General features: G+C 35.3%; 2 protein-coding genes across 2 annotated transcripts; one reads left to right on the top strand and one right to left on the bottom strand.

Annotated features, from left to right (window-relative positions):
* The first annotated feature begins 14,642 nt into the window (after positions 1-14,642).
* LOC113060341 (somatostatin receptor type 1) lies at positions 14,643-16,239 on the top strand. Its single transcript, XM_026229206.1, has one exon. The coding sequence runs from the start codon at positions 14,678-14,680 to the stop codon at positions 15,962-15,964; it is 1,287 nt and encodes a 428-aa protein (XP_026084991.1). The 5' UTR covers positions 14,643-14,677; the 3' UTR covers positions 15,965-16,239.
* A 901-nt stretch (positions 16,240-17,140) lies between these two features.
* On the bottom strand, positions 17,141-18,996 carry LOC113060670 (uncharacterized). The gene has a single exon (XM_026229784.1). It carries the CDS (start codon positions 18,950-18,952, stop codon positions 17,813-17,815), a length of 1,140 nt encoding a protein of 379 aa, XP_026085569.1. The 5' UTR covers positions 18,953-18,996; the 3' UTR covers positions 17,141-17,812.
* Between the last annotated feature and the right edge of the window lie 34,937 nt (positions 18,997-53,933).

Here is a 53,933-nt window from a genome sequence, read left to right as displayed (position 1 = left end):
TCGAATTGTCCGAAAGAACCGGTTCACTTGAGCACCTGCTCCTTTGCCCCTTAAGTGCCCTTTTGTCAAAGCAAAATTTCCTCAATTTTTTTTTGTAATAACATAAACTTTTGTGAATGCCTGCCCACGCCCAATCATAATATTAGTACAATTTATTAATAATAATTTAGCCGTAATTAAAATGACCAACATGATGACCGTTCACCTGACTATGACCTCATCCAACCGGGAAGATTCCTCATGCTGCACGCGCATTTTTTAATTGCTAGAGGATATTTTCAACATCGTGTCAGCTGGTAAGTGCTGTTTCCTTTTTCAGCGAAGTGATTTTGGTGTTTATTTACTTATTATTATTTTACAAGAACGATGTGATGTGAGAACATGCAGATACGTTGTTTATATTGCAGTGTGTAGTCAAAGAGTATAGAAGTAACTTCTATACTCTTTGCTGTAGTGTAGAAGTAACACTAGCGTGCTGTTTGAGGTAAACTGGTAAGGTACACATCACAACACTGGTAAGGTACACATCACAACACTGGTAAGGCTTATTCAGATTTTCTCATTCTCTGAATTATCATTATAAAAATAAAAACAATTCAGAAATGAATTAAAATATAATTATATTTTAAATGTGATGCAAATATTTTTTCTACAAAAGCAACAGTGTTTACAACAGCAAGACCACTTTAGCCTGTAAACTGAATAATATCTATCTGGAAATAAATGTAAAAATATCAATGTCAATAAAAATGCATAATATACCTGACATGAAAGTGCAGTGTGAAGGATATGAATAGCAAATATAGCCTGTCATTTGTTTACATTGCAAATGTGTTTTTGTTGTTTAGTAGCAGAAATATGCAGTTATTAGCCATGTCCACTGTATTTTTTGTTGGTTTTCATGAGACCCCCCTTGAAAAGACCAGGACCCCCCCATTGCCCCCCCAATCAAAATTGTCTGGAGCCGCCACTGGTTGAGGATACATTTATTGAAGCTTGAAACTCTTTGAAAGTTACTTTAAAAAAAATCTATTTTTGGTAAAAAGTGACACAGAGTCTCTGAGCAGATTATTTAAAATCATTGAAATCTGAGTCATCATCTCTCCTGTGTGCACCTCTCTTAAGTCACAGCAGTTTTGCAGCTGTTGCCCACGTCAGTTTGGGACTTCTCTGTCTGCTGAACATGGACTGACATTATGAGGCCATCAAAAGTTCAGTAATGCATTGAAGGAGGATCTCACCTATGTAAAAGCCCATATGCCAGCCCAGAGCCTACTACTACGTAAGCAAATGTTATATGAATGATTTGGAGTGCTTCAGAAAAAGATGAAGGAATGTGTTGTCAATGTATTTAAAATAAAACTGATACCATTGTGTATATATCTCAATCGAGGTATCACCATATTTCATCAAGTGTTTGAGGAATAGAAATGCAGTGCATTCAACAGACTATACTGTTGTTAACAAAAAAAAGATTGTTTAGCTGAAAAAATGTCTTTAAACACTACATAAAACAGTTTTGAGAGTTGTGAATTGTGAAAATTACTTGTTTTACGACCTTTACGTAGCACAAGCCATTGTAAAGACTTAAGTCTATCCCTCAAAGCCTCGTTTTCATTTGTGTTAAATTCGATATGGCATCTAAGCCGACTAAGGTCTATAACACACCCCAAAACCTGTTTGTGCTACAGAAATAAATAATACTTAAAATCAAGCTGCTTGTTAAAGAGATGTGTTATTTCTTTTCTAAACAACCACACTTACAATTTCACTTGCATAAATTAATGTAATATAAGTTAATATATTATATATCTTTAAGTAAATATATATATAGTTTTAAATATATATACATTTTGCAAAATGTTATGTTAGACATATTTAATATTAATTGTTATAAATATGTTTTGATACATTTATTTATATATTTATGTATACATATGTGTAATCTTGATTAATTAAGTAATAATACAACTTTCAATATATAGGCAAAACACTATAAAATAACATATGATTACATACTGTAGGATACATGATTGTAAATGTATCAATTGAATAATAGACACAACGTCCTGAAATATGTATGTCAATATGTATGTCATTTCAAAGAAAGGTTTGTCTATGAATTTATGTGGTGGAAAGGTCCAATCTATAGAACTGTGTCTGTCTTTCACAGGGTCTGCTCCATTACACTTAGCATCTTTCCATATACTTTTGAGTCCTATCAGATGGTAACACGGGTAAATGAACCCTCTCGGAGTGATATTGCACTTTTGGCAGATGGTCCATGGAACTCACAGAGTGGGTTTTTTAAAGATTATTTGTTAAATATGACAAATAATTGTGTGTCTAGTCTGGTCATTACAGCTCCCCCCTTTTTCGAGATAAAAACCTAAACTGCTTCCTCTATGTACCAGATTCAGAGAACCACCATATTTATTTTGACACAAGACAGTGAAAGCTAGAAGTTCAGTTAGTCCAATAGGTCTTACTGTCAATTAAGAATGTCTTCCTGAAATTCCAGTGAAAAAAAAAAAAATATATATATGTATATGAATATATATATATATATATATATATATATATATATATATATATATATATATATAAACAACAAAGGAAAATAGATAGTTGAAATGATCTAAAAAAAAAAAAATCAGTGCAACCTGCTGAAAGGAATTTACTTCTGTCCCTCATTTGTCTTAATTTAAAAATCGAACCTTGACTTAGGTCCACGACAACAGGTTATATTGTTTTTAATTGGTGATGTCTGCTATAGAGAAAAGTTTTTCGAGGGAAGTGACCTGGCTACCCTCTGTATATGGTACGCAGCAGTAATGAAAACAGGTTATCATCGCATACAATTAATTTTACTCTCCAGCAAATTGCAAGCATACTTTCAGTTACTGAAATGTCTCAGCTCTTATCTCTCCCCATCTTTTAATGAGCATCATTAAATTTTGTTTGCCTAAATGAAGGTGAAGTAAACCTAGAAGGAAAATGTGGTTTATGTTGCCATAACGACAACTAGACCCAGCTGTAACCCTCTCCTCCTTTCCGTCACAGCTCTGGGTTTATCACCAGTCCAGCAAGCTGTCGTCCAAACGCTCCTGGGGAACTATGCCAATGCCATCGCCTGTCTCTAGGAAGCGGTCGATATGTGTCCTTCTCCTCCACACCTCATTCTTCTCGGGAGGACGCTGATGAGGGAGAACAGGTTCACAGTGAGTCCGAGACTCATGCAGGGTGTATCTTAGTCAAGCTCTGTCTGGCAGAAATAAACCAGCAAAACACCAAACAGACTTCTCCAAAGACAGCATTAAAAATAAGTCATTATTAGAATTACTAGGAGGATCTGACAATGGCGATCCAATTGGACAGAGCCTGTTCATTTGCTTACTACAACTGTTACGTATGTTTTCATGAGCTGCGGGATTATGAGCAGGTGACGTTTTTTTTAATTTCCCCGCTTTGCATCCGCTTTTTCAAATCAGCAATGCATGCATGATCATACATACAGAAACATATAGGAATGCAGGATGATTTTTCATAACAACTGCACTTCTGCATTTGCATTTTAATGCATAGTTGTTCTCATCCTCTGCATTATTTCTCTTCTCTCAGAGACTACAGCATTACGCTGCTCTTGGGCTGTAAGACAAGGCTTGAGCTGAAAGTGTTGATAAACCGTGGCCTTCTCTATGTGGAGCTGAATGACTATAACAGTGCCCTTCAGGTAGGCCACAGTTATAAAGAAAGAAAATAAGAAGCATTGCTTGCATCAGGCCTTTAATCCGTTTGTCTCAAGGATTTCGAAAGCACATTCATCACGAAGTTTGATTTCTAGTGAGGTTTTTCATATTTCTCTATTCTTGTTTTCAATGCCAACATGAAATGTCATTTACAACACAGTTTTAAGACCATAAATAGACATACAGTATTTTGGAAATAAAAAATGAGACAAAACACAAGTTTATTCTTTTTGAATTGATTTGAATGTCAGAGTAGCCGTTAAATATAACAATAACGTTTTGGAATATAACATTTTTTGTTAAGTTGACTTCAGTAGCATTATTATAAAAGAAGTAGTAATGAAAATGTTGTTGGAAAAAAAACTTTTATTAAGAGGGTAAAAATTTTAACTATATTATGCCTGAATTATGAAATTATAAATAAATTGTGAGTAATCATGTCTGCTGGCACAATAAGCTTAAAATATACACACTACCATTCAATTTTTATTTTTTTTACTGTGGACATGGGCATGATACATATTCTCAGGATGTTTTGTTGAATATAAAGTTCAAAATAATTTATTTGAAATCTTTTGTAACTTATAAATATCTTTTCTGTCACTTTTGATTAATGCATAATTTCTCAATAAGAGTATTCAAAGTTAAAAATAAAATAAAATAAAAAACATACTGACCCCAAACCTTTGGATTATAATTTATGGAAAGCATGAGTTTGAAGAACACTCTAAAGACTATTATTAATGGTGTCCTAAACCTTGTATGACATTTATGTATAGTTACTAGCTCTCTGTGAACTGTGCTGCTTATCAGGCAAGTCTGCATTTAAATGGTCATTTAAATTCGGTATCAGATTAACAGCCAATGACAGACAGGAATTATCATCTTTTTACATGGGCTATATAATATGAAATATCTTAGTAGCTCTCTTAAGAGACGCATTGCTCTCTGAACTATCATTTAAAAAAAGAACATGCTTTCAGATCCATAGAAGTTGACATGTACATTGCTTTAAAGGAGCACTTTCAAATAATTGGCTCTTCACTATAATTGCAGGGTGTTTTTTTTTACCTTTTTTAAACTGTGACGTCTGGGTGAATGCAATGTTCATGCTGGGAATGTTGCAGAGCTTGTAATTCAGTGTTCAAAAGCAAGAGAGAGGGGACGTTTTTACAGAGTATTCAAGGCAAAGTTCATAATTAAGCAGACAACTAATATTCATGTGCAAACAGAATTAGGACACAACACTGAGTGTAACTGTCTACTTTCTTTGTCTGTTTTCTGTGCTTCTGTGAAGCTGTGGATGCTTATAGCCAAGCTTTAAGACTTGATCCCTTCTTGCAAGATTCCCATGTGGGTAGAGGCAATGTTCTCATGGATTATGGGAACAAGCCCAGAGGGACTTCCTCTCATCCATGAATCTCAATCCACTCTGTTCAAGTGCCCGCATTAGCCTGGCATACAACTTACAGGTAGCATAAAAATAATTGTCTTGCTTTTTATTTTCCTCAGGTTGATCTTTCATAGCTTAACTTATAATGTTTAACTTTTCATAGCTTAGAGAAGTTCCCAAATGCTTCATTTAAGTATCTAGCCACATCCTTCTTAATCTTCATTCAGAGAAATAAAAAAGTAAAAAAATGAAATAAAATAAAAAAAACACTCTCAAATGATTGTGGATAGCATGCTAGCTCTGATAATTTGGTCTTGGAAGAATTTAATGTAAAATGTCACTGAATTTTGACTTTTATATCCTGGCAAAAATGAGCACTGTTGTGATCTCTTCTGAATCTATAGAGGGTTTTTTCCCCTTAGTAGAAAGATCTAAAAAAACTGGAGATTTAAACAGTCTCTATTTAATCTCACTGAAGGCTAGGGACCCAGCTGAGATAGTAGAGAGATTTTATTTGTGATTTTTTTGTATCGATAACATTAATTATTATAAATTGCATTTGCTGCAGTTGTATTTGTATGGAAGCTTATTTCTACCACGAATTGAAAAAGGAAATTGTAACTTTTTCTCACAATTCAGATTTTTTTTCCTTTTTTCTTGCAATTCTGAGGAGAGAAGTCTTATTATCAATTGTTAGCCTTCAATTTGAAGTGAAAAGTAACAATTAGCTTTTTTTTTTTTTTTTTTTTTTGTATTCATTGGCAAAAACAAGCTTGTTTCCTTAACACAGTAAGTGCATTTGCTACTTTTGTCAGAATAACAAGTTTATATCCTGCTATTGCGAGTTAATATCTCACAAATACTTTTTTTTTTACAAAATATTGTGAGGAAAAGAAAGTCAGAATTGTGAGAAATTCAAAATAACCTATTTTTATTCTGTGTTGGAAATAAGCTTCAATATTTAAGGCATCAATATTTGTAACTTCTCAGATGCAACAATATCCTCTTCTCGACAGCTAATATGCTGGATGGAAATTAAAATCTTTCCTGTTCTATCTGTTGCGTATTGTGATTTTATGTCATACATAAATTGCTTTATTATAAAATGTTGTCTTGTAATGTACATAATTTCATCAGGCAACCAGTGCATCCAAAATATGTCTGTTATAGGAAGGAAACTAAATAACAAGAAAGTAATCATAACTGACAATAAATTATTGACAACACCATTAGATATTTTATAATTCCTCAATTACAGAACTACAAAAACTTTGCATTACAAACATTTGAGTGATCTCTTCAAATGCTTGAGAAATGATCTATTATAAATAATCTATGCTTGGTAAATCTTAACCTCATTAACCTTGGTGGTATTCATTTCTGCATTCTCTATTCAAGACTTTCGTTTGTCTGGTATGTCTCTATGCATACTCTATCTGACTTTGTTGCTCCATTGTCATTTTAAAAAGAAACCTTTCTTGTGTATTAAATGTAGAAGTACCAATGGCCAGTGCCACAAGCCACAAACCACAGAAATCAAGTCAACAGTAGAAAACAAACAAGGATGTATCGGATTGCTTTTTGTATTCATCCTGACCCTCATTTTCTCTGATAATCTTGCAGACAGCCTGTTGCCTCTCAAGTCTATTGATTTCCACTAATCCACGTCAATGTCTTGTCCTCTGTGGCAGCTTTTGGGATTCTTCCAGAGAGTCTGGAATCAGTTTACTGTAGAGGTGAACCCTAAATGCTGGCCAGTGTATGAAGGCTGAGCTGTCACCAGCCTACAGATGGGAGGCATGTTTGCAGCACTGCAAGATATAAACACTGCTATAAAGGTTGTCAGTAAATATTTTTTCTAAGGAATTTATACATTTATTTAGCAAGGATGAATTTAATTGGTTACGAAATGTTTGATTCAAATAAATGCTGTTCTTCTGAAATCTCTATTCATCACATAATTACGAAAAACAAAAATGTATGACAGTTTCTACAAAATACAATCCAGCACAGTATTGTTTTCAGTATTGATAATAATAATAAAAAAAATATGTCTTGAGCAGGAAATCAGCATATAAGAATAATTTCTGAAGGATCATGTGACACTGAAGATTGAAGTATTGATGCTGAAAATTCAGCTTTTCATCACAGGACTAAATTACATTTAAAATATATTCAAATAGAAAACAATTATTTTAAATTGTAGCAAAATTTTACAATATTACTGCCTACATTTGTATTTTTTATTCAAAAACATCAACAAATCTTACCAACCCAATTTTAATTTTTCACTGAATATATTTATTTATTCGGTTATTTAGTCTTGGTCACTCTTTTCCATACAATGAAAGTACATTTTTGTAAATTATTCCTATAATATCTCAGTGTAACTTAGTTTCATGCAGAGCAGCTCTTTACAAACCGAGGTCTGATCCAACAGTTCATGGGGGTTAAATCTAGAGCCATGAAGAACTAACAGACGGCTATCAGCCTCAACCCGGGATATTCCCTCGCTTACTTCAACGCTGCCAACCTCTTCTTTTACAATGGACAGTTTGAGCAATTCACTACTGACTCTCTTGAGTCTCTCTAGACGAGAGCTGCTGAGAAATATAGTGAGTCTCATTTTTTTCTGCGACACATTCATGTGAGTACTAAAGCTGAGCTTTTGCCCTTAGATGAGTCTGTCATCCTGAACCGAGCCATCACTTAGCTCTTCTGCGGAAGCTCCCTGAATGCCTGCAGGATTTCAGTGAGGCTCTCAGCCTCAACCTGCTGTCTGCACATGCTACTATAACAGAGCCAACCTGTACTGCTCTCTCAGACACTTCCAATCAGCCGAGAGGGACCTTACACAGGATGAGCTGTAGCAGGCTAGGTTCACTGCCACATTTTATTAAAGGAAAAATATTCTACATTAGTGTGCCTTTAGGTCCCCTGAAGTCCACTTGTACACTACCGGTCAAAGGTTGGGAATAATCTTTATGATCTCTTGAAAGACGTCTTTATGCTCAATGCTGCCTTTAATTGATCAGCAATACTGTGAAACATTATTAAATAAATAAAAATATATATTTAAAAACCCCCTGATCCTTCAGAAATCATTCTAAAATGATTTGCTGCTCAAGAAATGAATACTTATATTCAGCAAAGATGCATTAAATTAATCAAACGTGACAGTAAGGACCTTTATAATATTGCAAAATATTTCTGTTTCAATGTCTGTTTCAATTAATGCTGAAAAATCAGCTTAACATCAAAGAAATAAATTACATTTTTAAGTATATTAAAATAAAACAGTTATTTTAAATTGTAATAATATTTCACAATATTATTGCTCTTACTGTATTTTTTGATCAAATTAATGAGAATTATTGTTTCTTGATTCCTTTGGCGTATATATAGAAAGGTTATTATGTTCCAACTTTGAAACATCCTGATATTAATATGCCAATAATGAATAATTACAGGGAGATTTGTACTTCAGGTCGACTTTCCATGTCTTCATGTCTGCACTTAATTAAGTCTGATGACACTGGCTGATATCTCTGTGGAGGGCTATTGTTAAGATGATGAATGGAGAATTGGTGAAAAGATAGCAAATTTGTCTTTATCCTCCTCAAATGCAGACAGTCATACACGTGCTAGTCTCAGTCTCATAAAGCATGCAGCCAGACCTCCCACAAATGCACTCATCGACCGTCTGATGCAAACTGCACACTGAAATGCAATGCATCCCTGCTTAATAAAAATACAAATGTATTTAAAAAAAATACTGACAAACTTTTTTCATGTGAATTAATCATTTTCCTCATTGTTCCATTGTTCCTGTCTAAATAGGCAGTTCTTGAACTTAACAAGATTTAGTGTAAAACAGACTTTATAAGGAGTCCAAAGACTGTGTGTGTGTGTGTGTGTGTGTGTGTGTGCGCCCAAATTGTTCTTCTGGTATGTCCCTGTGGCTCAGTGGAATTGCGTTAGTAGCGCAAAAGGTTGTGGGTTCAATTCCCAGGGAGTACACATACTGGTAAAAAAAAACAAAAAAACATATACAGTAGTCTGATTGCACTGTAAGTCGCTTTGGATAAAAGCATCTGCTAAATGCATAAATGTAAACATAAGGCAGATGAATGATTTCAGCACACTTCACACACAAGAGGACCAGAGCACGATAGGCTTGGCTATCAGAAGGAAAACAAATGCAACAACCATGTCCCTTTACTGCTCTACAACTGGAGACAGGTGGTTGCTATGGTTACAGTGTAAACCAATTATAGATTTCCTCTTGACAGGCTGCATATTTATGAAGTCGAACGCAAGGATGTTCTAGCATTCCTGATTCCTGAAAAACTGAGTTTCTTCGAGCCCATTCCTAATTCCCTCCACCTGCGGCTGAAACAGGTGTGATATTAGGAAACAGATGGCCCTCTGTATCTAATGAGTGTGTTCACTGTGAATGAAGTAATCACTTGCTACTCCAGTGTGCGCTTTCAAACAATATAATTTTGTTAGCCATAAATAGACACATTGAATGCTTATCCTATAAGCTCTTAAAATGAGTTTCTTTCTACATTATCTCACTCAAATCAAGGCATTTACATGTGTAAGCGCTTTCAATCAAAACAACTTCTGTAAAGGTACCAGGTGAGCAATGGTAATTTATGCAAATGCAGACAGAAAATTGCTCACAAATTGTCCTTCTTGTGTGAACTAAAAACTAGATGTCATCATATTCACTGTCTCTTGCAGCTTGATGTTTCAGTCACAAATAAGCACTGGGTGATGTGTGCTAGCCTAATATTAACGTCAGTCTCTGTGTGAGAAGAAAAGGGCTGAGAGACTAACTGTGAACAAAGCTGTAGTGGTGAAGGCAACACCAATAATGCTACACCTCTCTGTAAATAGGAGACAGAATGATAAATGCTGGGGAAGGTAAGAGTGACATTTTGCTCTAACATATCTCTCTCTCTCTGTGTGTGTGTGTGTGTGTGTGTGTTTCTTGAAGCTGTGAAGCTACAGCATGGAGATGCTCTTCACTATTAACTGAGGGCTGATGTTCGGAGTATTCTGGGATGGATGGAGCAGACCCTGGATGACTACAGGACCACGGTGGAGCTTCGGGTCTGGAGATTCTGCTCAGGGTCAGAGAATGAACAAAATGAGATTTTTGCTTCTTAGTTTATAAAAATTAGCTAATACAACAAAGTTGTTGAATATTTTTATTGTAATTTTGTTGCATGAAATCAGTTTAAATTTGTTAAATGAAAGTTTGAAACTACATTTCATTTCATTGTTTTTCCCCATCATCCAGCCTCTGTATTAGACTAAAACATAATTCATTTTTAGTATTTTTATTATTGTACACCAGAAAAATATCATTAGTAAACGTTAAATAATGTAGTAATATTTTAATATTTTTGTATTCAATTAATGTTAAATTAATTTGTAGCTAAATTGTAATACAGTAAGACAACATCATATTTTTCCTTTGTTGCGTTTCAAATATTCCTGAAGTTAATTAATATTATATGACATTTCATTTTGATTGAATAAGCCAGGCTTAACTTATTAAAATGTGGTTTGTTGTTGGTAAGCTTTTTGTTTCTGAAAAAAAGTTTATTTTGCTCATCAAGGCTGCATTAATTTGATACAAAGTACAGTAAAAACAGTAATATTGTGAATAAATTTCTATTTGAATATTTGTAAGTGTAATTTTTTCCTGTGATGCTAAGCGGAATTTTTTCAGTATCACATGATCCTTCAGAAATAATTCAGATATGCTGATTTGCAGCTTAAGAAATATCTATTATTATTATCAATGTTGTTTGTAGAAAATGTGATACATTTTAAGGAATAAAAGTTTTAGTTATTTTAAAATTAAATCTTTTGTAACATTATACATTTTTTGGGTCACTTTTTGGTCAAAGTGTCCTTTAAGATATCCTACTTTCAAATGGACAGCGTAGACTGCATTTTCTTTTCTGTGAGCCAAGGAGGTCTAAAGTACCTGCAGTTTCTCATTAATCTAAATAGCAGATGGTCGGCTGATTCATGCAGCTCAGAAGCACACAACCTGGATGCTGCCATCTTCATTTCATGGACAGGCAGTTTTTGTACTGTACATCTACAATAATATTATTATTTGTTTATTTTTGTTTATTTATTTTTTTTAATTGCAATTTACATTCTTGAATGATCATCAGTGGAGATAGTTGTTGTTGTTTTTTTATCCCACAAGAGTTTGAGTGGAATCTGCACATTTAACAATTATACAGTGGGTATGGAAAAGAATCACCCCTTTTGAAATAATGACATTTTGTTGCTTTACAGCATAAAATAAAAATGGGAAAAAGTTTTAGTTTTATCCAGCTGTATTTACTCAGTGCAACTTCATAACATCCAAGTGAAAAATATAACAGCAACATGTCAGAAAAAAAAAACGAATCACTGAGATGCAAAAAGGATCACCCCTCCTAAAAATAAATGTGTAAACTAAATCAGGTAAAGCTAAACACCTTCTCAATGCTACACAAAGCCATTTGACTTTAACTGTGATCAGCTGTGCTCATTTTGGTCAGCTCAGCATGAAAAGATATTTCCTGGAGCATTTCAGTCTTTGGTAGTGCAACTGAAGCAAACAATCAACTGTGAAACTGTCAAGGCACAGACAAAACATCTCCGGGATAAAGTTGTGGACAGGCACAAGTTAGGAGATGGATAAAAAAAAATTCAAAGGCTTTATCAGTGCTCTAGAAGTACAGTGAAGTCTATTATCAAGAAATGGTGCAACACAGACCCTCCCTGGATCAGGATGTTGCTCCTAACTGGATGAAAGAGCTGGAGGAAACTGGTCAGAGAGGTGACCAAGAGGCCCACAGCTGCTCTGAAGCAGCTGAAGGAACTTATGACAAAGAGTGGTCATTGTGTGTATCTGAAAACAATATCACAATTTCTCCACAAATGTGGCTTGTATGGGAGGGTTGCGAGAAAAAAGATACACCTTGAAGATTCTGAGGCAGATGAGACTAAGAATTATTTGGCCTCAAAACTAAATGATATGTCATGTGGAAATCCAATACAGCTCACCGTCCAAATAACAGCATCCCTACAGTAAAGCATGGAGGTGTTTATATCCTGTTATGGGGTGTTTCTCTGCAGCAGGGACTGGAGCACTAAATGGATGGTGCACAAAAATAAAAATACTGTCAAATTCTTGCCCTCTGCCAGAAAGTTGTCAATGTGAATAAGGTTTACCTTCCAACATGACAATGACCCAAAACACACAGCAAAACTGAGCACATTGTGATTGAAGGAAAAAAAGATGAATGTCTTTGCATGGTCTAGTCAGAGCCCAAGACTTAAACCCCATTAAAATCTGTAGAATGAGTTGAGGACTGCATACAAATGCTCACCATCAAATTTAACTGAACTTGAGCAGTTCTGAAATGAAGAGTAGGCTAATATTGTCTAGATGTGCAAAGTTAGTAGAGACAGAGACACATCCCAACAGACTAAAGACTGGAATGAAAGCAAAAGGTGGTTCAACAAAATACTGACGGAAGAACGTGATCCTTTTTCCAACTCAGTGATTCTGTTTTTTGTTTTATTTTCCTGACATGTTGGTGTTATGTCTTTCACTTGGATCTTATATGTTGCACTGAGTAATAATAATTAAATAAAGATACTTGTTTTTATGAATTTATAAAAATTTATTTTTTATATACATTTTGGTTGTAAAACAACAAATTTACTGAATAAAATGAAATCAAATGTCTTAATTATTAATGGCTTTAAATAAGTAGCCTAACAGCCAGAGCCAGACAGCTGTATCTACAGTACCTGATGTCTGAAATCATATTTGCCCTAAAGAAGTCAGGTCACTTTATATGACACCAGGCAAAGACACTGGTCTTAACTAGATGAAAAGAGAGAAACACCTGACAGAGAGAAAGAGTGAGAGAGAGAGAGAGAGAGAGAGAGAGAGAGAGAGACAGAGAGAGCGTGTCTCAGAGAGAAGAGTGTGAAGACAGCCATCTGCTCCTCACATGTTGTGCTCTGACTGGGCTCATTACATTTCAAGGACAACACAAGTCTCCATCTGTGAGAAAAAAAAAGAGGTAGGCTATCACTCAAATTCTGACAAAAGTGTTTCAGGTTTTTGCTAGGTTTTTGTGGGGACAATATTAGATGGAGTGTCTTGGCTTGGGACTGAAGAAGAAGCTGTCTTGTTAAATGAATACAAATATTGTGGGCATGTTACAACATACTGTTTTTATTTTTAAACTTTAGTTAGAAAAATGCCACCAAAAAGTCCCTAGTCTGAGACTTAATTTATATTTCAAACACTTTCAAGCTACATCCACCAAAAACTCAGCACCTGTAGTCTCCTTTTACATAATGTGCAATGGATTTACAGATTTTATAGATCCATCTATCTATCTACTTATTTATTTGTTACTGTGTTTGCAAAACCTTAAAAGTGAAGTGATTAAAAGTTTAACCTAAATATATTGGATTTTAATTTCATAAACTTTTATAAACAGTAAGTAGTGTTTATAGTGAAAATTAAGCTCACCAAAGTCATACAATGTTTGATTTTGTTGTTGTTGTTGTTTTGCATAAAAAGATTCATCTACACACATTCAGAAATGCATTTAAATGTAGTATGGACCAGGAACCTGGCATTTTTAACTAAACTATATAGTCCCTCAAACAACTGAAGTTGGATTGTTTTCTTTAGCTTTGCATTCATCACTAGGTGGTGCCAGAAATAAGAACAGATAAGGTTCCTCTTCACACTTCACACTGTTGCTTTGTTGTTATTATAAGGCATTGTGCAGTATATGAGAACTATATAAAGACTATGGCAATAGTCAAAAAAGATGCCAACTGGTTGACTCCAGACATTTGTTCAGTGGACCTTCTGTAAAACCCCATTCCTTGTTGTAGGATGAACAACATATTTTATTCAATTTTAGAGGGAAAGTGCATGAAGAAAAGCTATGGATTTTTAACTCAACTGTGTTTGGAAACTAAGCCTGTTTAGCATTTATTCTAGTCTGTGTGACTGCATGCAACTCATTGCAAGAGCATAGGCTGGGTTTCTAAGGAATATTATCATAAACAAGGTTAATTAAACACAATTATTTCTAGGGTGCTCTGAACGGCCCTGTGACAATGTTGAGGACTTGACCGTAATGAAATCTCCTTCAGAGACACAAATGCCAGTTTCATTTTCTCTTTTTTTTTCACATTAGACGATTGTGGTGTTAAAAAACCCAAAGCAAATATTAATAATAAGACTAATAAGACTAATAAAATAAATTACTTATATGCTACAAATATAGCTTTCTAATAAAATAATCAGTCTGAGTGTTGTTTTAAGTTAGGCAAAAAAAAAGACCAAACATTGTATGTATTGCTATATTTTATACAGATTTTTTTTTAATGTGTTTTGACATTGAAATAAAGGTCTAGATGCCGTCAAGAAACTATTTTTGTTTCTCAGACACTCTCACAAACCCATTAGGCGCCGATGGCGTCATGTTGCACGTGTGACGTCTGTGAGTGTGATGCATGTGGATGTGGAGTAACTGTCCATGGTGCTGAAACGTCGCAGCGTTGGGATGCGCGTTCCAGAGTCTCGCAGCATCGGTGCGCGCATTTTCTAATTTATAAACTCTTAAAAATCCATAGAAAGGCTCAAAACAGTGTCGGAATGCTGCCCAACGACACCTTCAAGAACCTGGAGGATGGTTTATATTTGATAAACTTCTCCAGCAACGAGACGCATAACGGGGATTCTCACGGCAGCAGCGCGATCTTCATCTCCTTCATCTATTCCGTGGTCTGTCTGGTGGGACTCTGTGGAAACTCGATGGTGATTTATGTGATCTTCAGGTATGCGAAGATGAAAACTGCGACGAACATCTACATTTTAAACTTGGCGATCGCGGATGAGTTACTCATGTTGAGTGTGCCTTTCTTAGTCACCTCTTCGTTACTTCACCACTGGCCCTTTGGTTCTCTCCTGTGTCGATTGGTTTTAAGTGTTGATGCTATTAACATGTTCACCAGCATCTATTGTCTGACTGTGTTGAGTATCGATCGCTACATCTCCGTGGTGCATCCCATCAAAGCAGCCCGGTACCGGAGACCCACTATCGCCAAAATGGTCAACTTAGGAGTCTGGATGTTCTCCATCCTGGTCATCCTACCCATCATCATCTTCTCCACCACTGCACCCAACTCGGACGGATCGGTGGCTTGCAACATGCAGATGCCTGAGCCCGAGCGTCAGTGGATGGCTGTATTTGTGATCTACGCCTTTCTGATGGGCTTTCTCTTCCCTGTCATTGCCATATGCATGTGCTACATCCTTATCATAGTGAAGATGCGGGTGGTCGCGTTGAAAGCGGGCTGGCAGCAGCGAAAAAAGTCCGAGAGGAAGATCACGCTGATGGTGATGATGGTGGTGACGGTGTTTGTGATCTGCTGGATGCCTTTCCACATCATGCAGCTGGTCAGCGTGTTCGTCCAACAGCACAACGCCACCCTCAGTCAGCTGGCTGTGATTTTGGGATATGCCAACAGCTGTGCCAACCCCATCCTGTACGGGTTCCTGTCGGACAACTTCAGACGCTCCTTCCAGAGGATTTTATGCCTCCGGTGGTGGGATAACGCCACGGAGGAGCCCATAGATTACTATGCCACGGCTCTGAAGAGTCGAGGATACAGTGTGGATGACTTTCAGCCCGAAAATCTGGAGTCGGGCAGCACGTACAGGAATGGCACCTGCACATCTAGAACTACAACGCTGTAGGACTCGGTTTTACAGCATAAAGACTTGCTTTGTAATCTGTTGTCACTGCAGTATGTGTTTTTTGTTGAAATGTATTGGAAGACTTCATAATAACTTTCGTTAATGCCATGGTATGATTATATAATGCTTAATCTAAAATTAGTGTGCAATTTTGCCTACATGAATGTGCATGAACTTTTTATGCTTATATAATGCCTTGATTGGCTTATTAATGAAAGTTATTATAAAGTGTGTCGATATGGGTCAAATGTGTGACGTTCCGATTAAAAAAAAAAGAAAAGAAATATCCACAGCTTAATATTTTGTTCTTTATTTTGAAATGGAATAAAACCTGGGGAAATCATTCACTCTCAGTGCATTATGTGGTAAAACTATATTTGTATTTTACGAAGGAAGCTTGCAGTGCTTGCAAAGCTGGAACGAATCAGTGTTACAGTTTCCGGTTTTTATGTTTTTATGTCTGTGTACAGAAATGAAATCAGAACCGCATTGCCTTCCATCTAAATTAAGTACGTAAATATATGCAAGAAAGAAGACCAATCGCAGTGCAGTATGCAAATTTTACGTCACAGCATTAGTTAGTGAAGTATTGAGTATTATGATTCTGTCAATGTTAGTCAGTGAAGTTACATTTCTTAAAAAAAAGAAAGAGAAAAACATAGCACATTTATGAGTCTGCACTTTTTTTTTTTACATGGAACAGGTTTTTCAATTCTATTTCAAGTGAAAATATTGTAATAGTTATAAAAGACGGTTCTGAAGCCTAAATGTTATGTGCTTGATTGTAAACCTAATCCTAACAGTGAAGGTGAGATATCAAGCCTGACCTGAAGCCTGTGAGAAACGTTTCCATTGACTGCTGTACTTCTATGTTTATTCTGCTGCAGGGAATGTGTCTAATACAAAGCTGATTCATGGCTATCCTTAGTGTAATTTATTTCACCCGCTATGTGTTTATTTATTCACTCATGATTATAATGTATGTATTATGCACTTTTTAATTGTGAAATATATATATATATATAAACCACAGACTATGACATGATCCCATATTAGACAAAAGGTGAAATACTTAAATCGTACTATATTTTCTTTATTGAAATATATTGAAGATATATTACTATATGTTAATACATTAATGAATAATATATTTGAAATGATTTAAAAAATACATTAGCATGATACTGCAATCACATTTATAATCATAAGTATTAGCTTGTCTACTGTAATGTCGGCCAGAATCATATAAGCAAAAATTACTGAGCGCGCCTTTAAAACATTTGTATATTATTTCAGCGCCTCAAGCGGCACCAAACGGAACTGCATAAAAATTACCTGACTTGCTGTTTACAAGCAGTTCCAGAAACAAATATAATCTATCATGATTCAGGACACTTATTTCAGCCATTTCTGTCAGGTAATAAAGACATTTATGTGTGGTACTCAATGAAACGACCACAGCATGCAGCAGTTTAAACAGCCGTCTTTATTTATATAACTACTCAGTAAAAAAGACACGTTTAAAACTTTCATGTTGTGAAACATAAGATAGATATATCTTTAGAAAACACATCCAATGGCAGTATAACATAATATCTTCAACAGTTCTTAGAACTCTAGATATAGGTGCATTTAAATATCAGCTATGAAAGTGTAAAAAAAAAATCGAATTACCGTTGATGTGACCTAGATAGAATTTCTAAATCCACATTGGTATAAAGACCCTGATTTCAACCTGATTTCAACCGTGGTAAATGAAATTCAAAGGCAGTAATTACACAGCACTCTTGTGACTCCAGAACACCCAAATGTTCTGAGAGAGGAATATCTTAATATCAGTCTCTCCCCTTAGGTTTCCTCCTTTTCATTCACCTTCTCTTTGGAGCTGAATCCATTTAGAGGCACAGCCTCCGCCTTCCTCTTGGCCGGTTTTATGGATCTCCTCCTCTGGCAGCCTTTCACAATCGCTGCCACAATCACCAGCAGCACTATGAAAATCAACAGAGCTATTATCACAGGTACTACGATATTTGAAATGTCACCACTGCTCTCCTCAATGTGTATGACTGTCTCATGCATTCTGACATCATCAGTAGGCAGAAACGTAGGCTGAGTTAACCTAGATTTGCCCCGGTTTATGTTTGAATATTCATAGCTTTTCCGATTGGTGGTGGGCGGCTTTGATGGACCATTACAAATGCCATCGTCATTGTATGAACAGAGACATTTGTAGGAGCCTTCTGTGTTCTGGCATTTGTGTTCACATGGTTTCAACTCTTCACATTCGTTTACATCCACACAGTTTCCGGACGCATCTGTCCTGTAGCCTTTATTGCACTCTTGGCAGAGTTGAGATATATTCATGTTTTCGTTGCCGACTAGAGTCCAAACTAGATCTTTGGAGCATGTCAGATTGAACCTGGCACCAGAACGGCAAACAATCTGACATGTATACGGATCATTTATTGGCTCAATCATGTCATGTGTGTTGAGTATTTCTGGTCGAGAACATGTCAGCTTGATGTTTCGTTTGCAAATGAAAGGATGTTCCTGTTTGCAGGCAGTATCCACAAAACCATTGCTTTTTGTGCCAGAGTCACTGTATTCCACTGAAAGCAGCCCACAGCGAAGATGTGAGCAAGTACCTGTAGGTTGGGTTTTCCAGGTTTTAACATCAGATTGAGTGCTGTTGTCCACCGTCCAGAAGAATCCTTTAAGAGGCAATTGCTGTTGAACACAGGTGCCTTTATCCCTCTTCAGTCCAATCCAAAATGACGTGGTGGATTTGCTATTAATATCCCAGATTGTTTTCAGAATCTTTGCCATATCCTTCTCATTTGGAATGTTGGTCAGGAAGCTTCCAGGTTTGCAATAATTCTGAGCATCTTCGAATGAGAGTTTGTTCAAGCGAACAATGTAGGATGATTCGAGCAAACAACATGCCATGTTCAGGAGACTCACAAGATATAGTACCGTCCAGAGCTCCATGTCAACACTGACTGGAACTAAATGAAACTGTCTATCCCCTGGCTTTCTTAGCTGCCCCTGTGAGGTCCTACCAAGACAACAAGCACAGGAAGTCTGTTACAGACTTTCACTTCCTCTTGGGTGGTGTTGCTGCCAAAGCAAAACAATCGCAACTATGAACAAAATGACTTTTTGGTGAAACTGAAGCTCGCATAATACATAAACTACCACAGCAGATTGATAGATGAGCTCAAACTGATGGAAAAAAACCTATGTTCCTTTGCACAGGATCCGTTAAATCCAATCATGGATCCACACCAATTACCTCCTTGAAGGTTTTAAGTTACAATACCTTGGAAACATCACAACTGCATAGCCTAACATTTCCTCATAAAGATATGTGTAACATTGGACAAGGACTTTTCCACATTTATTTTACTTTTTCCTTTTGTCTGTAACAGGATTCTTTGACAAAACAAACTGTGGGGAAAAAATTTCCCAGAAGCATTGCTCATTGTATTTGGGAATACACTTTACAGTAGTTCTATACCTCTGTTTACATATTACACTCAACACTGTCAGCTTTGAATGCGTGTTGTTGATTGACCTCAGTGTGTGTTTTCAAGGGCTCACATGGGATTAATGCAGTGTTGAATGTCCCATGACTAACTCAGTATTATTCTGTCCTTCCAACAGGCTGCTTCATGACGGACCAGCAGATGCTTCCTGGAGGAAATGGCAATGAATTGGAGGAAGTGAGGTTGTGGAAGCATTTGATTTTTATTTTCTACAGTCTGGAGGGTTAGGGGTGGGGAATGACGACAGGAAAGGGAATAATGGATAATAGGAAAATAAGTTACCATTATGCCAAGAACATAAAATAAGAAATTGAAGAAAAGGTGATAAGTGTTTTATAGGAGAACTTTGCCATTTTGTGAGCGAACAACAAATTAAATAGGATAAAGCAATAAATAAAATGTAATAAATTAACATAATAAATATACTATTACTTTCTATATGCTCAATTTTTTTTATTATCATTAAATATTGTAATACAATTATACAATATATATTTCTAGTAGTATATTTCATATATACTTTTTATGTTACTTGCTAATCACCTTTTTTAATCTTAGTCTCAGTTTAACAGTGTTTTCAGAAAATGTGTTAGATAATACAACACTGTTATTTAGTAGGTGGGATGTGTGTATTTATAAAATTTCACATGCTCTAGTACTGAATTCCTCCTACGGCACATCTTGAAGGAAGACAGCTAGTGAGTCATGATTTAATTAAAAGTAGGTTTGAAGGATACAGACCATAGCAGTATAGAATACCAAGAAATGTTAAACTGCCAACTTAAAAAAAAAAAAAAAAAGTTGAAACTTCATCAGCTCCAGACAGCTTACATCATAATAACCCTTTAAATACATATTTTACAGTCACTGTTATGCATATTGATGCATAAACAGCTAAAAGCTTCCTACCAGTGGCACTCCTCCACAAAACTTAACATCTAACACACTTTCATCATAGGTAGAATGCAAAATGTTTCAATACAAGCATTTCAGTCAAATGTAGCCTAATTTATTTAACATTTCAAACCTTCAACCCACGGGGAGGAAATCAGTCCATGGCAACAATTTAAAAGTAGTAAAATTTTATGAAATAATAATAATAAAAAAAAATACAAATTGTGGACTTGACCCTACATCCAACACGAGCTGTAGGAGTCAGATTTTAACTATGACAGGAAGAGAGGAGAGATGGATGACAGACCATGTTGGAGGATTTGCTGCTCATTGACAAATATCTGACCTTCCTTTACACAGAGCGCTTGTGATTATGAAATCAAAAGTGAAAGTGAACCGCAAGCACTCATTTAAAACTCTGCATATTGATAGTAGCTCCCTGATGCACAAAAATTCTATGCAATATTAGAGTGTTTGTGGGACTGGAAACAAATTTTTTGGGAGTAGGTGATAATGGTCAGAAAATAAGCGGGAGAAGGATTAAGAAAACAGTCCTTCTCAGGGCTCTACTAAAACACACACGATGAATGGCAACTGTGGGAAGCAAAAGCCGAATCCTGGACATTTTGGGCGATTTAGAAATCCCGGCTGGACGGAGTGTGAAACATGTTGCAGGATGATAAAGAGTAGCTGGTTTAGACATTACATTCAGAAGTCTCTATTTATTGTCATTGCTGTCTAGGAGGAGCATTTTAGAAATTAAACTAATCTTTTTGTCATTTTTCTCTCCTACAGATTTCTGTGTCCTGTTGTGGAACATAAATTCTGTTTTGAGAATGAAGGTTTTTCCCCATTCTAAGTAGAAAACTGTCTTTCGTTCCTTCTTTCTTAAATGCATTTTAATGTAATAATTTTTATTTATCAAAACATATAATTTTGTTAATTTGGTAATTTAATATATTTTTTCATTTCACCCCATCTTTATTACCTTTTATATGTTACTACTTAAAAATAAATCAAAATATAGAATAGGATTGTAGTTTTGTAATTCTGAATTACCCTTTGTTAGGCTAAAATAGGCTAAAAATAGTTTTGTTTTTGTTATTTATTTATTTACATTACAATGTTTGTTTGTTTGCTTGTTAATTACAACATACTTTTAATTAAACCTTTATACCTCATCTATCATTACTTTTTTATATGTTCATACTTGGTCATTTTTAAAGCTTGTAAATCAAAATACAGAATGAGATTGTAGCTTCATTAACATAATTCTGAATTTCTTTTGATTTTAAAGGCTGAAACTGTATTTATGTAACATACATTCCATTTATATTCATGTGTTATTAAATTAACATTTTTTATTTAATTCCATGTATTATTACTTTTTATATGTTCATATTCCCTCATTTCTAGGGCATGTAAATAAAAAATAGTATGAGATTGTAGCTTCATGTGCATAATTCTGAATTGCTCTTGATTTCAAAGGCTCTTTAAGAGTCATCATGTTTATTGTCTCAGTATCAGCTCTGTGTGAAAATTAGATCAGTGTTCTCACAGAAAATCTGTTACACAATACAGAACAGTGGTAGGAGGGAAAAGAGCCAGTTTAGTCACTGCACATTTACACAAGCTGTCTACTAGCATGTGTGCAATGTCAAGAAAATGTCAGAATAAAGCCAGAAACTCTTTGCAAGTACTTGCAATACTTTCAAGCAAGTACTACCAACGCATTGCAAAGCCACCCTGTTGCACTGTACACATTTAAAATTATTTTTTTAGGGTGGTAACAAACCTCTGGCTGCAAAAGAAGCATCTGTGTTAATGCTAGTTGTATATAGTGCCCTGTATGACAAGACTATTTACAATAACATATTTACAAATTTACTTGCATAGAGTACAATTCAAATCTTACACATTACTGCCTGCTGTGAGGCACTAATATGAAATCTATCAATTCACTTTCATTTAAGCAATTAAACAATCGCAGCACTCCTAATGGACTGACTAATAACTTCTCTTTAAAACTCATTTAACCACTTTGATTTTGAATGTCAAAAGCTTTTACAAGTAGCTTCATAAGTTAGACGGGGCATCTGAGGAAGCCAGTACAGCGCAGCACTAATCACTGGGCAATTTAGAGCTGTCACTCAAACATGTTTCTTTCATGATTCAAAAACAGCCTTTTAAATTCACAAAATAGCTGACGGTAACTACATTAAACATCCCAACATGCTTAATATTCCCACTGGATAAACACAGTCTTTCACACGGACCCATGAAACAAGCAGGTAGATGGAGACCAAGATAAAGATGTGCCTCGCTTTCTTCTAAAGCAAGCCGTCTAATGTTGTGTATCACGATACACCTTAATCCTTCTCTGTTGAAACACTTGATAGATGTTGATTAGTCAAAGCAAATCCTTTTGGCCTCATTATACATCCTCCACTGAAAGCCTCTCCCAGGTTTGATGTTTGATCAATTGAGCGGCCTTGCATTTTACTGTTTTCTACTTAGACTGGAGAAAAACCTGACATTCCCAAGACTGAATGAATGTTCTGAGCTCCACAATGAGAAACAAGCATCTGTAGGTAAGAAAAATCACAAATGAGATGCTTCTCTGAGGTAACATAAAATAAAAAGTAGCAAATAAATGTCTATAAACGAATGTGTCTTCTACTGAGATTTGTAACGTCTCAAACTATTCTCAGATTTCTCAGATATAAAGTATGTTGTAAAGTCAAAAAGATTTCAATATGAACTCAAAAGTTACTTATCTTTCAAGAGCATCTGGGCTATAATGTACACTTACTGTATGCTTTTAATTTAATTTCCCCCAGTCTAAGTAGAAAACTTTTATTTTCTATAGTTTCTACACAAATCTAATTTTTCTAAATTGTTACCAAAAGTTCTTACTGGCTTTGTAAAGAGTCTCTTAAATTGAAGCATTAGTCTGTTTTATTTTTCACATTCATCAACAATTGATTGGACTATCAGACATAAACAGGCACTGATATTTAACTTCAGCGCAGAATAGCTAATCATTACTCATTTATTCCTTATTATCTTTGAAATGACCCTTTAATTGGCTCCTCGGGAGCTTGCAGAAGTCACAGAGTCCAGTCGCGCGTCTGAGAAGACTTGAATGAGTCTGGGCCTGTCTGAGTTAATTATTACAATATCCAAGCTAATAGGAGAACACACTGTCAGTTCATATTCTCATAACACATGAATAAAATATGGTGACATTTACTGAGCTCACCACAAGAACATACACATAGTCACCAGAGCTTGTGAAATAGTGTGTATTGCGTGTAATTAGAGCAAACACACTTTAGCTGTGTTGTGGTAGGACTGAGTGAGTAGTAACCGTGACTAGAGATGACTTGCTCATTTGTCGTTATAAAGGTTTGTGTTGAGCTTTATAGGAGTTTCCTGGCTCCTGAAGAGCATCTTTGTTCTCACAATCAGTGTTTGGGATTGACGACCAGATTCACAATACTATATGTATAGACAGGTAACTAAAGTTATTCCCTATTTCTAACTTGTGATTGCCTTCACTAATATTTCTGACAGATATCGATAGAAACATCAACACTTTGCATTGCATCTTTAAAGTAGGCCAAACAGTTCACCCAAAAATTTAAATGTTGTCATCATTTTCTCACCATCATGACGTTCCAAAGCTGTATGATAGTCTTCATTTCTTTTTTCTTTCCTTTTATTTATTTATTTTTATTTTTATTTATTTTTGGAAGCTCACTGAGACATTTTAATTAATTTATTATTTTTTGTATTTTTCAAGAGAAGGAAAATCATACAGGTTTAACTTGACTTAAGGCATTTTATTTTTCTGACAACAAGTTGTCAACTGGCCTGCAGTTCATCAGCATATAACCAAAATCACTCTCAAAATTCAGCTGTGACCCTGAATTTCGTCACCTTGATTATAGATGTTGGTTGTCAAGCCTTTTTTATAAACAGAATGAATATGAACATAATCCAAAACGATTGACAAACCTATTCTAGAAGTATCACCTTATGTCCTGTTCACAACATGGATGATAATTATAACTGGTTAAAAAAACAAACAAAAAAAAAATCGTTCAAAATTTCTAAAAATCCACACAACTATAATGATTGCAGCACAGAGAAACTAATGCCCTGTTCAAATACACACATTTGTGGTCTTTGCACTTGACCTATTGCCTACTTATATGACATATTTCCTTTATTTGGCCCAAGTGAGCATGAAGACCACAAGTGTGTGTAGAACCTGATGGGACACACTTGTAGTGTTGAAAAAATGTAAGTGTTTAGAGAGCTTTATTTTTATTTTCAGTACTTTGCATTTTAAAATTAACTTTTAAATGTCATAGTCCCTATAACAGATGACACAGTTTAATTTGTGGTACTTATAAGTAAGTGATAAAAACAGTTGTACAAAATAAATATACTCATTTTTGCACCAATAAAATGTGCAACACTTTGTTTTTGTACCAAATTATATGTAATATCTAATTATGATTAATATAAACTTACATTGGAAAGGTTTCTGTGACCTTTCGCAAAATCTTAGCAAAAAGTCTCATGATTTATTTCCAGAACATGATGCATGATGGGATATGCTAAGCCTAAGATTGACAGTGTGGATTTACTGAAGTGTGTGTGTTAAGGGTACTGTGCTTTGGCATTTTAGTCTTGTTCACTTACTTCCTGTCACATGCAAGCGCTCTCAAAACTGTATTTTGGAGTTTTTGTCTACTGAATGTTTTTTCAGTAAGAATTTCATTAGCAGGACATTCGGTATGTACAATCTATTAACACACTCAATTTCTTTCCTGTCAAAAATTCAATATGGTGGTAACCTAGTTATTGTTGGTTTGAATGGGCCTTTAACCAGTAATCTGCAATTGATTGCAGTGGATTTCAGTGTGTTTGTGTGCAATTTAAAGAAAATAGGAATAACGAAAGTGGATGGTTCAAGCAGAGATCATTTAACTTTGTTTCCTCATGCAGACAGACCAACAACTGGCCTGCACTACATGGATTGTAGGATATTTGATACAATATCTGCAGATAATTCACAAGCCAGTTAAAACACTGTTCCCTGACATCTTTTCCACAGAGGTTTGTGGCTTTAATCTTTTGTTTTCTCTCTGAAGTCTATGTCTTCTCTCAGCATGCTAAGTGGTGATTTGTTTCTGTGCCAGAATGTGTTTTGACCATCACATATGCCAATTTATTCCACAACTGTGAGACTCATGTTTAGGTTGTGCTGATTGTTTTCATATTTGAGGGAAGCAGGAAATTTCCTGACCCCGACCAGTGTGTAGATCCTTCTGCTTATCCGAAGAAACTCTTTGCAAATTGCAACTGTAATTGCAGTGGAAAAGATAACAAATCTGAGCTTCTATAAATCCTTACGCTTGTATGTAAGAGGGTCACGTAAGCCCATGAGGATTTCCACTTAATGCAACGGGAACTCCACTGTCATGTTGCTTACTTCCGCATAACCGTAAAGAGCAAGACGGCAAAATACGCCAGTTTCAAAATACTGCTATTTAAAGCTTCTCAACTTCATTAGGATTAAGGCTGCATATTTAATTAAAGTTCAGTGCCTTGCTACTTCCCTCTGAGTCAGTGTTTGCTAGGTGAACAGAAGGCTAGAAACTATTATCAGAGCACAAAATCTTGATATTTACTTTGATTAACATCCTCCTTCAAAATCCCATCACCCAGAATATCTCCTGGTTTCACTGGAGGATGTGGATCAAAGCGGAAATGAATTTCAAAAACTGCAATAATAAAAGTATAGAGATGTTTTTTTTTTATTGCCTTTCGAAAGATTATTACTAATTTGAGAGTCTTTTTTACATACACTGGAAAAATGGCTAGTAAGAAATTGCTAATAAATTTCTCAAATAATTACAAAGAAATACAATTACAATTGCATTTAATGTGAAATGTTTAAGCAGAACGACTAAAATAGTATTTTCTTGTGTAATATATTCCATTAATACTTATTTATTTATTAACTAATTTATTTTTACAGTGTACAGTTCAGTGCCGATTCACACGTTTGTGAATTCACACAATTCACAAAAAAAAAAAAAAAAACATTTGAATTTGTCATCAGTCAGCGGATGACTCATCAAACAAGAAGAGAAAATGGAAAAGTATTAAAAGAATGGGAATCTTCAGAGAGAAAAAATTTTAATGATTAAAGGGCTCAAAAAAGCCAAATATTCACTGTTTTTGTTGTTGTTGTTGTTATAAAAAATGGCAGTTCTTTGAACCTTGTTGCATAAGTTTGTGTCTTTTATGAGTTCATGTTCCTAATGCATCTATCTGACAAGTTGACAACTTGCATTTAGTGTGGCAAACGTCCTGCTATTTGGGCATGCTGTCACAAAAAGTCACCATGTTTTAAATTGACTTTATTTTTATTTTTTCCAGGGCAGTAACGGTGGAAATGTGGTAATGTTCAATAGGCTTTTTTTTTCTAGTCAAGACCAAATCCATTAAAGCAAATGGGAAACAGAGATGAGTAAATATGTATGTTTACACTTTGTGCTATTGCTGTCATTCTTGGAAATTCCTCCATCCTTGTTCCTCTGTGAAACATGTTCACTGAGCATTCCTTTGTTTTACAGATGTTTAACTGAACACAGGCTTTTAAAGTAATGACTTCCCATAATCTTTTTTAATGTATTTTATATTAATTACTAAAATGTATAAGATAAATAATATATATCATATATAGAAATCATACACACACACACAAAATTTGCTCATATACAGTATAAACCTTTGTCCTGCATAATTAAGAATAGTTGCATATGTAAATGCTGGTGTGAGACTCCAGTATTCAGTATCCAGTATTCCTACAGCCTCAAGTGCTTCCCATCTGCGTTCATTTGACCTCTATCAGCTTATACAAACACACAAAAACTAATTTATAAAGGAATGCAGTAAATTAATGCTTTAAGCAATTGCAATTTCAAATGGATTAACCACTGACCAATAGGAAGCAACAGTGACAATATTGTTGTGGCAGGCATATTAGATTTATTTATTGCATTTGTGTGTGTGAGCAATGGCTGGAGGCGAAAGGAGATGTTACCAGTCTGAAGAACAAATAAACAGTTTTGACATATTTGTGTAAAATGTCAAATATAATCAGAAATATGTGCAAACTCTGTTCAATTAAACATTGCAGATCACTGACTTAATCAGAATTTAATCTATAAATGTAACTAGAATTAACTGAGGACTATGCTTTAAAAATAAAGAATAAAGTTAAATCAAGATACATTTATATTATACAAAAACAGCATCCAATCAAAATATTTCTAATGCTTACATTATTTGATTAAAGATACAGTAAAACAGTAACATTGTGAAGTATTATTACAAGGGAAAAAAAATTCTAAAGAGACTACTTTAGAAAATAATTTTAAATGTAACTTTTCATAATTTTGACCATTTGTGAATACATAAAGTATAAATATAAGGATTAATTTTTTTCTGTATACTGCACATTTAAAAATGCATTTATCATAAAGCAGTCCTTTCGTCTAATCCATGCAAAATAATGAAACAAAATAACTGCACACATACAGTACAGTAATATGCTATTGTTACTGGCCACACTAAAAGCTTCCATGAACACAAAGATGCAGTTCCCTAAGTAAAAGCACTTGCACCCTCCAAACACACAGTAAGCATCTGGCATTGTTCACCCTTTCTCTTTTAGTATTGATCAGTCCTTTTCTCCAAGTGATGCTAATGGCTTTTCTTGCCTTTTAAGTCAGCTTAATGGCAACCTCCATTCACAGTGCTCCATCTCCGTTGAAGCGTCTATTCTTCTAGAAGTTTGGGTAAAAATGGACCACTCTTTCATTAAAACATTGAATTTGGATTAATCACATATAGATTTTCTTGAAGCAATGCAGTGATGTCATGTAGTTTAAATGCTGGTTCTTTTCAGCACACACAATTGGAGAAAAATATTAGTTTTTCAAATCAAAGAGAAAAAAGTTGCCCCTAGTTACCATTATTTATGCTTTCAGTCAGCTTTGTTTTATGTTGTGTTTCAGGTGTTTCTCAAAAATTATTTGGGAACAATATTCTTGTGGGATTACTGAACAGATACAAGCAGGAATAAATGAAAGATAAAAGAATGTTCTCCGAATTTTTATGTTACAGCTGTATTTACAGGTGCATCTCAATAAATTTGAATGTCGTGGAAAAGTTAATTCATTTCAGTAATTCAATTCAAATTGTGTTACTCGTGTTTTAAATTATTTCATTTCACACAGACTGAAGTAGTTCAAGACTTGTTTCTTTAAATTTTTATGATTTTGACTCACATTTTAACAAAAAAAACACCAATACACAACAAATTAGAATACCTCATAAGACCAATAAAAAAATTGGTCTTCAAACTGGCGTGGTATGGAGGTGATCAGTTTGTGGCACTGCTGAGGTGGTATGGAAGCCCAGGTGTCTTTGACAGTGACCTTCAGCTCATCTGCATTTTTTGGTCTCATTTCTCATTTTCCTCTTGACAATAGCCCATAGATTCTCTATGGGGTTCAGGTCTGGTGAGTTTGCTGGCCAGTCAAGCACACCAACACCATGGTTATTTTACAACTTTTGATGCTTTTGGCAGGGTGGGCAGGTGCAAAATTAAATCGTAATTTTCAAAAAGCTGGTTAGCAGAAGGAAGCATGAAGTGCTCCAAAATTTCTTGGTAAATGGGTGAAGTGACTTTGGTTTTCAAAAACACAATGGATCAACACCAGCAGATGACATGGCTGCGGTTTTCTCGGTTGGTTGTGCATCTTTTTCTTCTACGCTTTTTCCTTCCACTCAACTTTCTGTTAACATGCTTGGATACAGCACTCTGTGAACTCCCAGCTTCTTTGCCTATGAATGTTACCCTCCTTGTGAAGGGTGTCAATGATTGTCTTCTGGACAACTGTCAGGTCAGCAGTCTTCCCTATGATTGTGTAGCCTAGTGAACCAAACTGAGAGACCATTATGAACGCTCAGGAAAACTTTGCAGATGTTTTGAGTTGATTAGCTGATTGGCATGTCACCATATTCGTTGAGTGATATGGTGTTTTTTTTTTGTTAAATGTGAGCCAAAATCATCTCCAATAAAAAAAAAAAAACCTCTCCAATATTTTACATTTGTACTGGAATACCTAGTTCAACCACCCAGTGTTAATCCTACATACAGCACCTTTAAGACCTAGTCTTCTTTTTGGTGACCTTGGAAACTTGGCTCACACGAACATGTTTATTAAGATATTACAAATTATCTTTTGTGCTTTTGTTGTTGTTGTTTGATCCTACTGACCATGAATCTGAAATACCCTATTCCATTCAGCTCTTCTGTTCATTGAGTGCTCCAGCTTTGTCATGTTGATAAGAATTGTATCCAAAGTGCTTCTTCCAGTGGTTGTTGCTCCAGTCACATTCTGGATGCTATTTTCCTTTGCAATTATTAAATTAAAGCAGATATGACTGGTGTTGTGGTGTGGTTGAACAGTTCACATCACTTTGGCCGGAGGTACTAAATATGTACTAAACAACTTCAGAAGAAGACATTTTCCAATGTACAAGAAGAGCTTGATTTGAGCCTCGACTTAACATCAGTGAAATGTAAATAAAATACACGCGTTTACCTGCAGTAATGGATTAATACATTTTTAAAGGGTTAGTTCACCCAGAAATGAAAATGTGTCTATCTTTTACTCACTCTTGAAGCATCCTACAGTAGGTGTATGGGACTTTCTTCTTTAGTTATTATTAAATATTGTCTTTGCTTTTCCAAACCTTTCAATGGGAGTTAGAGGGTGTTTGTTGTCAACAGCTCAGAAGACACAAAATAAAGTGCATGCATCTGTAATAAAACTTCCCTCACACGACTCCAGGGGTTGAATAAAGGGGGTTACGTTTATGAATTCTGAGGATTTATTGTTAACCTCAGGTAAATTATAAGTAGTTTGAAATGTGAAGCAGGAGAAACCTGGATCCTTTTAACCAGTTTAAAATGACCCAGTTAACTATTTCAATTATGAAAAGAGCCCTAGTCTCATTGACTGAATGAACGCAGCATGCCACCTGTTTACATCATGGCCTTAGCATTGTGCATGCATATACAGTGCCAAAAACTGTACTATCACATTTTCTTTTAAAGTGGAGTTTTCAGACTATAAAGGTAAGAATTAAAGTGTTCTCCACTCCTGATGCATTTTCTGTCGACTTTTGCATTATTCCCCTAAAATAGTGAAACGACTATTTATACAACTCCATCCGGTATTTTCATAATTGTCCAAAAAGAATATTAGGCAGTGATGGTTTGCAGTGGTGGGAATTAAAACTACTGACGTTACTGTAATTAAGTAGTTTTTTCGGGTACTTTTAATTTTTTTAGTATATTTTTAAAGCTGTACTTTTACTTGTACTTAAGTACAAATTAAGCAAAATAATTTACTTCGTTACTATTAAATCACAGTTCGTTACTGAGTACCCCCACAATTTGAAATGATATTCAAACTTTTGACAGCACTTCAGCAGCCAATAAAAATATCCGATCTTAAACGGACCAATCAAAGCGCTGATATCTGAACCGGGAAAAGCGCCGCTGCAGCAGGTGAAGAGCCGATGATCAGACAGAGATGGATCTCAGCGTCATTTATGGACTAAGAACTTGGAGAAACAAACTACATGGTAATGTTATCATAAATATCTATATTTTGATACCGATACTGAAATATCTGACACGGTTCCATTATTCATTTTCCACACTATCTGAACAGATACAATCTGCGTCTCTCTCTCCTCTCCGAGTGATTTTGACAGTCATCCGTCTCCTGTCAATTACAGTCTGGAATGTCTGCGCGGGATTGCAGGTATTCCGCATTATCATAATCATTCCCGCGCAAATGTGGCGAGCGCTTTATTGTAACATGAGAACACTGTCATATGCACTGGCAATTGGGGGCATAATATTTATATGTGTAAATAAAACCTATATAAAATCCATTAATTATATAAGGTGAATGTGTCTTTTTAGAAGACTTGGATTAAACCAATTTCAAAGCTTGAAATAACAAGTGCCTTGAAAAAAATGGATGGACAAACAAAAGAAATCTACAGGTGTAAGGCAGTATGGGGTAGTTTGGCCAATGGTATTGAAAATGATTGTGCATCGTGAAACCAAAAATAACGCTACTTGCTTTTTTAGTGCACAGTACTAGTCTTGTAGCAAATAGTTGAACCATGCAAGTCAATACACTGGGAAAAAAGTTGTCTGCTGTCGCTTCTGGCTCTGGAATGGCGTTCTTGCTCTGATGAAGTCAGTTTGATGGCTTGGGAGAATCCTCTTGTTAAGTCATGATGTTAAGACTTCCGTTTCTGGGTCCAAGCCTCTCAATTCACTTGATAATACTATCTCAGCAGCCATTTATTAACACTATTTCATTAATATTAAAGCATAATAAGGTCATAATAGGACCCCTTTAACCACTCCTATCCAACCAAGGTATTGAAGTTAGAAATCCCTGTATCATGACCACTAATTAGATAAAAGTGGGGTTTAGAATGAAGACAACCCAGGGTTAAGCCCAGTGTGAAAAACCCGAACAAAATTTCAGTGGCAGTGTCACCACAATAATAGTGTAAAACTGTGTAAAACTTTCGGACATATTTTAAAAATTTATTTTACATACTTTTGAAAATCCACTGGTTGTAAACTGTGAAAAAAGAAACGGAATGTGACGCACATCTCTTGGAAATCCTGCAGAATTCAGCCAATCTGAAGATGACTTATGCATCAGACCTTTAGCCAACGGTCTGTGGCCGTGACGTCTGAGGCTAAGACTAGCCTTTTCTGACTATATTTAACCCGGTCGGTATCCCAGTGCTGGGTTTGAAGCTCTTTATGTGGTACTTTACCAAGGAGTGTATTTTATTAAAGGTGACACTCCATGAATATTAATAAAATGGTGAGGTTGTGATTTTGGCAGAACCGGGGTAGGAGAGAAATGGGACAGGAGGAAAGGCAGATAAAATGAAGGAAGATATATTACACAGTGCGAGCGTCCATTCACTGCCAAGCATTGAGAGAGGCCGGACAGTCCCACCCTCCCATTTATCCCGATTAAAATCCTTCCACCTTCCCTGTCCTTCTATCTTTAACCTCTTTTGCCTGCACTGGGCTCAGAATGCTAATGTGATCCGTATTTGGAATGCTGATGTAATCCATATGTTATCCGTTGAAACAGTGCAGTGTTGTTGTTAAGTAATGCAGTGTAAGCGGTGTGTCTCTGCACGAGTCTCCGGGGGCCTCAGTAAATCCTCCCCACTGAATCAGCTCTATTACATTTGGTATTTATGAAGTCAATCTTTTATCTGGAGAAACTACTGTTCATTTTACCCATAGGCATCTACTTTAGTGAAAGTTTTAATCAGGTCTTAGAGGAATAACTGCATTACAAACTCTGTTTTTAAGCAAAGAAGAAAAAAAAAACATTAAGAAACTTGAGGGGAAATGTCCAAGGTAAAAGATTATGCATTATGGGTAAGTAGCTACTTAAAGGTGCAGTGGGTGATCTTGTAAAATGCTAACTTTAGACTGATAGCACTGAAAGCGAACATCCCATCCTCCCTGCAATCGCCGTCCAAAGCCATGCCCCCTGAACACATAGACACTCACAGACCAGAATACAAGAGACAACATTACAACAATAGGCTACATCAGCGCTTCCCAGTTCCAGTCCATGTTCCGAAGTGAAGAAAACTCCCACTCAGTGAGTAGGGAGCAATGAACATGGCGTAGGGATCATATCGATCGGAACACAGTTCATGCACCTAGCTCACTTCTAACAAGCTGGTTATCTGAATCTCTGGGCTACATCTGTGTCACTCAACCAGCAAGAACATTTTAAAAGTACTAAAGTACCAGGAAGGAAGATTGGGTTGTTGATTTTTGTTTGCCATTCTAGCTCTGTATGCACAGTGTGCGTGAACGCACTGATGACATGTTCTGTCTGCGCGAACAGGATGCGCAGAGGTATGCAGATACATGGCCCATACTACTTATCCATGCCAAAATAACCCTGAACTGAACTTTTAAATTATTACTAAGAGTAAAATGGGTAATAATACCCACTTAACACATTTGAAAGGCATTTTAACATGTTTAGTTGCAAATTATTATATTATGTTTTTGTTTACACATGGTAAAAGTTACTGTAGTGGTAACCATGGTAAATCTGAGGTTACTGCTGTTCGATTACAAATACTAGAACTACACTGAACTACATGGTCACTGTAGTAATGCCATGTCTTCATTAGGGACTCCCAGTGACAGGCTGGCCTATTTATTCTCACAATGTAGGATTTATATCGACTACACTTACAGAACAGTACATGATCCATTTGAACTTTTAAGGTTAAATTTAAATGAATTTAATAGCATTTTCAGTGTACAATTTTTTTTTTTTTTTTGGAGGATCAATGCGTTCAATACCAAATCAGTATCAATATACAGATACATAAGTATTCATGCATCCAAGGTCATTTTCAAATTTTAACTTGTTACTACTGTTGAGTGGCCATGGTATAAATGGGATAATCACACTTTAATATACAGGTGCATCTAAAAAAAATATAGAATATCATGGAAAAGTTCTTTATTTTTTGTAATTTAATAAAAAAAAACAACAACTTTCTTATATTCTAGATTCATTGCACACAAAATGAAATATTTCTAGAGTTTTTTTTGTTTTGTTTTCCGATGGTTTTCTGATAGTATTCTGATGGTGATGACTTGCTGCTTAGGAAAATGTAAAATTCTGTCTTCATCTCAAAAAATGTTAATGTTGGAAATTGAGTTTAGAAATGTTCAAGGTCTCCAAAGAAGGTTTAATTATGCACTCAATACTTTGTTGGCGATCCTTTTGCACAAATTACTGCTTCAGTGTGGCATGGCATGGAGGCGATCAGCCTATGGCACTACTGAGGCGTTATTGGAGCCCAGGTTGCTTTGATAGCGGCCTTCAGCTACTCTGTATTGATTGTCAAATGTTACTTATCTTCCTCTTCACAATACTCCAAACCCAATGGCCAATTAAGCACAGTAATATCATGGTCATCAAACCACTTGGAAGTGGTTTTGGCACTATGGGCAGGTGCTGAAGTCCTGCTGCAAAATGAAATGAGCATCTCCATAAAGCTTGTCAGCAGATGGAAGCATAAAGTGCTCCAAAATCTCCTGGTAGATCTAGTAAGTTTAGTTTGAAACTTACATTGAAACCATTAAAAAGTATGTTCTGTATAATATGAATATGAGTAGTATGAATGATATTCAGTTGACTACATACACCATGCTTTCTCTGTCTCGTCACCTAACCAGCATCACACCCATGACCTGATAGTAAAGAGTTGAATGTGTCATCCGGTACATTTCACCTACTTTTTTTCCATATACTGTGAATTTACATATACTAGTCTTTTCACATAATATTTTTGCATACTATATATTAGGAAATGGGGATATTCAGACACAGCAAGAATAATTGTTTTCAGTACAACAATGAACTTTTTCTACAAATGATTGTTATTATAGATCATACTTTATTGACAAAATGCCAGGCTTATTTCCCTGTCATAATTAACACCGTATTCAATACGGTAAAACTTTTTTTAAATTTTTTTTTATAGAGATGTTTGTGTGCATAGTCTAGTGACCATGGCAGCAATAATTCATCGGATGATGATTGAAGAAGAAAATTATGAATATAAGATAAAACGGTTGAAGAGAAGAGCGAAGCGTACTATGAACAGAGGAAGTTTTGTCTTGTATCAGGGTACATAATCTGCTATGCAATTATGCTGCCGATGATCTTGAGATGCATGTTACATTTATTGGCAGCACTGGCTGTGTAATTATGCTGCCAACATATGATGTCCTAAAATGCTGTCTAGTCCCGATAGGCAGCTCACTGGGTTTTGGACGTAAGAAAAAGTTATCAAATGCTCATGTTCAATCATTGCAAATGTTAATGATCAGCTGGCTTTTTGACAATTTCTGTCATGCCCAGCACAATCAAAGACAAAAAAAAAAAAACACCCAGGCCTTGTTCCTACAAAAGGATGACAGCAACAGTCTGAAAAAAATGGCACCACTGTCAATATAATTGACATAAGCTGCTCCATTACACAGTCAACACTGGAAGGATATGACAGACATAGTTGTGGCACATGCAGCTGTAAAGTGACAGTTCTGCCATCATGTCATTTCTAAATCTGGATAATTAACTGAAGTCCATGTTTATAGCTGAGCCTGTCATTAGTTTATTAACCTCACACTATATTTGGAATATACTTCAGCAGTGATTGACACTTAATAGCTGAGTTCTGCAACCCTAATTGCATTTCCAGCAGTGGCAAATAACTCACCGGTCTTCAGAGAGCATTTTACAAAGGACCAGAGGCACAAAAATAAGACTTTGTCTTTATAGTCTCTCATTGTAATTTACTTGTTTAGGTTGGGGAACAGGTTTTGTTTATTTGTAGTAAAGAACAATTTTCTTGTACATCTGTGACAAATCAGCCTTCTATTATAACCCTCCAGCTATAAGCTTTCCATGATGTAAACAGGCTTGTGAGGATATAATAAAGCAATAAGCCACAAGAGACCACATGTTACTGTGATTTCACCATGGTTAAGGGTTGTGGACAGGCACCATGTGCAGCAGAACACCCCCTTAACTAGTAAAATCACAGGCCCCTCACATAAAGCAGTAGCGATAGCAATAAATCATTCAATTTATCCTCTTCAATTTATTTAGTGCCTTCACCAAGTGAGATAGTTCATTAGTGTAACTATGGTCTGTTCACACTTTCAAGATTGAATTTAGAACTGGAACTATCAATTTATGATCTTTATTTATTGCCATAAATGTGTTTTCGTGACCTTCAAGCATCATTGTAATAGCATGTTTAATTAAAGGGCCGGTACTCCTTTGAAAATGTGGTTTAAGGGATAGTTTACCCACAAATTAATGAGTATTCTGCTATCATTTATGAACACTAATGTTATTTCATCTCTATGCTTTTTTTTTTTTTCTGGGGAAAACACAAAAGAAAATATTTTTAAGAATGCTGGTGTCCAAACATTACTAAACTCATTGACTTTAATTATTAAAACATAATTTTTTAAATATCTTATTTTGTAGCATACAATTAAAAGTTATTTCAGTGTTATTTACTATTATAGGTATTTATTAAATTTCTGAATGAGCTTTTTATATTTTCAGTTTTGTTTAAAATGTAATTGAAGCTAATTTGGTGCTTTGTCCAGTATTATTATTATTATTATTTATTTATTTTTTATTCCTATTTTATTTTATTATTATTTTTATTTATTTTTTCGTTTTAGTTGTAGTCATTTTAGTACTTCAACATATTTTATTTCAGGTAGTTGCCAAAGCAACATTTCAGATTTTCATTTAAGTGTATGTTTTTCATCTAATTTATTTTTTGAAAAATTATTTAGCGTTATTTCAATTTACAAATTTTCAATTTTCCAAAAAAGTTCAATTTTATTTAACAATAACAACACTGATACATGTTGACATTTTTATTGTTTTTATATTCTTATTTAACTTTAATGTTTATATTTCAGTTGTAGTAATTTCTTTATTTTGTGTTAAGTTGTTTTTTTTTTGGTTTCTGTTTATACACACACACATATATATCATTTTGTTTCAGCATTATTTTAATTAACTAAAATTTTTAATAATTTTAGTTTTATTAAACAATAGCATATAGGTTGGGAACATTGTGGGTCCACCCCAGATCTGTAAATAATAATAATAAACCACTTTTGATAAATATCTATTTTTGTCATGCTGAAAAACTATTCCTCACCAAGGCGTTCACTGCATAAACCATCCCTTTCCCCCAGTCCTGGAGCGGTTTATCAGCCTAGCATTAAACTCTGCACCTCTTGTCCTTCACACCCACACACTGACACACTTTGACACCCACACACTCAGAATAAGGCTGTACGGCTGCATTCACACCAAGTAAGACACACACAGACTGCTGAAAGGTGTAGTGTGGATTAATACTCACTCAGTAATGTTAGCAGCACATAACTGATCGTAATACCATTTGGCATGTGTAAAATGTCAGTTGCATGGTTAACCGCCCACATAGTCTTTCCCAAAATGATGTGTCATGGAGCACGTATGAAAAACACTGCCGGTGGAAAAACAACAAATAAGGCAGAAGATTCAGCTTTTGTATTTAAGTCTTTATTGTGGGAAGAATCCTAAACTAAGCTGAAAAAAATAAATACATTCATTTTAATATATTACCTGATAGGGCACCACTATTGTTGTTGCTAATGGATTTCTTTGTAATTCACTGACCACTTCTAGATCATTAGATACATGAAATACATGAAATATGGACTGAAAGGGCATTTTATCAACAGGGTGCCATTGTTACATTTTAACTCATTGCTCTGACAAACTTTCACTGTGGTAGGAAGCTTAAATAGACTTATAGTCTTATGGGTTTTGGCCCAATAAATCAGCATGATGAATGGTGTCTTTCCTTCAGCAAGGATGCATAAAATGTATCAAAAGTGACATTAAAGGACACTTAAGAGTCCTGGAAAAAAAACATTTCCGCAAAAATATGATGCAACACTGCTTTCAACATTTATTATATAAGAAATGTTTCTTGAACAGCAATTCAGCATATTAGGATGATTTCTGAAGGATCATGTGATAATGAAGACTGCAGTAATGATGCTGGAAATTCAGCTTTGCATCACAGGAAAACAATACATTTGAAAATGAATTGGAAAAAAGTTGTTTTAAATTGTAACATTTTTCAGTTCTATTGTTTTAAAATGTATTTCTTTTCAAATAAATGCAGCCATGGAGAGCATAAGAGACTTCAACCTTAAACCATCGAACGGCAGGGTATGTGTTTCACTTGGTGAGTAAACAGTCATAAATTGTGGTATTTTTCATTAGATGTTATTACAGATTTCTTCAAATAAATAATAAATATGGTAATACAATGGTACTTAGTGAGCTAGTGTGTTGTGTAATATAAAACGGCCTATATGAAACTGTAGAAGTGGAAAGCATAGATGCCATTTTGATTTTCTCAAATAACAATCTCATAAAATACTCAGGTATTATGTGACATTATTGACGTGAATCTATTTCCTGTGATGAAAGAGACAATTCGCTGCCTCAGCAGTAAATAATGATTCGACCACATAGAGGAATGATCTCTGGACTAAGGCCAAATTTTTTATGACATTTTTCTAAGAGAAACAGCCAGTGGCAAACAGAGAAAACCGGTCTAAGCCTTAGATTGGAGTATCTGAACAGTATATTAGATGACTTGCCTTGGATCCATAGCTGTTTTTTCTTTTCTTTAAATATGCAAGAGCATACTGAATCAATGACAAAATAGTCTCCTAAATTAAATGTCTTTTGAAAGCTTCTGAGTCTATTCATGGGTATTTCCTTGATCGACTCACAATAATGAAGGAAACGTCCTCACACAAGATCTTGAAGCCGCGCTTAAAGCTCTAAAACACTCTTTGAAAATGTTTGCCACATTCTGTCTACATGTCTGAGAAGAAATGTGTGAGCAGCTCCTGTGGCTTTTACACAATCGAGTCTGTGTGAATGTCCCTTATGTCCCAGCAAGCAACATTATATACATTACATTATATGAGAAATGTTAAGATAGAAAATCTAAAATAGTATTTTCCTGAAAAATGTACTATAATATACAAAAATACTATAATAATCTATATACTGTAGATAGATTTTGTCTTTCCGTTTTGACAAGCATATTCATTTTTTTTTAAGTGCAACAGTTTATTATTCAAAGGGTTCATTTTATACCTTAAGATTAAGGAATGTTTCATTAGGACTGCTTAATTTTTTTCATTAATTACAACATTAGGGTTTACAATGTTCTTTACTTTGCTTCGAGTGAAATTAAACATAAAGGCATTTATGTTCCTGTGGCTCAAGTGGTAGAGCATTGCGTTAGCAGCGCAAGGTTGGGGGTTCGATTCCCCGGGAACACATGTTAGGTAAAAACTGTTAGACTGAATGCACTGTAAGTCGCTTTGGATAAAAGCATCTTCTAAATGCATACATATAAAATATATATATATAATATTTATGATTTGATTGAGAACCCTTAACATTCATAGAACCTTTCCTTTATACAAAAGGTTCTTCAAAGTGGAAAAAAAGTCCTTCAGATTTTTTAAAATGTTCTTTCATCTAAGAACCAAAATTTTCAAGAACTGGTCAGAATGGCTGTGTAGTGTGTAAACACGTAAGAATGTACCGTTAATTTTTAAAAAGTAAGAAACAAAAGCTTTCCCCTGCGAGCTTATTCTGAAAGGCAGATGTTGCAGTATTTTCTGTCACTCTTGTTTGAGCAGACGGTGTCAGTAAGTTAAATCAGGAGTTTACGCTGCACTGTTTGTGGAGGCTTTATGTTTGTGTGAGATATGGAAGCTATCTTTGTGTCTGCTCAATGCTCTATTTCTGCTGATTAGAATGTTAAACACAGCCATTGTTTCGTGCAGTTGCTGCACATAACTCAGAGAATCAAAGGTGCCTTCTAACAGGCATTACCATAGAGACGGCTGAAGCTCGCGGTAAAAGTGGAAAGGGTCTCTGTTATGTATGTGTTTTGGTTGATGGAAGAATAGGTTTACTATGGCAACAGACACAGAAAAGGTGGAGGTGATGTATTAACAGATGATAACAGCACACACTTGAACGATGTTCTGATCTGCCTGCGGTGTGCTATTAAACTACACTGCATGTGTTAATCTTTCATTTCTTTCTTTTTATTTGGAATAAAAAATCTGTTTTGTCAGGTAAGCTAAAAATGTGATGGGTTTGGTAACATTTTAATTAAAAGGCTTTATTCAAAGCATTCAAAAATATTGTTTAATAATAATATTTTTAAAGAATTCTGTTAATTACAATTTCTGTTGACCTTTTTAATTTATGCAGTTTCATTAATTGTGAATTTTTTAAAAGCTAATTTTTTTTTAAGTAAATTTTTTTAGCTGGTATTATTTTATTGCAAAATTAGTTGAATTTTTTGTAATTTTATTATGTGTGTTTGTATGTGTGCTTTTTAGGATAACTTGATAACTTTAAATTTTATTCTCTATTTCATACAATTCAGAAGAGATGAAATATATACTTATGTGGTGTGTTTTTTGTCTTTTTTGGTAACACTGTAATGATATGAAAGGTAACCTATTTTATCTTCATTTTCTAATTATTCTTTTTAGAATTGGCTTAAAGGAATTTTAGTGGTTACATTTATCCAATTAATTGTAAAACAAGTTGTTGGTTTTTTTTCATTTTCAGTGATATGATCCCCATTATATAAGTTGGCAGCTGTCCAATTCCTGTTTGCTCATTTCCAACTTGGAGATGCTTAGATATTGTTTCATGCTCCCTAGAGTGCAATAGAAAGAAATAATTGCTCTTACAGAGCCAGGTTGGGGGGTAAATATTCATGCCTTGAGTACAGAATGCATTGCCCTTTGGGTTTCCATGGATTAAACTTTAATTTCAACTGCTGTATCAACAACAGCAATGGAGAAACCACCTGGGACACCACAAAACAAATTAACTTCAACCTTTAGTGTAAACTTCATGTCATGCTATATTCATTTCTCCTGCTTTAAGGGCAATGTCATGAATAATGTATTAGCTCTCCATGACAGACTCCGTAGAGCCTTTCCACTGTCTGTTGGGAAGGATAATGGACAGATCAAACGCTGAGAATTCCAGCACTGTGTTTCATTGAGTCCCAAGTGATTGATGTTTCTGCTGTAAAAAGTTCTGAAATTACAGGAAGTGACAACATTGTCCTGCTCATCTCTTATAGCTGAGACAGGAGAGGGTCTGTCATATTTGCCCAAAGGAAACTTCATATTCTCTCAATCTGATTGGCACGTTATGTAAAATTCCTCTTGAGGCTCTTACAACAAGCTGCTGCTGCCAGTTTGAGGAAGGACACATTTCTTTCTCTGGCTTACTTCCAAGAGGAAAGAGTAAAACCTCATCACAAGTATAGCGACTGTAACACTGAGTGCTGGGAGCATAGGTTAATGCAGCGTTGATTCATTTGTGGTTTGCGGAAAGACTTCATAGCTGCGTGGGCTTCATAGTTTCCCTAATGCTCAGGCGCTACAAAAACACACCTTTCAACAGCAATATAAAAACTTCCTCTTTCATTTAAAAGAGTGGAGACTGGGACTATTTGCTTTCACATTTTGTAATCTTATTAATTTTTGTAGAGGTTATTTTTTAAGAGTCACTTTCGTACCTTGAAGCTGGACTATAAAAAGCTATTTTTTTGCCAATTTAAAAAGCTGTAATTTGGACCATTATAAACTGTTCAGTTATAGTTCATTGACATTAAAAAGGGGTATGTTGTCACATTATAATATAGAGGAAGTTTTCAAAAAAATGTGAAACTGCTGCTGACTTGAATCTAAAATTAAAGTTACAAAAAAATCTAAACACAAATACATGTATATGTATTTTTTATAAAAGTAATGACAAAAGCACAAAACATAACTACTAAAACTGTAGATAAAAATAATGCTAATGCTAAATATTAATAAACGTTAAAATATTATATAAATAATACTGAGTTTTATGATGTCATTTTCTAAAATTTCTGTCAGTCAAAACCATGGTCAATGTCATGAAAAATAATAAATAAATGTTTAATAGTCTATATTGCATTTTTAACACAAACGAACAGTTATATTCATTTAGTCATTTAGGACTTCAACTAACATTTGGTTATTTGAGATGTTCTTTTCTTTAAGTTTTTAATCTAATATTTATATTTTATTTCAGCTTTATTTCAATTAATAAAAAAATATTTTTATATTTTTTTTAACAATAACATAACTATTGTATTGCAATGTTTATGTCACATAAACTGTTCATATTCATATTTATATTATTCTGATAATGATATTATATGGCCTTGTGACAAACATGCCCCAGTATTCCATATACAGTAAATTATAATTTGAGAAAGTACTGCTCATTGGAAATCTAGAGAGAATACGTATGTGATATTAGACTGTGCAGAACTAATGTTTTAAAGTGTGTTATCAACTAGTGGATGTGATAGAATGGAATGTGTAATATGTATAATTCAAATATTATAAACATCTTTTCAAAAAAAAAAATCCATTAATGGTTACAGTGTTATGGTCCCAGGTAGTTAGAGCTGAAAATGAAAGTGAGCTGAAATGACTAGTAATCATCAACATGAAGAGGAGACATCAGAGTCATTTAGCTTCAGCAGAGCAAAACACAGCACCCTATCATTACCCCACAGACACCATTAAGACATTACTCCAAAAAGACCTCTAATTCACTGCTGTCCACCAGCCGATCGAGTGTAAACGCATATGCTTATTAGAGAAGTGAAGTCAAGCTCTATTTTTAGAGTATGGTGTGTGTATAAGGTTAAAAACACACAATTGTTTAGTGCTGTGCTGGGTGTTAGAGAGCACTGGCAGACTGTGAATCTATATAAAGCTATGGGGTGTGAAATGTGAGGCTGTTAGTCGAGTGCCACATCTTGTGATTAAAATGAACTACTACTGTTAAAGGATGGTGAGAGAGCAGCGCTGCTGGACTACAGGGCACAATCACTGACAGTTCACACATCATTAACTTGGTCTAATGTCAGAAAAACCTGCCGAGAGGCCTTCACATGTGCTGTCATTTAAAAACAGTCAGTGTAGGCACTAGTATAAAGCTAACACTGCTTTTAAATTACTATTTTTCATAAAATTATCAAACTTGTTAAATACAAAACAAAATTATTTGCAAAAATTGACTATAATGCACTTGTAGTGGAAGTCTATGAAGCAAAACATTTCAGTGGAAGAGACTTGAAAAACAGTTTCAAAAATATAGTTTGTTTTTTAATGTTAAAATGTGATAAAATCAGTTTTTAATGCCCGTCATGCCACTGAAGTAACCTGAATTTCATCCACCTAGAACATTATAGTTGTTTGTGATAGAATTAACTTTAATTTATCCTTTTAATATATTATCATCTCCTCTCTGCAGTATTACAATTTTACCACTTTGTTTATGCCCTCTTCTTCTAATTTGGTTTAATCCTCTTGATTTTTATTTATTGGAGTCGTTTCACTACTCAGTTGGTGTTATGATTCACATATCTGAGAATTTTTTGTTTTCTTTAATCTTCTCATGTTGTGTCCCATCTGGGTTGTAACAATCCAACTTCTACGTCTCAATGAAAAGGAGCTCGTTAGAAAGACATTTGATTTTTGACAGCCCAATTTTCACTCCAAAAGCAAGCAATGTGGAAGATTAACTTTTTTTTCCCCCCAATGACAAATCCTCCCTTCTGATCGTCAAACTGAAGTGCAGCTTTGCTGCTGACCTTTAAAGTGTGACGATTCTCTATGCTTTTAAAAAGCTCTCAGACAGTGTGGAAAAGCAATTCTGTCTAATCACCTACTTTAGTGACAGCTCGTGATAGAGACTGACAGGCACATTCAGAATAAGCAAGGCACGTTTGGAAAATCTTATACTATTCCTGCAGTCTTCTGGGCATCCACTGCAAATGTTTTCTATAGCCACTGGCTCTTTAACAACCCCAGAACTATTCAACCTGAATGCTGCCATCTTTGCTTTATGTGCTCTCCACCCACTCCAGAGTTCAGTGTCATATGATCATCCACACTGTATAAGAACATCTCTGAGCAGATGAGAAAAAACACAAATGTAGTTTACGTTTCAAGGCAAGACTCTACTTTTGGGCTTTTTTTTGCTTCCATAACATCTTTTCTTAAGTCTAGTGGAAAGAAAACTATCTATATTTACAGTATATATCTATTAACCTATATCTATATATGTGTCTGTAGATTTCAAAGACATTTTTTTTTAAAGGCTGTTTTCTAAAAATATCCTGCACTGAGCCGTAAGTTTCCACTATATTAGGACTTACAGTAGCACTCTTACAGTTTTATTCTTATCTTTATTAAGATTTTTTCCTAAAACATGGTGCAAATGTATTTTTTAATGGCTGTTGACAGTATTTTCTGATTTATGGAGTGATCAATAAACTCCCTTGTGTAAAACCCTCTGAATCAAGTCAAGTCACCTTTATTTATATAGCACTTCATACAATGCGTCAAAGCAGCTTTACAGTGTTTAACAGGAAAATAGTGTGTTGATAACGCAAGAAGACAATAGTAAATGCTAAATTTTTCAGTTAAAGTCAGTTAATCGTTTCAGTGTTGTCATCATCCAGCTCTGTTCAGTTAAAATAGTATCTATGCAATCAAGTTGACGGTATTGCCAGAAATTAAGTATCCCCAACTTAGTAAGGCAAAGGCAAACAGTGTAAAGGATCCAAAACTCCATTGGTGACAGAAATGGAGAGAAAAATTCACCTGGGGTGTGTTGCTTAAAGAGCTCTCCAAAACAACTGAAATCATCTTCAATAATGTGCTCGAATAACTGTGTAGTGAATTAGCCAAAAGCAACATCAACTGTGATTTTTACCAGCTTTTATGCAATCAGACTTTCAAAATGTAAATTCATTTTATCAAAATGCTAAATAACTCTTTATTTCTGATTCATTAAACATGCATATGTCAACAACTTTGGCACAATACTGTCTGCTGCATAGCTCACAACTTCACATACTGCTTCTAAAAAAAATTCTAGTATTGTATTCTGAACACAGTCCAAGGCTTTTGTTTAAAAGCTTCTTGATGAAAGAACACCTTCACATCGTTGGAAATCATGGAAGGCACTCAAGGCAGCATCTTTATTGAACGTAGTTCCTTATAGTTGCAGCCCTTAAATCAGTCCCCCACAGGCATCGTCTTTATATCAGGAGATGATTTGCTGTTCAGTCAAAGTAATCTCCACCGCAGGTACAGATATAGATAAACTAGATAGAAAAACACTTTTAGCTTGCAGCACTCCATATGGCTACATAAATTATTAACAGCACACACACACACACACACACATATATACTCTTGACAAAAGCACAGCATTAGATCCTTGTTATTGCTTGCAGGTTATGTGATTGTTGATATAGATACGACAAACGAGTACCTGGTGGCTAATCAAAAAATACATGTAAACTAAATTTAGACACCTTTCAAGCTGCCATGAAAGGGAAATCAGCAGAACTCAAATAATGAATTCCCAGATGAAAAATATTTGGATTCTCTTTCATAGGTTTGCCAATTTACCAGGTATTTTATGTGTTTAAATTATTAAAAGTTTTTTTTTATTACTTTAAATATAACAAATGTTGAAATTTATTTACTGAAGTAGACAAATGAGACAATACGGTAAGCGTATAGTGCTATAAAATATATGTGGATTTTAAATTTCTCATCATTTTGTGGAAAATTTGAAATATTAGTAAATTAGTAATACCGTAAATTAGCTCATATTGATATTTGAGATATTGTTGAGGTCTCTTTGGAGCTCTAGAAAGACCAATGAGAGATGACTGAGGTCTTTTTCTCAGGAGAAGAGATTTAAAGGGTACATAACATACACAGTTTCACCTAATCTCGTGTTAATCTTGTGTACCTATAGAGTAGTACTGCACCCTTCATATATCCAAAAAGTCTTAAGTTTTATCATATTTATAAAAGAAAAATACAGCTTTACGATACTTTCTGGAAAAAGCCGAGCTCCTGTAGGCGTGCCGTGAGCGGAATTATAATCCTTCTGATGTTTCGTGTTGTTTCCATTAACATATATTGACTTATGTGCTGATTTACAACAAAATACAGAAATCTGATGCAGTTGTACTTACATGAATGGGGTCTTTTATCACAGGGACGGTTCCATGTTTTAATAGCAGATGATGTGCAAATCCAGCGTCGACTTGAGCATTGATTATAAAACATTCGTCACTCAAATGACCAGAACACACAAACACACTTGAAACACTCCGTTGCTGCCCCGGAAAAACAAACTGCATCCACTGTTCATGTAACGCTGGGTTGTGGGGAAGCTGAACACGGTAAACTTTCCCTCACATCCAAAAACGCACTTATTTGGGCATTCTTGAACAAATCCTATGCAGCGCTGCTAACGATTTTGAAGCACATTGATGTGCGCGGTCTCGCTCTACTCTGGTCATGTGTGGCCGGGTGCGCTTTTTCCCAGAGAAATGATCATATAAGGAGTTCCACTCTCGTCTATGTCATTAAATCCAGTCAATCTTCTAAATTATTTTTTTAACTTTGGCTATTTTTAGCATGAGAATCCATCTCTTTAACAACTTTGAATACATGAAACACCATTGTTCTTTAAAGTTTTTTCTTTCCGTTGAATCCCGTGGCTAGAAACTTATTCAAGATTTTCCTTTTTCTACAGGTTTATGAAAACAAGGGCTTCATCTGAAATCACATATTACCTCTGATTAGACCACAGAAGGGAATTTGTGAAAAGCAGTGAAGCAGCCCAATTAACATTGGTCACATGACAGTGACAACTTGATGAATCCAGATTTCACATACTTTTTTTTAATGTTTGCGAAGTATTCAAAGAGGGAAACAGTTCAAAGAAGAAGTGTGCTGGGTGTGTGGGGTCCAGAGTGATTTTTCCAGCCCTTTTCCTCACTCTGGAGGTGTAAAGGCAGGGGGGCACCAATAATCCTCTCAGTCGTCCGGACCATTGGTCTCAAACTCAATTGCTGGAAGGGCCACAGCTCTGCACAGTTTTGCTCCAACCCTAATCAAACACACCTGATCCAGCTAATCAAGGTCTTCAGGATTACTAGAAACTTCCAAGCAGACGTGATTTGGAGCTGGTTGGAGCTAAACTCTGCAAGAGCTGTGGCCCTGCAGGAATTGAGTTTGAGACCACTGGTCCAGACTGTCCGTTGTAGTTTCCTGATGATTCTCTTCAAGTGCAAAATCATCTCTACTCTTTTGAGCGTGTTGATCTCCAGGTTGTTGTGACAGCACCAGACAGCTGCTCAACCTCTTGTCTGTAAGCAGACTCTTCTCCATCCTTGATGAGGCCGATGGCTGTGATGTCATCCTCAAACTTTCAGGGTTGACATCATCTAAGGTCCTCAATTACTGTATATTAACTTTATAGTTTAGTTAATATAATTACTAAAATGACCATTGTAAAATATCATTGTAGACACAATTATCATTCAAAATTCAAATGAAAAACTTGTGGTGGAAGCTATTAATAGAAGTGGCAAACACTGATATATTTCAACTGTCAGATTACAGCAACATACTGCATACATGGTAATAATGTCATTTCCATTATATATATATATAAGAGCATTAATGCTATATAATATTACTGTATGTAATATTTGATGTTGCGGTCATGTAAAGCTGAAACTTAGTGTCAACCAATTTTCAAAGGCAAATATTTGACCCCAAGTGACTATAGGAGCAAATGCTCAATTAATTGTGCACCCTGACGACAAACAGTATTTAAACATAAATAACTTGTCATCTCTTCTGTCCTCGAAGTGACAGTTTGAAAGTAAAGTCTTGGCTGTCAGTGGTGGATTAAATTCTCTCAGATAACAGTATGGCAAAAAATAACCTCAGAGGTTGGGATGGTAGCATTAACCACGTTAGCCATACATGAAATTAAATTAGTTTTATCACATTAAATACCTGTCATTTAAAATCTTCAAAATAAATAAAGTAATTTTGTGATGAACTACTTTGGATTTTGCTTTACCACCTATGTTTTTAAGGTGGTTGTCACAGCATATTATAAAAAAAAAAAAAAAAAAAAAAAAGTTTAGTAATAAACGATAAAATACAAAAATAATATACAAAACCAAATTCTTTACCTTAAATTTCACTGGGCTATTTATTTATTTATTTCTCAAATAATGCCTCAGAAAGCACTTTATCCTTTTCATTGTATAGTTTGAATGGAATCTTGTATATTCGATACAAACTCTACAGCAACCCGCTTAAAAGACAAACAGTTCCCTGTCCTGACTCCTAGGACAAAATAGCTGCCTCTTTAAAAACAGTTTGAAAGAGCTGATTATATAATCTAAAGACAAAACTGCAGAAAATCGGAGTTGAAGTCGGAGATGATTCATGTAGGCAGGTATTTCAGTCCATTGTTCGTGATGGATGTGATGTGAGGTTTGTGTTCAGATGCACCTGAACATGGCTGCGGTGAGTCTGTTAATTCAGCAAACACACTCAATCTAGGGAGAGATATTTTGAGAATTTCATTCAGCAAGGTCAGACCTTCCTTTGTTGTAATGAGTGAATTTCCACCCATCTGTGAGAGGCCAGCACTGTGTGTGGCTTAATTAGCTGGATCCATCATGGCTAATGAATTGGAAAAGTGAAACACATTGACTGAAAATCTGTAGCATTGAATTTCTTCCAACGAGTCATGGAGAAATTGCTTATCAAATCTAATACATAATTAAGGTTCATGTTTTGCACTAAAATGCAGCAGATCTCATTTAATAATTAATGGAGACTTTCTGGCAAGCAACAAGATAATTCTCAACCTCTCTGGAGGATGTTACAAGAGTCCAGATGTGTTTTTGATATTGACGTGTCTCTTAATTTGTCTTAACAAGCTTGATTATTTAATACTTTTCTGCCCCTTGGCAATGATCGGAGTAAAAGATTGTTTTCTAAGATAAACCACAGCAATACAGTTTGGGAAAATTGTCTTTGACAATATGCTTCGATTCCACTCTCTGAATGGTTGCATTCAGCAGTGCATGTAAAATGCATCATGACTCTCCCTGCCAACACGATTTGGGTTCTTGTTGCTACATAATGACTATTTTTCACTGGAAGACTGAGATATCCCTCTCAGCTCTCACATACACATTGATTTGAATGTTGCAATTGCAATTAGAGACCACAAAGTCATGCTATCCAAGTAATCATCTCCAAATCAACATGAAATCGATGTTCTTTATACACGGTTCTTCAATTTTTTTATGGTATTAAATTTTGAAATCAAGAGATTTAAGAAAATGATAAATGGGATATATAAAGAAAACAAATGCACAAGGAGAAAATAAAAATCAATGGCTAAAGGAAGAATTTATGGGTGTAGTTTCAGGCTTTCACAGACATTGAGCTGAAATTAGTATGAAAAGTGTTTTAGCATGCATTATAAAATCAGAATATAGATGATACATTACACTGTGCTCAGGGTGTGAAAGTAATAATATTTTCATACCTGCCTAATGAAGTGTTGAATTTATTCATTTAATAAGCGTGAAAACCTTGGCATGCCTTTTTGACTGGGTGATCAATAAAAGTATGGATAAGAAGACGGATGAGAAATTTACCCGGGAATAACATGGTGTGTTCTGAAATAATGAACACGTAAAGCATGAATCTGTAATTGTCTTTCCATAAAACTTGGATGTGAAATGTCTAGATCGACTGGTGTGAGGGTTTAATCATTAACATACAGCATTTGTTTGACACAAAATAATCACAGTTGAACGGGTGCTTTCAGTTAAACGCTGCGCCCGTGTGGCCATCAGTGAAAACAACCACAGAAATGGTGTAAACCAAGTAACTCTTCTTGAAGGAAATCCCTGAATCTTTGTGTTGGACCCAGCTATAGTATTTCATGACTCTGTAATGCAATTAATTATTTTACACACCAGCCCAAATTTTCACTTTGTGAAGCATGCAATAGTTGCGCTCTGTTAAAGGAATATTTTTGACCCTCATGTCGATCAAAGCCTGTATGAAAAAGAACAGCTGAGAGATACAAAACCCATGTTTCAAGAAGTCAGTCAGTCATGCAAAGTCTCCAAAATCTAAACACAGCAGGCTAGCTGGGATCATGAAGCCAGTTTTATTAGAAACAAAACATACAATACTGCTAGAAATGGCTCATAAATATCAGAGCTACAGACAGAAAGGCAACTTATAAATTCTGCAAGTCTGTGTTTGGAATGGGGCATCCAACCCTGCGCTGAAACACAAACCATCAACAGCACTGAGACGAGAGACGCGCACAGGGTCTAAAATAAGCAATTGTTCTGCGCTGTTGGCTAGAGGCGCATTCGAGCTCTCAAGCTTAATTGGCTACATCGGCACTGCTTTCACCTTCCTCGACAAGGCAAACAAAAGTATCTACTACAGGTGTGCTAAAACCAGCTAGTTTCCTTCCTCCGTTCAACATAAGTCTCACAGAGCTTCATACACCTAAACATCAGATTTGAAGCAACATTTCAGGCAAAAAAAAATCATGTTCAGTCATTATTTACTCGTCCTCATGTTGTTTCAAACTCATATGCTGGCATTTCTGTTCGTAAAACACAAAGTAATAGCTTTTTGAAGAATAATTGTGGTTTTTGCCTTATAAAGAAAAAGCATAATAAAAATAATCAATATTACATTTGCAATACATGCCAGGTTTTCTGAAACCATACAATAGCTTTGTACAATAAATTTGTTTTGTACATTCAAAAATGGTGTGCAGAAGCAATTGCATTGGCGTTTGGTTTCAACAACAGAATTTTTAATTTTGGAGATAAATGTGGGCTAAATGACTGAATAATGACTATAAAAACTTAGATGACTGAAAGCTAATGTATGGTTCAGAAGATTAGGAAATAAAGCAAATGGACTACTTTTGTCTACATAAAACAAATTTAAGTTTGTTTCCAGGTACCAAAAAAGCTTGGGTTTAGAATAGCATCGAGGGGAGTAAATAATGAATGAATTACTATTTGTGTGTAAACTATTTTTTAATTATTTTCTTATTCACTCAAATAGCAAAATAAATTCAATCTGATTTAAAAAGTAACAAATATCTTGTCTGATGTATACTCAACATGTAGTGTTAACTTTTTTGTCATAATCATTATAGAATGACGTTTCCTTTCGCAATTGACTCGATCTCTCTTTTCCAGATCTAGGCTCAATGTATGCATGATATAAATGGGGAAAACTTAGGGCAGTGCCAATGTGACCCTGCTGGCTGTGTGTAACTGAGAAACAGACTGAGGCTCTCAGGCAGCGCTGGACACTGCCAGCTTTTTCAGATGATCCATAAACACCTGAAGGACTCACATCGTCTGTCAGAATGGGTGCACCAGACTCCTACACAAACACAGGAAGTGCGATTCAATCAGCGTGGTGTGGGTTAAACAATATTAGAATAAGCTGAGACGCGTTTATATTTTTCTAAACAAAAGCTTGTCACAGTAGACTAATCTATATTCCTCACATGGGAAACGTGCTTGTATTGGGTGAGATATACAGCACTCACCTGACCCCATGCATACATGTTGTTGTGAGTCTGAGAAGGATTCACTTTGGAGAGCAGGAAACGAGCCTGGAGGGGAGAGAAAGTTCACATGGTGTATTAATATGCTGATTATAAGCAAACCTCAGTGACCCATTACAGTCATTTATTCACAAGCACCGTTTCAAAAAAACTCTGAGGGCGAGTTGCTCAAGCATAGAAATTGACTGAAGAGCGGTCTAAACAACTGTTTTCAAAGCAGCACCTTCCATTTGAGCCGTCACTAATAAAGGCTTGAGAAAATGGAGGTGGCTTTGTGAAAGCAATTTATAAATATTGGCACCGACTAATGCAAAATTTCAGATTCAAGCTGTCCATTTGCCATGGCTCTCTCAAACCAACTATTTTGTTTAACTAAAATGGATAGATCTGGCTGTAAAACAGCATGTAGGAATGTATATTGTGGCTGAGATGGCGACCAAAAATTTGATGCTGTATGTCAGAGTATATCTCTCCATTAAGTATTGGAGTGTAAATGCATCTGACTGGCCTGTTAAAAGTGGCATTTTTTTCATATCATATATACATACAGAGAGAAAGATGATTACAAATTTCATCAAAGTTTAGAAAAATATAAAATTTTAGCTCAACATCGTTCATCCCTACTATATATACACACAGACATCTGTGACCACACATCAGTTGACATCCATACTCCCAAGCAAAGTACACTTAAATGTTGGCTGCAACACAGAGTGATCTTTGATTTGTTATTCTGCTAATGAACTATATTACTTGAACTTATATTACTTTGTGTGTCTGTGTTGATTATTTTTATTATTACAATTAACCAATTGAACTGTTGTTGAAAACTGGTATCTTTTATTATTATAACCGTTGTTGCTATTCCATTAAAAACAACAACAAAAAAACTAAAATAATCCACCATGGTACTCTGATTTTTACCAGAATTTTTACCAGGGTTCTTTTCCAAACTCAAGCTCTATTTATTGGCACTTCAGAAGTTAACTGCCAACATTTCTGGTTCCCCAAATAACTCTTTCATCAAACAGTTCTTTAATGAACCATTTGTGAAGAACATTTTAATAATCTAAAAAAAAAATAAGAAACATTTTCTGTTAATAAAGAACCTTCTGTGCAATGGAAAGGTTCCATGGATGCAAAAGGTTCTTCATGAAATCATCAATGCCAACAAGAACCTTTATTTTTAGGTATGTGAGGTTTTGAGACAGAGCTCGTATTGCACAACATCTCATTGCTTATTGCTTTAGTTCACTAAGACAATACAGGTCAGTGAATATATATATAAAAAAAGGATAAATATTGATGACATTTAATATTACTAAAACTCTACTAAATCAGTTGTATCTATTCAGTTAAGTATGAGTTCCTAATAATCATTGACATTCTCTGTACCTGACTGCCGCCGTGCTCTGTGTCGATTGTAGCGTGGCATGGGGAAACGAGTTTGCAGAAGCTCTTGGGCATCGTCCACAGGAGCCTGAAGCAGGTGGCGGAAGTTCTCATACTCCGCGCATGTCCTGGTACCCGGCTTTACGCCACTGAGACACCGTCTACATGAGGAAAACTCATCTGTCATCTATCAGAAGTCACTGAACAATACGCTAACCAGCAAATTCATCGTGTTTACTAGTGCTAGTATATGGGACTCTAAGAGAACATCTCACTCCATTTGTTTCAAATTTCACATCATTAGCATGTACTTCAGCGAGAGACCTTCAATGTTTCACCAGAAAATGTCTGTCCTCTGTAACGCAGCCAATTTTTAAACTTGTTTCAGTGCAAAACTGGCTCTGATTTCATGTGCGCAGATTACTGAACAGTTCAGGACAGACCAAGAAAGCAGACTGCATTCTTAATTATTGAAAAGATGAAAAAGACTTGGCTTTAAACCAATGTCACCCAGTCACATGGAGAAAACAAACCACTGTGCAATCGAAACGCAGAAACACGCTCTGTGATTTTACATCTCTTACCTCTCCGTGGTAAATACACAATCTGGAAGAAGGTGTCCATGAGGAGGATGCGGTCAGGCAAGATACTGCTGCTGTCCAGCACACAAGGCTACAACAACAGGAAAAAGCACATGAATAGACT

The sequence above is a fragment of the Carassius auratus genome, chromosome 42 (genome assembly GCF_003368295.1).
Source record: "Carassius auratus strain Wakin chromosome 42, ASM336829v1, whole genome shotgun sequence".
In the NCBI taxonomy this organism is placed as follows: domain Eukaryota; kingdom Metazoa; phylum Chordata; class Actinopteri; order Cypriniformes; family Cyprinidae; genus Carassius; species Carassius auratus.
This window is presented reverse-complemented; position numbering and strand designations above follow the sequence as displayed.

Bases quoted from the DNA above. Each gene is read 5' to 3' on its own strand.
- LOC113060670 (XM_026229784.1), bottom strand. From the start codon at position 18,952: ATGGAGCTCTGGACGGTACTATATCTTGTGAGTCTCCTGAACATGGCA.
- LOC113060341 (XM_026229206.1), top strand. From the start codon at position 14,678: ATGGCGTCATGTTGCACGTGTGACGTCTGTGAGTGTGATGCATGTGGA.